Here is a 63,706-nt window from a genome sequence, read left to right on the forward strand (position 1 = left end):
AACCAACTTTATTAAAATATAAACTCTCGGGCCCTCCCTTGTGGCGCAGCGGGTTAAAGCACTGCACTAAGAAGCTTAAGCCACTTCCGCATAAGTTCGATCCCCCGCCTGCCCCGAGGAGATCCACATGGCGCGGCAGACCTCTCCTGACCTGCCCGCTGCTCCCCTCAGCAGTGTACTTTGATCATCTGCCTGTTCTGCTCTCCACTCTGTCTCTGGTGAATCCTCTCACCCTCCGCATCTCTGGCCTGTACCCCAGTTCTGTATGAATAAATAAACCTTAAAAAATATATATATAAACTCTCAAGTAGTTAACAATGCATATTAGCCATAAAATATTCAACAGAAAGGGGTAGATGTGGGACTCCTCTATCTTGTTATCTCTGTAATTACAACTTCTAGTCATGAAATTTCATATGCAGAATTGTACTTCCATGATTTTTCCTCTTATAATAAGAAAAATTACCAAATGGGTTCTGATTTCAGCAAGGAAACCTTTAGACTAGGTTTTACTAACTCCAGTTAGCATGCTTACAATTAATGTTGATAGACCCTTACCAAATAAGACAGTGAGTGAAAGATATTTCAGTTTTCTTTTTGAAAAGTTAATGAAAGTGACACTGGAAGAACATTTTTGAATACTGGGGAAATAGATTGAGTCTTGAGATTTTCTTTCAGACACAGATCTTAAGTAAATTGGCAACTTCTGCATGAGTTCGATCCCCAGCCCAGGAGGTGACCCACATTGGCTCAACAGACCCCTCCTGACCCACCCACTGCTCCCCTCAGCAGTGTACTTCATCAGTCTGCCTGTTCTGCTCTCCACTCTGTCTCTGGTGAATCCTCTCATGCCTTACACCCCTGGCCTGTACCCCAATTTTTTAATGCATAAGTAAGTAAACCTCTAAAAAATTAGCAAATGTATTCTTTATGACAGGTAGCTTATTGTGGTTCCCCCCCCCACTGTTAATATTAACCTTCAATATTTTGACTTAAAAATATCAGAAAGTAAAATATGACTCTTTAGTGGAAAATATAATCATGTTTGTCCATGACCAGGAGCAGACTTTAAGGAGGTGATTTTTGCAAAGATGAGAACAAGATAACCAGACCTTTCTTTTAGCATGCTAGAGGTGTTCTTCCCCTTTTACAACAATTCTAGATAATATAAGACAATGCTAATTTAATAATAATGATAAGAAGTCTTAGTTTATAAAAATTTATTTCTTTGCTGAAGTCATGACTCTTTTTCAATGAGAAGCAGCTCACAGAGTATATTTTCACATATACTGAGAAACTCTCTTTCTCAGTTCAGGAGAAACTGGACAAAAGTATAATATAAAGGTTTGAGTGGCAACATTTTATAAATATGTTTTCAACAAACCACTAACTTCTGACTAACTTCTATTTTACAAATTTTTCTCAGCCAGAAATGGTTACAACTTCAAAAAAAAAAAATCACCACCTCCAAAGTTAAGAGTATTCTGGGATGGAGAACCACAGAGCCTTGCTGGAACTCTCTGTGCTCAGAACCTTAACAGGCTTTGCCAGGGCACCAGTGGCTGACTTCTGCTCGGATTAGACTTTAAAATGCACCAAACTATAGGGAAAGGTGGTAGCACTGTGCATGTTTTGTGCTAATTAGGGCTTTTCTTTTCTTACCAGTTAACAGCTGAGAGTAAAATCTGTCAAAGACAAAATTATAAATGTTTTATATTGAGAAATGCTAAGACAGGGTCAATAGATTAAGTGAGTGAGGAGAAGTAACAATAGATTCATTAAAGCTATGATTTCTCCTTGTTGACATGTATTTTTAATCAGAGCTCCAGCAGGGGATAAAGTGGCCAAATAGTGTAATGATTTGTTAAGAGAAGTAAAACCAGCTTTTGAAACTTTCTCCAAGCCTTTTCCTAGGTATTTCTATATCTCCTTTGTCCTGAGGAATTTGGTGACTTCATTTTAGGTTACAGAATAACTTATGTTGATTGATTTATTATTTTGTGTCATTGGTCAAAAATTGTTTTGTGGTCCCCTATTTCCTGGCAAGAGCTGAGGAGAATTCATGGTGACTGAATGCATGGAACTGGGTATTTTGTAGTCCATAATTACACCTTCAGATAAACAGCCCAAGAGTAAAGGGGTAAGTAATTTACCAATGGCAAGATGGTTGGCAAATGCTCACATTCAACACAGGGCTTTGGGCACCAAAAGCTGCCTCTTATTATTATCACACAATTAATACTTAATTCTGCAGATTCAACTGCACAATCTACACCCTGGAATGCATCTTCTTCTTCCATACACCTTTTATTTTCTATAGACAGTGAGACCATTGAATACCCACCTTATCCCAACCCCTGTCTTTCTTTTCCTTATCAAACTCTTACTCATCTCACCTCCTCCATGAAGCCATCCTGATTGTTTCTGTTTCTACTTATGCATCTGTTTTGCGATTTTTTCTTTCATACAAACGTGTCAGATGAAAGCCCTTGATTTTCTGGTAAGGGCCTTATTTCAAATAATTTATCAGATAAAGAGACTTACCAGTTAATTATTTCCTCCCCAGCCAAGTAAGGGTTTAGAACTATGTGCAATAACCTTATTTTCTTTCAGCCTCATATCACACATATTGCAGCAATAAAATTCCAATTTCAAAATTTCAATTAACTAAGCATCTACATAATGTAGAGAGGACCCTTGTGAGACAAATAAACTCTTGCTTTGGATGAGCTCCATTTTGGTAGATAACTATCTACCAAATAATCTCTTTTCCAGCATTAAGCTCATGAAATTCTTCCTGTTCAATATCAGCTTGACCAAAGTCATATTTACGTGAGAACGTTGTAGTATTATGACACTCATCTTTTAAAGATATCCGCCTATAAAACCCAAAGATGCTATCTAATTTGACTTCCTTACATCTCAGAGGAACAGAATCTGCGGATATTCTGATTAGTATGCCCTTTCTCAGGCAAAGCAGTGGAAGCTTAGCAAAACATACCCTAAGGAGCAGCCAGCTAGAAAATGAACCCAATTTACAAATTATTAGGTCAATATCTGAAAACTTAGGAAAACATTTTATTCACTGTTGTACCTTAATGAAACAATTAAAACTCCAAGTTCCAGAGCCTGCTAGCAGAGATTCTGGTTCAGTCTTTCTAGTGAAGCCCCAGAGTTTGTTTGTATCTCCCAGAAACATGGAGGACCAGCCAGGACTGGGGCCCACTGAGTTATATGTTGGATTCATGTTTTACTCGAATACAGTATTATTTGAAAGAGTCCTTATAACCAGTGTGCTGTTACCTCGTAGTGATTTTCAATCATTCAGTTCTGATTTGTGAGCATCTATTATTTTTCAATAAAGTGACTCACCTGACTCTGTCACATAATTAACATTTTACTTGTGAGAATTAGAGTAAATTCTGTAGCCATTTTCATTATCTTTCAGGAAGGTTTTATTGTTTGAATACATGTGACAGTAATGCATGGCTTCATTGTAGACAACTATTAATTAACATCTAGCCAGTGAAACTAAGGCAAAGGAGGCTAGATTTTGATAGTGACTAATCTGTAATTTGGTTTTAAAGATTAAGTGTGTTAATCCTTCAAACTTGGTGCTTCGAGCAGTGCTTGATGCATGATAGAACAGTATTGCTGTTGTTAGCTATTATTATTGTATTATCACTTGAGTTATCTCAAATGTCGCTCTCCAATAATTTGATATTTTTGTTATTTTTACTGCAATTGCCCTTGGTTTGTGTGTGGGGGGGGTATGGTATTTTCCTCTTCATAGTTACTCCTTTCAGTAAAAATTGCCTTATTCATATGAAATTGTGTTTGTTATTACATTCTATCAGAATTAACAGTGCAATTTTGACCTATAAGAATAAATCATAAAATTCTACACTTTAATATTGTAGAAAAATATTTCTATACTTTTTACCATTTCTGTATGTCATGAAGTCTTAACTTTAGAGCATTATCTAAAGATATTCTTATTACAGGACATAAAAGAATTGTTCTTTCATTGGTTTAATCCATTATAAATTGGGCAAGCAGCATCTTTTCCCTAACTCATCACCATGAACTGAAGGCTAATGTTACATCAGAAATAGAAGTTCTTAGGTGCCTTGCACATTGATTCAAAGACATTTGAACATCAACTTGGTGTCTTTTGGAAATTTTTCAGAGAATGGCATAATCCTGCCTTATAGTTGAATAAGTGAATTGGAAAAGTTTTCAATCAGGTTGTAGCCAGTAAAGAAATACTACTAAGGTAGTATTATACTAAAGTAGTTTATATACGAACACTTCAGCTATGGGCTAGGTTTCTGAAAGAGATTCTTCGGTGGTTAATAGAATATCTAAGCAATCTTTTGCATAGCAATTGGGTGGCTCTTTTTCAAAACTGGAATTTATGAGTTTAATGTAAGCTATGCAGGAGATCAGATATGAAATGAAATACCATTCCTTTAAATGTTAACAATCTTTACTATAACAATGCATATTTATTCAATTTTCTGAATTGAAAGGAAAAAAAATCAAATACCTGAAGTTGGAGTCTCAGCATTCTAACGTGTTGCATCCATGAGAGCTTTATAAACAAACAGAAACACCACCAGGCAAACATAAAATGAGAGATGTCTTCATCAGGTCAGGTTGCATGCAGCTGTGGGAGCTGGCTGGGCCATCAATGTAAGCCTGTTGCTTTCCTGTCTTGTATTGTAACTGAAGATTCAGAACTGGGAAAGAAAGATCAATAAAAGGGGTAGGGGCTGAGAGAACACAGTCAAATAGAAATCTCTGGAGATAAACTAAAATCCAGGGAGAAGCCCACCTCTGTCACCACCTCTGACATCCACGCTGCAGGTGATCAACAGGACAGGTTGTGTCTTCCCCACACAGAGTTGTGCACACACCTGGCCGATGATTCAGAGAAACTAAAGAAAGAGGTCTTGCACGCAGAGGAGTTGCACACCCAGTTTCATGAGAACAAAGAGAGCCAACACTTGTGTGTGGACTTCAGTAGGCCTGCGCCCACAGCGTGGTTCTAGACACAGCTGGGGACATTTCAGCTTCCAGGAGGGCTGTGAAGTTCCCTCCTTTTAGAGAGATGTTTTATTTCATCAGCATTTAGGAATATTCCTCATCTACTTTGACCTACAAACACAAGTCCTCAGAGTTTTCTTGGAATCAAAACAGCAACTTTGCAAAGCACTGCATTGTTCGATTGACCAATTACTTATCAGAAGCAAAAACCTACATGGTTTCAACAGCTCTGAGATTTGGGGCGCATCTGCTAAGTAATGTCTAAGCACACACTTATCAGGGCTCTTGTTTCAGTCCAGGGACACATGTGAGCTCTAGAGGCAATGTTAGTCTGTTCTCGTGTCCACCTCAGGAAAATTCCAGTTAACATAACTGTCAATATTGTTGCTGAATTGGGGACAAGATAGTTTTGTGCTTGGCTGGTTCCTGCTGAGTTATAATGATCCAATAGTAGGGAAACACATGGAAAAACATCAATCTGAATGGGTCAATACTAGTAAACAAAATGATTTAAAAGTTCTTTCAATTAATATAAAAACATCACAGAACAAATCTATCACTAACCCAAGTGTCCGATTATGAAAATTCATGGCAAGTTTCAGGGTTCTCGGTAAAGTGCTCCTCAAGTAAATTTGGGTTTTAGCAACTTCAAGTCTAATATTCCAAAGTCTTCTAGAACTTGACCCCACAGAACTAGTACATTATGGGCATAGAGAAGCTGGAGTAAAATTGGAGAAATGTAAGAACTCATGGACAAGGGAATTGTGGATAGGATTAAATTCAGAATATAAAGAGTAGAGGAAGAATAAAGGTTCTAAGGGGGAAATTAATGATATAGAAAACAGAAAGATTATCACACTATGGACTTAATAAAAATTAAAATAAACTTTTGAGATAATAAGATTGGTACTTCCATTGGTATCTTAAAGTCTTCCACAAATATGTAGAAATAGACTTTGTGAAGAATTGAGTGATATTTATTATAAAGGCCAGGCTGTGGAAACAGTTGAAGTGCCCAAAGGTAGATGAATGAATTAGAGAGATGTAGGGACACACACACACACATAAACACACAGGCAATGAAATACTACTCAGCTATCAAAAAGATAAACTCTTGCTTTTTCAGACCGCATGGGTAGGGCTAAAGGAGATTATGCTAAGCAAAATAGAAAGACAAATATTGGGTGATATCACATATATGTGGATATAGAGAAATAAAACAAGAGTCAGTCGAAAGCAAAATAATAACAACCTCTAGAAATCTAACTGTAAAATTGAGGCTACCAAATGGAGAAGGAGTAAGGAAGAATGAAGTAGGAAGGGAGCACAGTTGACTGTGGTGGGAGACTTTCAGTGTATTTACCTTACCTAGAAAGCATGTACAATGTTGTAAGTAAATGTTATCTCTACAAAAAAATAAATAAATAAATAAATAAAATGCAAAACTTTATGTTGCAAAAAAATTAAACAGCAGATAAACTTTCCTAATAGACCAAAATGCTATAGAATACACAAAAGAAAATTTATTTTTTTAAAAATTTGCTCTTCCTCCCCTCCTCCCAGAAATGTCTTTTGTTCTATTGATGCAGTTTCCAGGTCCCTAGAGTAGTGCAGTCATCTGTAATTTAACTCTATCCTCCAGGGCACAGATGAGGTTATGGGAAGCAGTATTTCAAGGTCAGTGTGTGAGAAGCACCCTCAGGCTGTCCTTCCAACAATGAAGTGCTTGCTGTCAGAGTCCCAGAACTCAAAATGCACCAACTGAAACCCAGCACAAACCAGTCAAAGAAAGATGATTGAGGAAATATTAAACATCTGTCCATTTCATGCTTGACAGCTTTATTTCACTGAAACCATCTACACTGAGTGCAAAGTAATATCACTAATACTTTGTCTCTTATCTTAAGCTTTCCAAAGTGAGTTAAGAATATTTAGTTGGTTTTTATTAATTGAATAGGACAAAGCACAAGGTCATCACTTCTGGCATCCTTTGTTACTTGGAGGATAAGCAAAGGACACTGGAAGTTTGCATAGACAATTCCATCTGTGGAGTTGCCATTCCTACAAATTTATAGCTTATGCTGAACTCCCCATTAAAGAACAAAAGAATATTTCCTTGGCTCATGCAAAACAAGAAGGGCCGCGGGTTAAGGTGAACAGATGCTTTCAAGGAGACCTCAGTTCTCTAAACCCTGACCTACTCAACTGGCAGGTCACATGCTCGCCGTCAGCGCAAAGCTCATTTTCAAAATTATAGTCCCAATGTACTTTCTCTTTCCCCAGGTTATTAAAAACTGCTCCTTTAAAGATAAAGTAGTCTATTTTAAGGGCTCTGTTCTCTTGTGCAACTAAAAGTAGAAAAATGAGCTTAGGAAGCCAGGCTTGAAAGGTAGCATAGTGATCATTTAATCTAGCTTTGCACCACATAGGTGGGGATGGGAAGAAAATAGATATCTCGAACTTGGAATGAACCTTCTTCCACCAGATGCTCAAAGTTGAATTTCATTGTTGGTGACATTTGCATGGTTTTGAGAAGCTTAAATGCACTTCTACATACTTATAGATGCAACACATCAGTGTTGGACACCCTCTGTGCTGGGCTCTGTGCCTCCAGCACTGGACAATGGTCATACTTCCTAAGCGAATGGGATTTAAGTTGGCCAAGAATGGAGCATAGGGGTGGAGAGAGAGAGAAACTATGGGTGGCCACATTTTAAATGTCCTGAAGTGAAAATCATGTTTCTGTCGATAGCGATAGCGGAGAGAATTTCCTTTCCACATAGAATGAAAATATTTCTACGTTCAACATATCCCTTTTTGTTTCCAATAGTAACAAACAATGGTATTAGATTTTATTCTGTCACAAGTTAGGTCACTTTATTTTGCGCTAGACTTTTTATCTGTAAACTAAGAGGTCCATCACATGATTGCTTAGATTTCCTTTTCCCTTTAAGACTCTTCATTAAGAAAGGTCTTGGGGCGTTACTACACTTGTGTGCTTTCTCTCACTCTGTCCAGCCCATAGAGGGGCTGAGAGTTTAGATTCTGTATCTAAAAGATCTCCTGGTTCTTGTGGTAGAGTTGGTGATACAGTGATAATGGTGGAATGTCAGTGTGTTTCCTGAGATACAGCGACCTTCTGGGTTTTCTTCCCTTTTAGATTCATAGAACCCAAGAACTGACAAGATTATTAATCACTGAGAAAAGATAAACAATACTGCTAAATTTGTCAGGTTTTTTTTTTCTTTTTCTTTTTTTTGTCCTTTCCAGTTAATGTTTTAGCCTAGTTCTTGGAAATGGAAATCTTGTCGAGGCTTTTATTTTTCTTTGAGGTGTTTATTTCTAGTGCCAAAGATAGTGCAATTCTTTCATTAAAGCTTTAAGAATATTGAGGTTCTATCAGTTTAGGACTGAGGAATCACATAGCAATGAAAGAGAAATGAAATACCAAAGGCAATGAAGAATAGGCAAATAGAGGTAGAGCTGAGAGCTAAATGTCATTTTCAAAAGAAACTTCAAGCAAATTATCTCATGCCTAGTTCAATATGTCAGCTTCCTCAGTCTGCTCAAGACATGAAGTACAGGTTGTCCACAGTTATGTGCCTTCATTAAGAATGGAATTTGTGTTAAAATCAGTGTCCTCCACCCTTCACTTGTAGGCAAGAGAAAGTGTGGGCCAGTGACTGCTTCCATGTTAACCAGAATCTTTCAGCTGGACTAGCGCCTAATTGGGAAGCCACCCCAGTACTGCCCCAGGCAGATTTTTGTACAAATGACAGAGAACAAGTTGGCTGCAGGTCAGGAATACATGGTAGGTCATGTCATTGGCAAGAACTGATCTCCTCATTCTACACGTGTGATGTAAGCTCCCTCTCAGCGGTCTTGCAGTTCTGCTCATACCTAATTCCTCCTTGTGTTAGGTTAAATGAAACCTTGTGAAAGGTTTACTTTCTCTACAAAATCTCCTACCAAGTAGCTTCAGTTTCTGCCTTCTGATCATCAAAGGTGTGCCCGGGGAAGACAATGGTCAGTTAAAATAACAGAATCGATTTCATCTTTTTTCCGAGGAGAGTTAATGGTGTCATTCAATACAGCTAGTGCCATGACAGACTTTATCATCCTTCAGAAGAGTTTCACATTTGCAACTTTGGGGGTTGGGAGAAGAGAGGAGGTAGAATAATGCTGATGGTCCTTTAAAGTGGGAGGAATTCAGACTCCTTTGGCACACTCTCTTCAAGCAACTTGTGTGGCTCAAAGACTAGGAGTAGTCCTGGGAAAATATTTAGCACCATTGAAACTCAGAACTAGTGACTGGTGGACAGTCAATCAATGCAGACATTTTTCAAGAAAAACTTCAGGTTAATAGCTGAGGCATCTATCTTTCTATTAAGGAAGTTGTTGATGACTGAAATGCATCTTTTCCTAGGCAGTCCTCCTACTTGGTTCAGATACTTAAAAGAGAAAGAAAGCATTCATGGTCAACAGACCTCCTGCCTGAGAGTCTGACTCATGGAGGGAAGCTTTTGCAAAAATTATGTATTGGTTACTTAAACCACCTTGCCTCCAAAAACATTTATTAATTGAAGAAATATGCAGCCATCATATATTTAGCAGCAGTATGATTCAAATTTTAGAAAAATTTAATGTAAAAAATTACGTATCTTCCAAATGATATGATACTGATTTGTTACATATCTAATTGTCATCTTCATCGTTATTTACTCTAAGACTTGAAACCTTTTATTTCGGGCCACTAACTACAGTGATAGTTAAAAATAAAGTTTTGTTGGTCCTCCCTGGTGTCACAACAGGTTAAAGCACAGCACTATGAAGCTATCTGCAGCTACTGCGGCATAAGGTGACCCCCATGGCGAGGCAGACTTCTGCTGACCTGCCCGCTGCTTACCTCAGTGTGTATTTCAGCACATCTGCCTATTGTGTTCCCCACTGCGTCTCTGGTGAATTACCTCACCCCCTGCACCTCTGGCCTATTCCCCAGTTCTATATGCATAAATAAATGAATCTTTTAAAAAAATAAAGTTTTGTTTACTTTAATACATATATGCAGGCAATGATTGGACTTCTCTAGCAATTTTTAGAATTATCCATATAATAAAATATTGTTGAAATTTAATTTGAAACACCTCAGAACCCCTAAATAGAACAGTGATCCCTGAATATTTCCCCTTTCCATAGAATGGAGAGAAAAACTTGTATTCTCTGGAAATCTTCATAGGCCTTCTTTTATAAAAGGATATGAACAGGACTATGGAGAGGCACATGGGTGAATTGGTGGTGGAAAGTCCACGGGGATTGCTACTGAGATGGAAAAATGCACAAAATGAAGAATGATGTAAAATAAATAAATAAATAAAAATAAAAAGGATATGACCAACCCATGAATCAGAAAGCTACACCAAATGACAGATAGTTTTGAAAAACACCCCGCTGGAAACTTTGCCAAGACTTTAGTAGGTGATGGTGGCATCCACATTCATGTGATGTAATTGCAGCTTTACCTGCAGCTACGCCTGGTGTTGTTCCCCCGGATCATCCATAGTTACTGTAATGACCAGTGAGATAAGACTGAGGCAGGAGTGGTTATGGCGCTGTAGTGGCAAGTGATTATTCCTCTGGGAAGCAATAGTGAAATTACCATAATGATGCTTCTTGATGCTCTTCCCTTTTTTTTTTTTTTAAAGATTTATTTTTATTTATTTGTGCAAACAGAACTGGGGTACAGGCCAGAGGCTCAGGGGCAGCGAGAGGCTTCACCAGAGACAGAGTGGGGTGCAGACAGGCAGATCGATGAAGCACACTGCTGAGGGGAGCAGCGGGGGGGTCAGGAGAGGTCTGCCACGCCATGTGGTCACCTCCGGGGCAGACGGGAATCGAACTCATTCGGAAGTGGCTTTAGATTCTCAGAGCTGTGCTTTAACCCGCTGCGCCACCAGGGAGGGCCGCTCTTCCCTCTTTTTAAGGCTGGAACATATTTAACAGATTTGCCAGTTGCATCAGATTTACCATTGGAGAACAGAGGCTTAAGTATTTCAAAAAGGTTTTTAGACATCACTTCTGAAATGATTTCAAATCAGTGTTTCAGATGTAAACTATTTTCCGATCTGATTTTCTCTGATGGCCCCAAATATAATGTCAGTCTCTCTCTAACATACGGGCCTCTGGGATATGTTTACAGGTGTGATTCTTTCCTCTTCATGGCATCATAGTCAATTTCAAAGGGCATTGGCTTTAAAGTAAAAAAGAAAAAAAAAAAAAACAAAGACGCTTTAAGTTCTAATGTTGCTGTGGAATTGGCTAGTAAGAGCATCATTTACTTTTTTGTTCCATATGTAACAGACAGGACATAAGCAAGCTTTGCTCTGCTCCTCAGAGATCCTTTCTCTGTGTTCGAGAGATGCTTCCCAGTTCATAAATCACTGAAAAAAGTCAATAGGAGAAAGCTGTTTTGAATAAGTTAATTCAGCATTTGAATACAAGTTTTCAAACATTTTAACCTTGGAAACGAAATCCAAGTTGTGTTTTTGGGAAAAAAAAAAGAAAAAAGAAAACCAAATTAAATCATAACATGCTCTTTTTTCTGTCCTCCCCAGGCCCACCAAGACCATCACTATGACCGATGGGGACTATGATTATCTAATCAAACTCCTGGCCCTTGGAGATTCCGGGGTGGGAAAGACGACATTTCTTTATCGTTACACAGACAATAAATTCAACCCCAAATTCATCACAACAGTAGGAATAGACTTTCGGGAAAAACGTGTGGTGAGTTTTTAATTATCCTGTCACCCTATTGCTGATACCCTCTGCTCCCAAAGGCCCCCATCAACTGAGGCCCAAGAAGCTATGTTTAGTACATTGCAAGGTGTCTGTCTTTTCTCACATTAACTTCATAACCTGTCACTTTAATTGACTTTAGACGATTGTTTCCTACTTTCTCAAAATTATAAATAACATTTTGTTTAGAAAAATATTGAGTGGCACTATCACTTGTCTCCAAAAGTATACAGAGCAACTGAAATAAATAATTTATGGGATTTTAAGTGTGTTTTCTATGAATTCTTAAAGAATCTTTCCAAACTTGATTTATGCAGGCTCTGAAAACATTAACTCTTGAGCTGAGTTAAGTTCCTCAGTAAGAACCAGGATTCATTTCCCTACTCTTAAGAAAGAGGTTAAAAGGATGATTGGCAACTAGCATGAGCATGAGCTTTGTGAGTTCTTTCTGCATTTGTATTTATGTGGAGACCCAGCCATCAATCACTGGCTCATTGTGAACAGAATGTGAGACAAATCCATGCTATTTTCCAAGATAAGGGAGTTTAAGTGAGAATCACAGCCACTTCCTTCTCCTATGCTAGACGCTAATGACAGGAATAAGGATATTGTGACATGTGGGACATGTAGCATAGGCACATAAGCTTCACCAGATTTACTGCCACCCAAGGTGCGCTTGATTGCCAAGATGCTGCGGCTTCCAGTTGATGTCACACATGTACTTCTTTCTTGAGCACTGAGGGGGCAATGGAATGGCGGCTGAGCAGTGGAATCATGGGTCCTTACCACTTCCTGTACCTTCTCTGAAAGTCAGTAGAATTTTGGTTTCGGAACTTGCTTCCTGCCCCTCCCCGAGAGTCCTGTTTTCTCCTGTGCTGCTACCGCTGTAGGTACAGAACTTTGCAAAGTTTACTTTCTAACACATTTTTACTCAGCCATATTTTGGGGAACTGATGAAATATTAAAATTGTTAATCTTTGCGTAAGCAAGTCAACGGGCCTAGTTTTAAAATGTAAACATATTTTCAGATGAGCCTTTTAAATAATGTCAGTAGAGGAAGACTTGAAATATCTGGTATAAACTTGTTGAGAAATTCTATGCATGTGTCATGGCTAAGTCACTTTGAAAGATCAAGTCGTTTTGGACAATTTTTAGATATTTATAAAGCTTTTTACTGATTAAAAAAAAAACCCACAGTCACAGTTGGTATTTCTTTTAGGTTTGTAGTAACTCCATAAGTTTGGATGAGATTATGGGTCACAATTTACAGACAAGAAGGCAAGACTTAGAGATGAAGTGAAGAGTTCTTTGAACTTAGAACTTGGGTCCTAAATCTAATGTTTGCTGCCTCCATGAGGAAATGACAGAAGGTGTCTAATTTAAGTTTGCAGTATGCCTAAATTGTGTTGAAAAATCATACTCGTACTTGACATTTAAAAGTGAGAGTATATGTGATACTTCTGGAAAAAAACAGAGCAAATATTTATTCTGCACTATGAACTTTGATTATAGTAATTGAGAAAAAAACATGCTGAGTAAACCCAGAGAATCTGAACGTTGACAAAATCCAAAGCAGTATCTGCTGATGAAAATTTTTTTATTGCAGGTTTATAACACACAGGGACCCAATGGAACTTCAGGGAAAGCATTTAAAGTACATCTTCAGCTTTGGGACACCGCAGGACAAGAGCGGTAAGAGCAGCGACTTTGTTTCTAATTATAAATAGTTTAGGAAAACTCATTTTAGGGGAGCCAATTCATGTAAATCATACAAGTTTTGAAAACCATTGTTGTCTCAACTAAATATGAATAAAAATTAAAATCCTCTAGGTATTGGTATTAAGAAATGCATTTCTCATTTAGATTTACTTACTGTTACATAAGATGGAAGGATATGATGTAAGAAATCACTGACAATAAATTGGTTACTAAAAACATTCTAAGGAAAGCAATAATAAAAACAAGAAATACTGACTTTAAAGGGAATGGTGTATGTGAACCTGAAAATCAAGCTATGTGCAACTCTTCTCCTGGTGTCCACATAGACATTGGTATTGAGAAATTAAAATAAGTTTGTTATAGTGAATTTACCTTCACTAGCATGATACAGTCAGTGCCTATTTCAAAAATCAGACTCTCAAAATTCTCTGTGAAGTTCCTCATCATGCATAATCTTTGTACTTTCTAACAAGGAAAAAATCTCCAGGATATAATCGAATCAAGGTGGGAAATGAACAGTGTTATAAGTGAACTAGAAAGGCTGTTGACTCCTTTATCTCTTTCTGTTCACCCATGCAGCATCTCTATCCCTGTCTTTTTTCTCTAAGATTTTGGTCCCGACATCACCCGTCAATCAGAATGTCTACTCTCTTCCCTCCTTCCCTGACCCTCTCCTTTTAACCACATCTGACGCCTATTTCAGCTCCTCTGTGTGGCTTTGCTGAACACCACCAGTGAAACTCCCTCTGTCTTCTGAACACTGTCACACCTCTTCCACCATCCCTTCAGTCTTTGCATTATTAGATATGACCTTGGCCTTTTTCTTTTTTCTCCAGTTGCTGTTCATTGATTCCCACAGCCTCACCACCCCCACAAAATTATCAGCTTTGTAAAAGCACAGATCTTGCCTGGTTTTTCAGAATAGTCTGTGATACTTCTGTGATACAATGTCCAAGATAAGAGAGTCTCAGGAAGCAGAGGTATGGGTGGCTTAAAGCTCATGCTGCTACCCTTGTCTGATGAAAAAAATTTCTTTGTGACCCAATGTCTTCAAGTCCTAGAGACCCCAAGCTAGTTTTCCATATTAGATTAAATAAAAATTGGCAATGTGTTGGCAGAGAAGATATTTAGAAGGCACATACCTCCAAATTCTGTAGTGCATCTTAGAAGCATGTTTATGCTTGTAAACACTTCAGTTTTTGAAATGCATCCAAAATGTTCTCGCTTTCAGTGAGTGTAAACGCCAGGAGAGGTGCCGGGCCCTCTGTTAGCTCTTTTTGACTGTGAATTCCATTTACACACACCCCTCAACACTGCTGGTTCCTCTGAAGTCATTCCTCACAAGAATCTCTGTTCAGATGTCAGTTTTGTTGTCACAAAGATGTATGTTTTATAGACCAATTTAATTCATTTTTAAAGTAATATGTGAAAATGTGATTCCCATATGTCCTCACACATGATATGTCAGCCTAGCAGGATGGCAGGCTTCTCTCATCTGTCACCTTAAGATAGCTGCTCTCAGAGGGAAACGGGGAAGACCAGGATAGTCCTAGTGACACTGAGGTTATTCATCCCTTGGGAATTTTACATGCTGCAAAGGAAAGGTGCGGCTAGGCAACAAGCTAAACAGTGCCTCACATCTCACCCTAACAGTCTGACCCATGTAAGATAAGGTTATGGAGAGAGATGGCACTGTGGTAAGGAGGGAAAAAAGTCACACCCTTGTGTAAATCTAAAGGATGCAGTGTTCTGTCTCATTTTTCAGAGAGAGAGAAAGAACGATAACATGACCCTGAAGTCTTTTTCTTTTCACTGTGGTTCTTGTTTTCCCCACCCGACTGACTCATCGGACAGCAGGTGGTGGGTGGGTGAAACCGAAGGTGGATTATCGTCCCTGAGTAAACCCTGGGAAGACTGCAGTGGACGTGGGTCTTGGTAGAATGTTCAGGGTCTGAGACTAGTCCATCACACGTTGACAGCCATACAACAAGCAAGCTTTTAAGGAACTGTCATGTGTTGTAGGCAATGAGACAGGGCTAAGACACAATCGTATTCTCAAATGAAACATGCACACATCCTTTGTGGGAGGGCAGAAAACAGTCTACTCTGGTTGAGTAGGAGGTAATTTGTAATCACTGCTAAGAGAGAGAGATAGAGAGAGAGCACCATTCAATAAAGGCACTATAATATCTGTGAACTTTCATCAACTTCTAAAAACATATCCACAAGAAAATTTTGAGTCAGTTGTTTCTAGTTCATAATCATAATAATGACGCCTTACCAAAAATCCTGGTTTGGAAATAGTCATTAAGATATCTCTTTTCTCTCCTGTGATACCCTAAGTATTGTTCTCTACTTAAGTCATTTAAATCTTTAATGATTTTATATCCTTTGTTATGCACTTTATTGCTTCCCTCAACCTGACACTTAGTAGATAAATATGATGTTCAGAGCCATGAATATATTATGGATAGCAAATTAGAAATACTGCTTCTTTCCTCTTGGAGCTTACCATCTAGGGTGGATGTCTGGACAAATAACAACAAAATACAACATAGATTTAGGAGAGTAACAGGAAACAAAGGGCCATAGGCTAATAGACCAAAAGGAGCCCAGAACCCAGATGTAGGCACCAACCACAAATATACCCTCATTACAATGCATGAACATGTGTTACACAGGCTGACAGGTAGGGTGGTAAAGGAAATGTGAAGGTGAGGTTACCCACAGAAAGAGGAAAGAGCAGCATGTGTGAAAACCCAGAAAAGAGAGTGAACTTTCTAAGAACTAAAATAGAGCATGTTGGTAGGTAGCGAAGACCTAAAGCTGGACAGATGAATCCGGGTCCATTCGTGCAGAGTCTTGATAGCTTATTGAGTCATTATCTTGAGAGCAGTGCATCATCCTTAAGATGTTTTTTGTAAAAGATATCTGCAATCAGTGGAAAGACATCTGGGGTCCCAAACAAAGCTGGAACAGGAAGTCCAATGAGGCTTTTGCAGTTGTCAAAGTAAAACACAATGTGTTCAAACTGGAGTGTGACAGGTCTGATGGGCAGCAGTGAGAAGGTCGGGAGGTATCTGTTATTTCCAGTGGGTGAAGGAGCTGGAGACTCCTCCCTGGAGGGTGGAGATGCTATTGGACGAAGAAGAAAGCAGAAGGCAGGATCAGTTTGGTTTGGGACATGTAAAGTTAAATGTGCCCTCATTTTCTCCAATTGGAAATTATCAGTGACTAGTTGTCTACACAGTGTGAAGGGCAGGAAAGGTCTAGACCAATACATTTTAGTTTCTTTACATATAGGTAATAATTGAGCCAGAGAAGACGTGGGTGAAACTCTCCAGTGAATCCATATAAAGTGATAAAGAGTGCAGGATAGAACACGAAGAACACCAAAGGATTTACAAATAAAATAGAAAAGGTAGAAGAACTTTTAGGACTGTAAGTGAATTCATTCTGTTTCAAAGTTATATGCCTTTCAAAAAACCCTTGCTGAAATTGCTGCTTTCTCTTTCTAACCCAAACCTTCTCTGGTCCTTGGATGTGGTCTCTGATTTCACTGATTGCTGACATTGAAGTGGATCCAAGTATATCTTCAACTCAAAGAAGATGTGGGGGTGAAAGGGGGTAGGAACAGGGGAGCTAAAGTCTTCATATTACACGTGACAGTGTATATATTCAAAGTCACTAATGAGATGAGTGTTCTTGCTTCCCCTCCTCAACGACTTCTTCTCTCTCACCTTCTCTGTTCCTTTAATCATTTTCCTTTCTTCAGTGTCATTCCCCTCCCTCCTGAGACATAGATGGCTAAACTTCAGCTTTCCTCCTCAAAAAGCGATTACTAAAGAGTTTTCTCACCAACATTGTTTTTCCTAATTCCAGCTGCCAACAAATTGTGGGGTTTTTTTTTGCCTGTAATCACAGGCATTCATTTTCAGACCACATATGCCAAGCTTTCTTCTGAACCCAGACAAGGAAGATTGAAAAATATGAGTGAAAGTGCGCATTCTAAAGTGGTTTACATTTTTACTGTGGACCACAAGATGCCTACAAACTAGCAAGAGAAAGAGGCTGTGTGAGCAAGTATGTGATTGAATTACAAATTCTGTGTGTAACTGCTATAGACATGAAGCCAGGATGTGGCTTAAAAAAAGTCTAAAACCACATGTCCCCCCATGACCCCTCAGCAGAATTTCTGCCCACTTTCCCATTCCATGGAATGGTCCTCATGGGATGTCATCGCACTTCATGTTTGAGAAGGAGACCGTGTTCGCGTCATCATCATCCTATGTACAGCAAGTAACTTTCAGGACTGTCTACTGTGCTTTCTCGGCAGGTTCCGCAGCCTCACCACCGCATTTTTCAGAGACGCCATGGGTTTCTTACTAATGTTTGACCTCACCAGTCAACAGAGCTTCTTAAATGTCAGAAACTGGATGAGTAAGTAGCCACAAATAATTGTGTTGACAATTTTAAAACCCAGCCGCTCTCTGGTTGTTTGCTTCACAAGATGAAACCAGATTGAGCACCACAGATTCACCTTGGGAAGTCATGAGTTTTGTGTTTCCTATGTCACCTTTAAAGCAGAGGCTTTATGTGGATTACTGAAGATGGCTTGAAAATGTGCCTTCCTCCGAGAGGCTTACAAGAAAGCCTATGTTACTTCATTATCACCTCAGTTACAGGTCTTTATTATTGCCATGGGAAGGCCATTAATGCTACTTGTACAGTAAGTCTTCAATGACTTTTCAAAACTGAGCACAACTACTAAATTTAATCTGAAAAAGACAAAGAGAAAAAAATGCCATGCTTTCCAAGAGGATACACTGGAAACTAAAATATGTGCCCTTGCACATGGGTTTACTAATTGTTAATTTTATCTAGTGGATTAGTAAGAAAATACTGCAGAGCAAACCAGCCATATAAAGTATAATGTCAGTCGGCTCAAATTAAATTTTTAACTTAAAAAATCTGTTTAAATACAAGGAGGCTTTTTCTGGAGACATCTCCAGCCTGCATGGCAATTTAAACATGGCAATTTAAGCATAAAGTTTAAACACAGTGTAATCATTTATTAAACTCAAATTATTATATGTCATCATCGAAATATTTGACTTTTTCTTTTTTTTAAAATTGATGTAACATTAAAAAGAATTTTTCATTTGCATTTTCATTACAAATACACGTTTTGATGCTAGTGGAACATAATAGCCCTCTAAGAGGTTGGTGCTAACTCTGTCATTTCTAGGCTTGTTGGGGCTGAATGTGGTTAGAGTGATTTCCTTTCAATGGAATCAACTTGTTTGTCTGTTCGAAGTCCTGTTGGAAGTAACAATCTCACTTGTACTAAAACCTAGAGTCCTTTACCTACCTTCCACACCACTGTGACAGCCAGGCTCCTCAGGTTCCCTAACTCTCTCTTCATTTGTACTGTTCACTGGAGGGAAACTACATTTGTGCATTGGGGACTTTGCATCTCTGACCCCTTCTGCCTTGATTCCTCATCTCCTGGTGATTTTGACTCTTTCCACCACTAGAATGTAATTTCTGTGGAAGTGCAAACTTGCTCTGTCCCACTGTAGTTGCCTAGAGCATGGATGGGTGACGAGCTCAAAGCAAATGCTCAAAATACATATTTCTTATTACTAGGGATCATTTATAATTATAGTTATAAATTTACATTGTACACACAAATATATGTGATATATAATTATATATTACCACACATATTAATAATGATGTATAATATGTAATTATATAATGTGTGTTTATATACATGTATATATAATTGTTTTAAATATGAGCTCTATACAGTTGTCACCAACAAGGAAAATATCAACAAATTCTGATTTCCTTAATAACGTTTCCCAATGAATGTTTATTCTAGGATCTGTCTCTATTTTCTTTTATTATTACATTTCTTTATCCAAATTTTGGTGGTGTTATTAGATTCTAAAGAGATAATAAGATTATTAGATTCCTTCAGAGAATAATTTGCTCATCCTTTTTAAGGCAAATGACTTTAAAAATTTGCAGAAGAATCCTGTTGGGGATTTAAGTTCATTAATTTCCACATCTAGTAAGATTTTAATTTCTAAATCCAAATGTAAATATGTCCTGTAACAATAGGATAATCCTTTGTCTCCTTCCTCCAGCCTTAGCAAGGTTGCGCTTATTATAACTGAGCTAGCTGTTAACGGAGTCCTGGTAACCTTAAAAACACAACTGAAGTTTCCCTGCTATTTGCTCCCTTCCCAGTTCCCCTTCTTCTCTTCCATATTCCTTCCTTCTCCGCCCCCCTCCTTTTTTTCCTTCCTTCCTCTCACTCTCTCTTCTTCCTTTTTCCCACTTTCATCCTTTTCTTTTGAAAGGTGTTTTTTGGGAAAGGAGAAAAAAAATAAGTTACCTATCTCAAAGTTATTTCTGTATGAAATTGGATTCAGATAGATACATAAAATTGTCATGATTCAAAAATATTATGCATCTGGATTTCAGGAGGTGGAAGCACAGCAACCTCCTGGAAGAAAGAATGTATTTCATGCTTTAACTCATGTTGTTATCACCACTTATATTTGAGAGACAGCTAGTATGAAGCAGTATGTCCACCTCAGAGTTTCCCCAGAGGTAGAAGAGCAAGGAAAGGTGTTTATGAGGGTGCTGCCTATAAGGTATCATTAACCTGCACATTCTATATTTTGTGAGGCATTGTTTCTACTTTACAGATGAGGAAACTGTGGCTCAGAAGAGTTAAGTAAATTGGCAAATGAAACAACTGCTTGCCAAGCTGGAGGTGAACAGTTAGCTCAGGAATCTGAAGTATGAGCAATCATGGAACATCACTTGTTTATAACTCACTTGCTGATTCCATCTGCTTTCTTTCCAAGGCCAACTGCAAGCAAATGCTTATTGTGAAAATCCAGACATCGTATTAGTTGGCAACAAGGCCGACCTGCCAGACCAGAGGGAAGTCAACGAAAGGCAAGCCCGAGACCTGGCTGACAAATATGGGTAAGTCAGTTACTTGGTACTGACTTCTGACCTTGTGCCCTGCTACTTAGTGATAAAGCAGGGACACCAGGTTGGTGTCTGGATTTCCTTGAGTCTCAGCCATGTGGGGGTGAAAAACAGCTTTCAAAGGAACATGTGTAATATCTTTAAGAAAGCACATAATGTGGCCTCCCTGGTGGCACAGCAGGTTACAACACAGCACTGAGAAGCTAAAGCCAATCAGCATGAGTTCAATCCCTGCCCCAGAGGTGACCCATATGGTGCAGCAGACCTCTCCTGACCCGCCCACTGCTCCCCTCAGCAGTGTGCTTCATCAGTCGGCCTGTTCTGCTCCCCACTCTGTCTCTGGTGGGTCCTCTTACCCTCTGCAACTCTGGCCTGTACCCCAGTTCTGTATGCATAAATAACTACATCTTTTTAAAAAATGGGGAGGGGGGATGTGCACGGGACCATGATGATGGCACACAGGTGAATTGGTGGTGGGAAGCCCACTGGGATTACAGCTGAGATGGAAAAAGGCACAAAATGATATAAAAATAAACTATTACATTATTTTTTAAAAAGCAAGACAATCTATGCTAAAAAAGAAAGAAAGAAAGCTCATAAATGATAATAGCAGGTAACAATTATTGAATAACTTAAAAGGGCAAACAACTGCTCTGGACTTTAACTCATTTAACCCCCCCATAACTATGCTTAAGAGGCTGTAGTTACCCAGTTTTACATATGAGGGGTTGGGGCACAGAAAGGTTCAGTAACTGATGAGAAGCCACATAGCTAATAATATCAGCTCTTGACTTCAACGCAGTCAGATAAATTCTTAGTTCATGTTCTTTGACACTACATTCTCCTGACTCGTAGTAGCTGCAACCCTCAAAGGAATGCTATCTGGCATGAACATGCGTTGTCACTCTCATCCCAGTTTAAGTGTAGATTAAATAAAATTTTAAACACCTTATGCAATTGTAAAGTTGGCTACCACAGCAAAGTTTGTCTTTTTTTTTTTTTTTAAGATTTATTTATTCATACAGAATTGGAGTACAGGCCAGAGATGCAGAGAGTGAGAGGATTCACCAGGGACAGAGTGGGGAGCAGAAGAGGCAGATCGACGAAGTACACTGCTGAGGGGAGCAGCGGGCGGGTCAGGAGAGGTCTGCCGTGCCATGTGAATCTCCTCCGCGGCAGGCAGGGATCGGACTCATGCGGAAGTGGCTTTAGCTTCTTAGTGCTGTGCTTTAACCCGCTGCGCCACCAGGGAGGGCCCCAAAGTTTGTCATTTTTAAATTTGAAGAGGTTTCAGAATATCTGCCAATATTTTACTAAAGAATTCTCTAAGATCTTTAAAAATATGCTTTTTTTTTTTTCTGGGAACTTTTGATTCCAAATAATAGACTGTGCTTACATGAATACTCTGTTCAGTTCCTGCTGAGTTTGTAAATCAGATTTCTAGATAATTGATTAGAAGGGAAAGAATATTTTAATAGAATATTGATTATTCAGTTAGGCATTTTTTACTCTCAAAATTCAGAAAGATAATCCTTGGCTTCAATTTCTTGATGACCTCCTATATGAGTTTCCTTCCCTATAAAACTAAAAGAGTATTTTAGCACAAATATGAAAGAGCAGACCCCCAGGTTTTACACAAAGAGAAAAAACAGCTGACAACATCCTGAGCATCGTTCAGCAGTCAAGTTTTATGTGTGACTCCTTTGTACATCTTGTGTTTTTTCCTGATTTCTTCCTGTCAATAATATTTGTCTCCTCTTCTATGCTAGCATTCCGTATTTTGAAACAAGTGCAGCCACTGGCCAGAATGTAGAGAAAGCTGTGGAAACCCTTCTGGACTTAATAATGAAGCGAATGGAACAATGTGTAGAGAAGACACAAGTCCCCGACACTGTCAATGGAGGAAATTCTGGAAAGCTGGATGGGGAAAAGCCAGCTGAGAAGAAATGTGCTTGTTAGGCTCTCCTCAGAAGGTGGTCATCAAGCACCCCACACAAATAACACTGCCCCAGACAGCGACGGACCACTGATTGTTGTTGAGTATACCATATATAATGACATGTCTGTCTTTTTCTGCCAGAAAATTCTCCTTTAAGAAACCAGATTAATTAACAGTGTTCAAAAGAATGACCAGTAATTTTCCAGTTATCTGTGAGGTCCCTTCAAAACAAGAGCAAAGATTTCCTAATGTGATCGACCCATCATGGACACCCAATTTGTTTTTCTTAAAAAGAAAATGTGTAGATAAAAGGATCTACAAAAAGGAAGGTCAGGGAGTTTTGAATCAGAACAAAAATTCCTGTGTCACATTGGGAAGTGGGATAGGCTACTAAAGGAAGAACATAGAAGGAAAAGTTAAAAAAAGATTATGATATGCTTGTTATATAGATTCTGATTTGTAGTTTTGGGTTTGCTTCGGGGAGAGGAAAACACATTAGCCAAAAATGGATGTACAGTAAAGACTTCTTAATGATTCATTAAGAATGGCATTACTGTGTATATCCAATAAGCTGAATGACTAAATATTACTGAAAGTTAGGAGAGATTGAATGTAAGACTTCTGCTGAAATGTAGGCAATTGTGTCACCATGCCATTTTGTATTCTTAGTAAATGACAGGTAGGTATGCACAGCACTGTAAATGACAAAGTACCAGAATCATGCCTGGAAAAAAAAGTAAAAGTATGAGATATGGCACTTGGACAACTGAAATAAATACATCTGTTACTGGCGTCTAGAAGAGTTACTTGGTCAAATTTCACACAGGACAATTAAAAGTTGACCAGTTTGGCTGAAGAGGCTCTCCAGTGGTTTCCATTTCTAACAAAATATAGACGTGGTTCTGTGTTCAGGTTCACATTTCATTTTAGTCTTAGCAAAGGTGAAAGTCAGAAGGAAATATGTGATTATTTTACTAAATATCTCTTTAAATGCAGTCAAGAAAAATTGTTTAGCCTTAAATTTTTTTTAGAAAAATACGTTGGTGATATCCCACAAAGAGTGACTATTAATTTGGGGCTCTTTCCATCCACACAAATATTGGATGCTCATTACCACATTTCTCCTATCCATCCACACTCACCATGCCTTTGAATCAATTGTAAAAATACAGATGTGTCACGTGTAGATCAACAACTTTAGAATAATGATGGATCAATTTTATGATCACTCTGGATTTTCATGTCATGAATTATATAAAAATGGATGGTATCTCATGCTGTATTACAATCTATTTAGCAATTCTTTTTATTTTGCCTGGATTATACTTGGGATTTGGGCAGAAATGGAACTATCTATCTTATCACACCAAAAATTTAGTCATTTTATTTTTTTACAGAAAGTTGCCTTTCTAAAAATGATCACAAAGTGTTTTGCATTGGCCTCTTCTTCCTGTCTAAATTTATATCACATTAGATTTTTATTTTAGTTTCTCATTAAAAGATGCTATTTCTAATAAACTATTATTTAAATATGTTAGTCAACTTGATCAATAACAAAGGTATTGTCTGTTAAATTTCCTGGTATTGTTATGAGTATATGATATTTCAACAGGAGAGTTCTTCCTATGAAATTTTGCCAACTAAGCTTCACTTTTCCATGCTCTGGGCTTATCATCATTTTTTAAACATTGGAAACCCTCAATCCTGAAACCTCTTCAAAAATCCCCCTGCAACTTTCCATCTGGCATTGAATTAATTTTAGGAGCACAGATCCTAGGAATTCTCTTTATATAATGTTCTGGATGGACCAGACTGAGAAATGTACCATGAATCAAAGCAATTTGGAGCTCGGAGGGGGTTAAGCCATGGTGAGGCTCCCAGTGTTAAGTGCCCAGTTCCTGTGTCCCTGGTGAAATACCACACCTGAGATGGATGGAGGTTGATATTCCCTGTAATGCTATTTCCTCCTTGTAGTTCGGCCTGACCTCTGTGCCTAACCCATGGGGATACAACGTGATTAGCTAAGATTAACAATGTTTCTTCTAGAAGAAAAGCAAGCAGAAATGATATGGCCATTGCTGTGGCCAAATCTGGTGAACATTGATAACCATTACATCAGTTTCTATAGATTCACATGTTGGTGTTCCCTGCATCTCCATAGCCGCGAATGCTGGCATTTATAGAATCCTAAAGGTATTCTATATTGGATATTGTTTTCGTTTCTGTTCATTTTCCAGTTATGTGATTGATTGATGCCAAGATTCTGTCATTGTCAGTTCCCTAACCAGCATTTATTCAGGGCCTATGTGAAGATTGTTATTGGACCATGTGGCATGAAGCAGAGGGGATTGATGCTCACAACTACAGAAAATGCCTATAAAAATAATGCTAATGGTCTCAAGAAGAATAAAGTTTAAAACAGACAAGAAGTTTAAAACTGTGTTTCTCATTGACATTTTTTTCTTTGCAGCTTTCCTGACACTAATGATACCTCTAGGGGAAAAAAAAATCTACTGATGAATAAATATTTGATCTAAAAAACATTTTTCCCCAGGCAGGCTTGATCTTTGACCCAAATTATATGTAACCATCACTGGAAATTCCCTCTCTCCTTTTTCAGAATTCATTTTTCTGTGTAATTCACTTTATAATCATTATAAAGAATTGCAGATTCCCCTTTAATGAACAATAGCAGGTTTTTAACCAAGATATGCCCTGTAACTCATAACCTCCCAAATGCTCTAGTAAACACTGTTGTATTTTGGAAAAATAGTTATTTCTCTAAAAATATTTATTTGGAGAAATACTTAAAATGTACAGGAAATTCCTTTCTGAACGTTTAACTATTTCTGGAGTGTTTACACTGGTTTAATGTTTACATTGCTCCAACATGGTGCCTCAGCTACTTCTGTGACCAAACTGATCACCAAACATAGTTTGTTTCCTAGATTGTCACATTATAGGAAAGTTTTGCAAAGAAGCCACCTCAGCTAAGGTCTTTTGGTGTCTCCAGCAAAGGAGACCATTTCCTGGTCTCCTAACTCACTTCATGGAATGGGCATTATTTGAAACACTTAACTGTGATTAGATACAAGGTGACCTTTTAATGTAAAATATATATGTAAGAAAAAAATCTTTAAAAATATATCAATATTGACAAGAGACCACAATGTTTATCTTCATATCATGAGGGTAACAAGTCATGTATTGGCAGAGAGAATGCTAAATTCTGGGAATTGAGCATGTGGGTCTCCAGATAAGGGGTTTTAAAACTCTTGCAAGTCATCAATCAGCCAACTTACTATCAATTTCATACTATGAGCAAAAAAAAAAAAAAAAAAAAAATCAAAACCAGCATTTTCTAAAGTAAGTAGCTTACTTGTTTTGTTTTAGTTTTTTAAAGCCACATGGGCTGTTCTATGTATCAGAGGTCTTTTTGTGTTGTTTTTAGTACAAGTTATTCTTTGCCAACTCTACTAGTAGGATGAGCTGGGTGAACTCTTTACATTATAGAGAGAAGAGCTTGACCTAAAGAAAGATATGACTGCATTTTTTTTTAAAAAAAGCCAAAATTTCCTTAAACTGTAGATGGGTTCCCTGGAATCAACAAATTTGGTGATGGGACAATGAGAAAGGATCACAATTAGAAAGAAAAGCATTACGTGTATAGATTCAATGACTCACTAGGTTTGCAAACTAGAACCTTACGTCCATAAAGAAGATTGTTTATTGTTCTGTTGCTTTTTTTTTTTTTTTTTAAGGGCCCATCTGCTTTCTTTATTGCATATCACACTGATACTTTGAGGGAAATTTTTCATTGTAAAGTATTTTGTTTGGAGTTAGAGTCTAAAACCCAAGCTGTCAGGAATAATACCAAAATTTCTGTTTTCCTTAAATACTTTTTCAGTGGAAGGTCTACAAGCTGACAGCCAAATTGATAGAAAAGTTGTCTTTCACCAATGACTACCATGTTACAAAGAATTAAAAGATGTCTGGTATAATTGCATGTCTAGGGAAAACAATTACTTTAAAATATGCCGAGATACTGTATATTTTGAAAAGGTTGTCTAAAAATTCACCAGAAGTTATATATACTTTTTCTTAATCTTTGAGTGGGTATAGACTGATTTCTGGGGATACTGCTAAGTTTTTAAATATGGAAATAGATATAAAGTATTACGTGCGATGAGTGTTATCTCAAAGCTTTATAAACCCACTTAAATATAAAATTTGAAAAAGTAAATCTGAGAAAAACTGTTGTTGGATAAATAGGGAATTTTATAAACTTACTACCTTGGAATTTGGGGTGGAAACTCAACCATGAAGACATTGTTGAGCAAAAATTACAAAGAAAAATAAGAGTTAAAATTTGGCTAAATAGAGTTCTTAAATGTCCTCCGGAATATGGAAAAGGCAGATTCTTAGTATGAAAAGAAAGAAAAGAATGCGTAACAGAAAACATTTTTCTAACTAGGTCCATAGTAAATATTTATCTACAAGGTAGAGGTTTCTGCCCTTAAAATTAAGGTGGTAAAAAAATTGAACACCAAATATTTAATTATTGGTGTCAAAATTTTAGAAGCTCAGAAACATTTTGTTTATTCCATTAAATTAAATTTTCTTGTAAATTCCTCTTTAATTTTTCAAGGAGTAACATCTCCAAGATTTTTCTGCAGAGTTCTTTTTACCAACATTCTATTGTTGAGATATCTTCTAAATTCACATATGAAAAGAACAATAGACCACTCATGGGGGAGGGGGTGGGGACTAGACAAAGGAGTCATCTTTGAATAGAATCATTTACATTTGTTCTAGTTTTTTTCCTTCCAACAGGTCATGAAAGTAGTAGTTAATATCCCCCAGTGACAATCTTCCAGAATCATCTGCAAATTCTATGGGAGCCAGAATGTCTATCCTTAACCTAATGGTCCCCTTATTTAACCAGCGCCCATTCTTATGTCTGCTGGCACATAAATATTGTCTGTCCTTGCAAAGTAAGAACATACACTTATCCATATTCTTTCATTCTCTAGGTTAATTTTTGCAAATGTCTTTTGAGAAGAAGCCTAAAACTGTAAAAAGAGCAATTTAGATGTACCATTAAATTTGTGGCCTCTCACAGGGAACTCATAACCCCCCTGGAAAACATCCCTGTTGATAACACACCTTAGAGGATCATGCCTGGCTCAAAGAACATGCACAAGAAATTGGTTTGTCAGTGATATATTCCAGTTCATAAATAGACACACTACTCTCACAAGCTAAGTAATAAAAAGCACAGTGCTAATTTAAAGCTCATGCTAATAGAGGTATTTGAAGATCTAAACAGTAGTCAACTTGAGGTCATTGTGATTGGTTGAAAATGCTCAATATATTTCAAGTTACTGAGAAAAAATGAGTTCTATTTCACTTGTATGTTGCCTTGTATTTCGAGGAATCTAATTACATGTTAGGCAGTCTATTACAACTTGGTCAAAATTCTATTTGTACATGCAGGGCTGTAACCATGGCCTTGTAAAAGATCTGAAATTATTTAAGAAAAGTTATTCTGTTTATGTGTCAAAGGTAGGCAGTATTCTGACACTGAAGTGCTTCATTGTATCCCAGCAGTCTACCATTAAGTGATATTATCCTTGTTTCTAGGCTAAGCATGCTTGATTGTTTTGTCTGTCATCTACACAGATCTCTGTTTTGTCTAGTGCTATGAACGTAACTTAAAACTTCAAACATGGAGTTCCTGTTCTATAGGCCCCTGAATAGACTGAAATGCCTGGCAAACACTGTTAGGTCATTATTTTATTGTACCAAAGTTCTACTGGTTTCAAAAGTCATAGCATCCAGCAATTTTGTGGTGTTTGGGTTTGAATACTATGGCTAAAAACTGTATTTAGTGATTGTTTCTGCATACTTTTCCAATAAAAATGCATTTTTATCAACTATATTCTGTTATCAAAGAAACCTTCTTCCTGTGTTGAATTGAGTATATGGTGAGTGAAGGGCATAGAAATGGTATCAATACAGAATTTGTATTGCATGAAAAATGGTCTCCAATAGAAACTAGGACTAAGAAATGATCTGGGTTCAATCAAGAGGCTTTCTCAGTTATTGTTTAATAACTGGGATTTGCAAGGAACATTTTCTAATACTTTTGTTAATATATTTATTAAAATGAGCTATTAACATGGAACATGGAACATGAGTAGCTTCACATATTGTAACTTATTTCTTCCCCATAACAAAATGAAGAGATAGGTGGTGGTAAGCCCTTAGTCACATGCTGGTGAGGGAACCAAATTTTTTTTAAAGATTTATTTTATTTATTTATGCATACAAGAACAGCGGTGTAAGCTAGAGGTGGGGGCGGCGGCGTTAAGAGGATTCAAAGTTTAAGGCTATTTCATGGCCACAACTATACAATGTCCTTTAAAAATGCTCATTTGAGGGGCCCTTCCTGGTGGCGCAGCGGGTTAAAGCCCAGCATTAAGAAATCAAAGCCACTGCAGAATGAATTCGATCCCTGCCCAGGAGGTGACCCACATGGTGCAGCAGACCCCTCCTGACCTGCCCACTGCTCCCCTCAGCAGTGTACCTCGACAGTTGGCCTGCTCTGCTCCCCGCTCTGTCTCTGGTGAATCCTCTCACCACCCCTGTACCTCTGGCCTGTACCCCAGTTCTGTATGAATAATTATTTTTTTTAAAATGCTCATTTGCAAATATTGCCATTTCTAAACTTGCTCGCCCTCCAGGTTACTGAGATAGCCTTTGCTAAGATGAGCTTTTAATTTTATTTTTTTTTTTTAAAGATTTATTTATTTGTGCATACAGAACTGGGGTACAGGCCAGAGGCTCAGGGACGGTGAGAGGCTTCACCAGAGACAGAGTGGGGAACAGAACAGGCAGATCAACGAAGTACACTGCTGAGGGGAGCAGCGGGCGGGTCAGGAGAGGTCTGCCACGCCATGTGGTCTCCTCCGGGGCAGGCGGGAATTGAACTCATGCAGAAGCGGCTTTAGATTCTCAGTGTTGTGCTTTAACCCGCTGTGCCACCAGGGAGGGCCGAGCTTTTAATTTTAAACGTAGACAACTCTCCTACTGCAAGTAAAGAAATCCTTGATATCATCCTCTCTACTTTTCTCCGAGTAGCAATAGTGCTGTTTCCTGTAGTCAGTCTTTTGTTCCCTGGGTTCAGCTCAAATAATTCAAGGTAACTCGTTAAGGATATTTCCCCATGTTTACACAGAATTTTTAGTGATACCATGCCCATGTAAACCCCCTCAGCCACTGCTGTAGTGCGCTCAATAAATATTTTGTCTAAAGATGAAAGGAATGAGGGTGCAATGGTTTAAGGCATGGGACTGCGAATCTACTAGCTTCTGCATGAGTTCAATCCCAAGCCAGGGAAGTGACCCACCTGGCACTGCAGGCCTCGCCTGTCTTGTCCACTGCTCATCTCAGCAGTGTACCTCATCAGTCTGCCTGTTCTACTCCCCACTCAGTCTCTGGTAAATCCTCTCACCCCCACAAAACTCTGGTCTGTACCCAGTTCTCTAAGCATAAATAATTTTTTTTTAAGAGATGAAAAGAAGGAATACTATTCAGGACACCTCGCTGTCCCCAGCAAATACTGACTAGCTCTTTGTCACTATGGCATCATTTCTTTTTTTTTACTTTCAGGCTCCTGTCACTAAATTTAAAGAAATTGAGATCTCTCCATTACAGTAGTATTTCTTTGTGGCTGGTTTTCTTTTTATTATTGAGTTGTATTCCAGTGTATGGATGACATACTTTACTCACTTCTTCATGTGTTCCTGTATATTTGTTTTGTTCTTAGCTCGAGGCTTGTGCAAATAAAGAGCCTATGAAAGTTCATGGACTGATCTCTCCCCCCACGGCACCCCATGATCCATGACCCCCACTCCCCATGCTAGTCGTTCCCCTTTTTGATGCTCCCTCCCACTTCCATCCCCTGCTGTATGCCTCAGCTCTAAGTTTTGCCTTTTTTCCCCCCTGACTCTTTGGCTTCTCTATAGTCTGCATATAAGTGAACCAGAAGCCACGTGATATTTACCTTTTTCCTTGACTGACCTCACTGAGCATAATCCAGCTCTATCCATGTGGCTGCAAATGGAATGAGTTCCTTTCTTGATCACTGAGTTGTACTCCATTTTGCATATAAACCACATCTTCTTGATTCAGTCATCTGGTTTGAAGCATTTAGGTTGCTTTTATATGTTGGCTACTGTAAATAGCGTTGCAATAACATAGAAGCACAGGTTTCTTTTGAAATTAGTGGCTTGTGTGAGTGTGTATGCTTTGGGTAGACTCCTAGTTTTGTTTTATTAAATTTAGCTGTTTAAATAAATGTTTGGAGATATGTCTTTTCTTTTTTTTTTTAAGATTTTTTTATTGATGCATGCAGAACTGGGGTACAGACCAGAGATGCAGAGAATGAGAGGATTCACCAGAGATAGAGTGGGGAGCAGAACAGGCAGATGTACTGAAATGCACTGCTGAGGGAAGCAGTGGGCAGGTCAGGAGAGGTCTGCCAGGCCATGTTAATCAGCTCCCTGGCCAGGGACCAAAGTCATGCTGCAGTGTCTGTGATAGCTTCAGAGTGCAATGCTTTAATCCATTGTGCCATCAGGGAGGGTCCTGGAGATATTTCTTACTGGTTTTAATTTTCATTTCTTTATAACAATGTATTATTATATGTCTATATATGTATTTGTAACTTGAATATCTTTATGAAATGACTTCATTTTTATCACTGTTGGGCATTTTTTCCTTACATTTTACATCTTCCTTTTATATTCTGCATATAAATCTTATGTGCTGTGAATATTTTGCCTCATCTTAGAGCTCATTTTTGTATTTTAGTGATGTATTTCAAAGAGCAAAATATTTTAATTTTTAACATTTGATTTATGAATTTTTTAAGGTTTGTGCTCATTTTATACGATTTAGGAATTGTGCTACTTTTTTTTTAAGATTTATTTATTTATGCTTACTGAGCTGGGGTACAGGCCAGAGGTGTGGTGAGTGAGAGGATTCACCAGAGAGAGGAGCAGAACAAGCAGATATACTGAAGTACACTGCTGAGGAGAGCAGCTGGTGGGTCAGGAGAGGTCAGCTCCCTGGCGGATGATTAAACTGCTGCAGTGGCTTCAGAGAGCTTCGTAAAACGTGGTGTTTTAACCCGTTGCACCACCAGGAAGACCCCGGAATTCTGCTACTTTTATACTGAGAAGACAATCTGTTTTCTCTGATATATTTTACAGTTTAGTTTACATTTAGACATATTGTACATTTTAGGATAATTATTGTATATTTTGAGGTAAGGATTTTTGGCGCTCATTCCCCCCCTCACCCCCACCTATAACTATCAAGTATTTCCAGTATCATTTAGGAGACTTTTCTTTCTCGCTGGGTAGTCTTGGCAAATAAATAAAAAAATCAATCACATATGAGTCTAGTTATGGAATCTCCTTTCCAGCCATTGATATATTTGTCTATCTCTGTCAACAATTATTCGAGCTACAAAAACAAAGTTTTATTTTCCTTTCCAAATTCCAGTGACTAGGACCTAAAAAAGTGATAAATTCATATTCTTCACTTTGAATATTTCTTACCTCTCCTTTGACTTGTAAATAATAGCACTTTAATTATTCGGGTCTCAGCCCACCAAAACTCAAAATTCCCTCAAATTGTAATTACTATAATTATCTTCCTTCCTTCATCACTTCCTCTTTCTTCCTTTCTCACTCTCCCCTCCCACCTTCACTGATACTTTGTTTTTCCCCTGGTTTATTTACCCTCACTAGCAACGTCCTCCAGAGGGCGCCACCTGTAACAACTTTTGGCTTCAGTCCCGGCTATACTATGACTGAGTGGACCATTTACCAATCAGCTCACAGCTTGCACCTGATGTGTCCATTGGACAATCCAGGCACCAAAATTCATGGGCCTCTCTACTGTCTGCAGCTAGAGGGAGCCAAAGCACTGGAACTGGCTCATTGGTCCTCCTCGCACCCCTGAAGCGGCTGCCCGCTGTTTACCATCACTGACTGTTGCCTGAGCCTAGTGAGGCCGCTAGTGGTGCACAGTGAAATGTCCGTCACCTGTTGCCACTTGCAAAGCATGCAAGCAGCTTCTGGGTCCAGACATCCGAGCACCAAGGGTAGTTCTCCAGTGTCAGTAGCAATAGCTGCTAAATAAGTAGACATACAAATAAGACTTACTGGTCCAACCTTCAAACTGGGGCTGTGGACTGCTGCAGCGTGTTCTCAGTAGCCTGCCTATGAGCACCTCCAGCTGAGGTGCGTTGGGCCCTGGCCCCTGCTTGCCATGTACCATGAGCTGCGGGCCCTCGTTGATGGAACAGTGCCATCATGGATGAGAGCCTTTTTGTTTGGGACTTTTGGACACTGGACACTATTTGTGAGACAGCTGGTCATTTGTGGCCTTAAAACTCTTTATTTTTCCTGTTGTTAAATAAGCCCCATGATTGTTGTTCCCTGAGTCTGAGTGGTTTGCAATTATGCATGTGGCTGAAGAACACACCTGTCCTCTGTTGGCCACTGTGCTTTGGATGCTTATAGGCCTGTTGTAGCCTCTACAGAGCTTTGTTTCACTACTAAAATGGTAAATTATTACTTGAAAACTTCAATCAACCCCAGAACAACAGTTGTTCTGATTCTCAGTTGTCATGAGGCAGCCATGTTCTCAACTTGTAGAGTTGTCTGGGTTGGGGAGTCATCACAAAAAGAATCTTCTACCCAAAAACTCAGTAGAGAATATCTCTTAGCTAATTGGAATTATCACAGAAAGTATCTTCTTCTACCCATAATTCAGTAGAGAATTGCTCTCTCGCTAACGGTGTGTCAAAAGTGACCTCAGATTATTGTAAGATATTTTTCATTATCCAAAGTTCAACACATTCATACACATTCATATACATTCTCTTTTTTAATAAATATCAATAGTTCAAAGTTGACATTCAACAAAACCTTCTCCCAAAATTCAGATATTTAAAGTTTAGAGTAAAATTCATACTACATCATGGGAAAGCTCCAGTTTTCTTCTACCATTTAGTAATTTGGAAAATATAACTCCTTCCCTTATAAATACAATTGCTTGATTTCCTGGAATATCATCTTCTTGCAAAGTTATTTAAGTGTCATAAACTCCTTAAATACAGGCACTGAGCCATCTTGACATGTGAATCTAGGCTATGGTTCAAGGAGTACATGAGACCCACACAATGATCTTTCTCATTCAGATCTTCAGTCAGCCAGTTCATTTCCATAGCCTAGTCATCATCAAATAGGGGGACGTGCCGTCAGTCTTCAACTCACTATAGAAAAGACCATACAATTATCAGAATCATGCACCTGAGACTTGAATGCTCTCCTTGCTGCACCATCATTACCTTCACTACCTTCATCACCTGCACCACCATCATTACCTTCACTACCACTCCACCACCTAGTCTGAACTAACTGCTTTGATGTGATGGGTGGTGATGAATTGACTGTTTCTAATTTTCCAAGAGACAATAGAATCACATGGTAGAATCATGTACCTCAGGCAAATTCATGTAGCCTAGTGGGACAAGAGTGAGGAAGAGTGAGGGGAAATGAGAGTGTTAGGGCCTGAGGGTGCCGTTCTATTCAGTGACTTGGAGATAGAAAAGCAGAAATCCAGTTCTCCTTGTGATGCTTAAGTTCTGTGCTTTCTCAAAGCCTGAACGCCTCCCCTCACTGTGTGAATCTAGTATTTAAAACTATGTGTGTGTGTACATACATATGTGTGCGTACACACACACACGCACGCATAGCAATACAGATGAACATGTGCATCTTGTCACTGCTGTCTCACAACTCCTGATCAACAACACACCACCCCTCCGGTGTTGAGAACATATCCGTATGCACTAGTGCTGCAGGAGCACAGCCTGGTTTGTTTTCTGCCTACTGCAAGGTAAGAGAGAACTATATTTTATTTGAGAGATCTGTCAAGTTTAATTTTTAGGTGGATGTGAATGTTTTCTGCCTTAATGTTACTTCCCTACTCCCATACCCCCCCCCCCAGAGTTACAGTTCCCTTGCATATTGGTGAATCCAGTTTATGGCACTAGAACTGAGATAGTGGGTGTGGTGAATACATGTATGGAGATGTCCAGCTGTTCTGAAGCTTATGTAGTATTGTCAGCCAAGCATAGAAATTTTATTTTAAGAGTTACCAAACTGTAACAAAATGGGAGGGCTGAGCACAAGGGACTATGGTGATGGATTGTGGGTGTTGTGGTGGCTTGAGAAAAACAGGCCTGACACCCGAGGGACTGTACAAAGTCAAGAAGTCAAGACTACAAAATGTCAAGACTGTATAAGAAGTCAAGGACTATACAAAAATGAACAGTGATGTAAGAAAATAAATAAGTAAATCTAATGATAAATAAAGTTACAAGTTTATTAATGATAAATAAAGTTACAGAGTGAACCCCACCATGATATCACTAACACTGACATGTCTATCAACAATCACAAAACAAAGGATTGATTTCCAGTCCAGCTTCCTTACTTCAAGTACAGATGTTCTCAATTTGATCTTGCCTAAGTCATAAAGTGAAAAAAAAAAAATCCTTAAAACCAAAAGATCTTAAGCTATTCACTGCAGCTAGAGAATTAGATGCAGGGTCATCTTCTCAAACACATCTCCTCTGAATCAGCCAGTCCCAGACTTCAATATCAGAGTAGCAACATCATGAAGCAGCAGCTCCCCACTGCCTCCTTCTGGCTATATTATCCCCAGCTGAGCATGGCCAAGATGTCTTATTACCAAGGGACGTGGTATCTGGCCACCTCCCGTCGCCTACAAAGTCATGTTTGTCCTTCTATTCCAAAACCTCGACCTCTTTCCTTATGAAGTGGCTTCACTTCTCTTGAGGTTCCTATAAGTGGAGATTTCACTTCCTCCTCTAATACTTCTGGAGCTTAACCTCTTTTCTCTATTAGAAATCACAGGGTTGGTAGCTCAATGTTTGTTAACTTAGTATCTAGAAGCTAAAAGATTATAGAAGACTTTATTCATTTGTTTCAGCTCTTGTCCCTAATTACAGATATCACTGCAAAGTGAACACTCATTGCAAAGTGAACACTGTTGCAGGGAGTTTGAGAGGAAGCTGATTCTGCATTCCTAGATGAGTGCTAATCACTGGGAGCTGATTCTCTCCCTCAACCTGGCCAAGGAACTTCAGAAAAGATGCTTTGGTTCTAGAGGGACAAGCCAGGGAAATTTAAAAGCTAAGACAGGAAGTTTTTAATCATTTCTGAAATGACTCATATACTTCTTTTAAGTGATAGTTTCTGAATATTATGGAAATGAGAGTGGCACCCAGTCTTTATGTATATATATATTTAACTTATCACTTTAGATTTTAACATTACATAGCGACGGTGATGACTTTAATGCTTATTTCCATTGCTTTGGTAACTCATTATTGTGGTTTGTTTCATTCATAATTATGTAGTTAATCAAAACACTTGGGCTTAGTGGACCTCCCTAGCAGCACTGGGGTTAAATCTCAATGCTGTCTATCATAGCTGTGGCCTGCGTTCAATCTCGAGAGAGGGAGCTATCCCACGTAAAAGTAAGCCTCTCCTGTCTTGCCCTCTGCTCCCCTCAGCAGTGTATTTCAGTGGGTTCACCTGTTCTCCCCACTCTCTCTTTGAATCCTCTCACCCCACAAATATTGCATCTATTTCCCAGATCTTCAATGCCTAAATAAATAAAAATCTTAAAAAAATACGCTTTTCTTAGCAACACTGGAAATAAAGGGAAATGCAAGGGCCCATTACTGCCCTGTTAACATTTACAAACTATTTGAAAACTATATCTAGAAATTGAAATAAACACAAGAAATTTATACTTAAAATCTCCACTAATGGCACAGAAACTATGAACAATAGAGCAACAAAGATGACAAAGAAGATGAGCTGTGATGTTTGAAGGAAGTGGGAAGCCAAGATCAGACCTTTTTTTTTTACCATACAGGAGAAGGAAAATATCTACATTTTTTCATTGACTTATTACTCAGTAAGTCTTTACATGTTAGGCTTCGATGATTCAGGTGGACAAGATTAAAATAGCTCCTATTCTCATGGAAGTGGGAGACAGATGGTAAACATGGTATAGGTATTAATAGATGGGAATCCTCTCCAGTGTCAACATTCATGAAAGTTCAATAGAGGTCACGTAGGCAGAGGATGGGACAAGAATCACCTTACCTTGTAGGGACAGCCTTAGACACTGTTGTCTTAGGGGATTCAGACCAAAGTGCCACCTTGGTTTTTAGTTCTTTGTTCTAACGGTGAAAAAGAAAAGTGCAGTGGTCACAGATTACACAGTAACATGTGAAAGGGCACCGCTTAATGCTTCTGATCAGCTCTGACATCACTCCTTGGCAATAAGTCAATGGATCTAGTCTTTTGGAACACAGAATATGGTCAGTTGAGAACCTCTGACTATCATCTCTGAAACGATAAACATAACTGGAAAATTGCATAATTTTCCAAGGAATTAAATATTCTTCTTTAGTCTCTGAAATTCAAGAGCTGAGTTATCTATTTGGTTTTACAATATTTTATACTGTATATATTTGGTTTATAATATGAGAACTTTACTAAAGAATCTTCTTAAAGATACTCGTGATTGTGATTATATGTTTGTCATTCTTTTGCAATCTCTTGATTATAAATTTCATATAAATAGCATCATCTGTTCTTCACCTTGTGCTTCCTGGCATTTTTAGCCTCAACTTTCTCATTAAATCCTTAGCTTCTTCATCTTTATACAAATGGCCAATGGTCTGTGTCCTGCTGCTGTGTATGAATTGTTGGAAATTGTAGTATAATATTTGGAATCTGGAAATCCAGGATCTCCAATCCTGGGAGATAATGCTAGTAACAGCCTAGCCATGGACTAGCTAAGTGACCTCATACAAGTTAAAGGTCTCTGTCCCTAATTTTCTCATCTGTATAATCGATACAATCTTAAGCTCACCTTCGTAGTTCTGAAATGAGGTAAAAATATACAAAATACTCAGCTTCGTGCCCCTAACCAAGTTAAGACTTAAAGACAGTGGTTATAATTTTCCAATTCAAATATTATTTTTGTAACTACAAACTGAGGTCCAAAGAGTTTCACTGCCCAATGTCTTGTTCATCGCAGAGTTCAAGGTCAAAGCTTCTCAGTCCAAGAGCAATATTTTCTCTACAACCTAGACAAGCCAAACAATTTCATCTCACAGATCTGGAAAAAGAGACTTAATCAGAAGAGTACCTCATTTAAGTTTGAGTTGCCAGTAGGTTGCCTTAGCAGGCCAGGGCTCATTAAACCAGAGGTCTTTAAAGGGGACACCATCATGAACAGTTCTGAGATGGAAAGGAGGCAATGGGAGGGTGGTGGGTGAAATTGTGGCATTAAAGAATGACACACCAGCTCCACCCCCTTTTAGAAAACTGAGGACTGAGAGAATCATATCATTGAAGTTTAAAAGGTATTTCTGTAAAGCCCACCTGAAGGTTTGAAGCAAACCAACAGCAAAATGCATGGTTTTGAGAAAAAAAGCTCCAGAATATTAACGAAAGCAAGAGAGTTAATCACGAATGCCTAGCAAATGTCAAGACTTTGGCCAGGTGCTTTCCATATATTCTTCTCTTTGCTATGAACACAGTTCTACAGAGTAACTTTTATTGCTTTGCATATCAAAGAAACAAGCCTGATGAAACTCAAATTCATCAGGTAATGTGCCTCAGATAACTTGCCACTTTAGGACAGAACATGCAGGCTTTGTGCAGGTCTATTTGACCCCCAAGCCATTTCAACTGCAAAATATTTTTCTGTGATTAAAAAGAATTAGTCCAGGCTCTTTAGCTTACAAATAAGTAAATGATGAGCCCCAGGAAATACAGAAAGTCAGTGATTTCTGAAGGGATTCCAGAAATGCGTCATTGCTTGACTCATTCAGTATTTGGTAGTTATTGAAGATGCTTGTCCTTAGCTGTGCAGGAAGTAAAGAGAAATGCAAGGAACTATTCCATCCCTCTTAACATTTACAATCTATTTGATTTGACATAGAGAGATAAATATTAAAAAGAAGAAAGCAAACTGTCAGGAAATCAGCAATTCCAGCCTTACAAATACACACCTCAGCCATCTGTCTCTGACAGATGTCTGGTCAGACCACTTCAAGACTCAGAACTTTGTACTGAAGATGCCTCTCTCTCTCTACAGAGATTTTTTTTTTTTTTTTTAAAGAACAATGAAACCCCTTAAGGCTGAGGAGAAGCTTCTGTCTTGCCTATATAACTCCCCCCTGAACAACAAAGATCAACACATTCTAAAGATCCACCTTTTTTTCTAGTCAGATAAAGAATCCCAGCTTTCTGCTTTTGGGTCCTAGAAGAATGTAGTTTCAGGGGGCCTTATCTGGTTGAAGGCTTATCAGGACCTTGTTGTCCTTATCTAAGTGATTCTATCTTTATGGTCAGAGTAAGGAAGACCCTTCTCCTAGCCTGTCATGTGTAGTCTCCACCCCCTGCTCCTTGACACTTCTATCCCTAAACACAGGATAAGTATCCCCATTACACTACATTATATTGTAGAAGTACAGCCATGTATTATGAATTCTCCATATGTGATGTCGTTTTTGGAGTTCCGGGTCCCTGGGTTCACTCTGGAAAGGTTTCATCAGAGCTCCTCTTTCAGGGGCACATGGTGAGATTCTTCACGGGACAGAGACTCCGTTATATTTTAAGAGTAAGTTTGCTAGAAATAAACAGGAGAGGAAAAGACACTTGCATAGGCAAAAGCAGGCAAGAAGAGCTGCCCCCAAAGGGATAGGTTTGCAGAGAGAGACCTGCATGCTTGCAGGCAGGCGGCCTTAGGAGAGCGGCCTCCCCTGAGGGAGGTCAGTGCAGAGAAGTCCTGGCACGGTACAGGTCACCGGCAGGCAGGAGGCTGCTGCCCACAGAGGGAGAGAGCGGGTGGGGAGAAACACTTGCACAGGCACAGGTGGGCAGAAGAGCGGCTGCCCTGATACAGACAGCCTCTCCCTGGGAGAGGCTCACTCCTGAGAGCCTGGGTTTGTTGACTTTGAATAGAATCTGAAAGGCCCGGACATTCCCTAGAGAGCTTCATCTCCAAGTCCTTATCTTTTACCTTTTGGGTCTGAGCTTCAGACCCAGCCCCCACAGTCTGTTATCTGCTGAGATCTCCTGCAGACATCCCCACATCCTGACAAATCCTGGGCTTTGGCGCCTGAGGACCTTGATTTTCTGGCTATGTCAACTGCTGCACTAGCCCCTTCTGTCTGTCCCCTTTGTGTGACTCAGTCTTGTGATGCCTCCCCTGCATTCCTTCCCCCATCATAGGCATGTTTTTAAATTTAAGCTTTTTCTCTTACTAATGTCTGATAAACAAATTGTCATCAACTTGTTCATGTCTGATATCAATTTATCTGTCCAAACTTAGAAAAACTCAGAAATGGATGGGAGAAATGTCTTCCGCACCCAACAACACCATTTTAGGGACAAAGGGAATCTGAATAAGCATAAGAATGCGCTTCAGTTTTAGTGTAAAGATGATAAAGCAAATGTGAACATCAAAATATTTTTAATTAATAAGTAGATAAAATGAAAACAATTCAAGAGAGGCCATGATGCAATAGGTAATTAGTAACTACAAAAGAGTACAAATAGGTGTCAGCATGATTAAAATAAATGTGAAATTTTATACACTAGGAGCTAACACCTGAACCTGAAGATAGACTAGGCGGAAAAGAAGGGAGGAACAGAGATTTAGATAACGATTTAGACAAAGTGTGATAGTGGGATCAGCAATACCAAAAGAACCTGGGAAGTTATTAGAGTGAAAAATCTTCAGTCCCCAGCCCAACTTCCAGAATCAGTGTCAGGTGACATGTTTTTGTTTTTGTTTTTTAAGATTTATTTATTTATGCATACAGAACTGGGGTACAGGCCAGAGGTACATGGGCAGTGAGAGGATTCACGAGAGACAGAGTGGGGAGCAGAACAGGCTGATGGACAAAGTACACTGCTGAGGGAAGCAGCGGGCGGGTCAGGAGAGGTCTGTTGTGCTATGTGGTCACCTCCGGGGCTGGGGATTCAACTCACACTGAAAGGCCTGTGGCCAGTTTGCAGTGCTGCATCCTTTCCCCTTGGACCACCAGAGAGGGCCCCAAGTGATGTAGTTTAAGAAGCTTACCAGGTGATTCCATTGGCTGCTCAAGTTGAGAACCACTGAACTGAAGTAATAGTTTTGCATGTTGGTTGTATTTTGTAAATCTCTGGGGAGACTGAAATCTTTGGGAGACTGAGTCCACCCCTAGGGAGCCTGTCTAATTGTTTGCAACTGGGATTCAGAAGGTTGCAGAACTGCACAGGTGACTCTAATGCGCAGGTCATTAATACACAGAATAATGCCTCATCCCTCAACATCTATAGTGAATAATGCTTAAAAGATGGAGCAGAAGTCTTCACACCCCAATTATATCACTGTGATATTTCAAGAGCTAAGCACTTAAGTCTCACTCAGGAAAATTACTTCAAATCTGATAAACTGATGAGGATATTCTTTGTATAAAGAAGTTAATTCTAATATATACTCCAAGCAAGTGTAGGCACCTATCATAGGTCAAGTATGTGATGGAGGAAAACTCTTCCCTCTACTGTACTTTTCAAGCTAGAAAGCAATTTGAAACACAATTATCATGATGAAAATGAACATTAGAATAAAAATATTCTGTGGCTGGACAATTACATATTCTATTTGGATTTTTTTTTTAATAAGCTATTCATTTCTAAAGTCATCAAGTACCAAACAGTACAAAAGCATACGATTTGTCATGTTAGACTGTCTTTATTTGAATTTATTTCAAATTCCACATTGATTTAGTTCACCTGCCAGGTTTAAGTATTTATTCTTGATTCATGGGCTTTTGTAGCTTTTCATTTCATTAAAACAGCTCCATGCATGAGTTTTATCATATCATTAGTTTACAAAACTACAAACCACTGACAGAATATAGCTACCATTATTATTACTCTATCCAAGGAGATTTTATTGACACAGTTTTCCAAATGACCCTCATTTTTTGCATACTTAATCTTCTATCAGTACACTCTTGGAACTGGATTCAATTTTAGATATGATGGTGATTATATAAAGTGGAATAATCCTCAAATTTTAGAAAGTAGAGTAATTTCTGAAGATGCATTTACATGAACAGGTTATAAGTGAAGGAGCTAGGAATTCATGGAGCTGGAAATTAAGGTGAAAGAGATGCAAAAGTAGAAGTAAGAATAAATAAATTTGGGTTTCCTAATGGTGCATGAGTTAAAGCTTCAACACTATCAAGTTACTGGCAACCAGTGCAGCATGAATTCGATCCCCAGACAAGGAGCTAATGAGTAAATGAGTTGCAGAGTAAGATGAGAAAGTAAAAAAAAAAACTGCTAGGACAGAAAGAATATCATAGAAGAAGAAAGACATTTACCACCATGACTAGAAAAGCTAGAAAATAAGAAACATTTTAAGATAGTAGCTATAATGTCTAAAATTAATATAAATGGTGATGCAAACTCAATAGAATAAGTATTCATTTCTAAATATATACTGTATACACACACACACACACACTCTCTCTCTCTCTACATTTGTTCACCCAGATAAGTAGATATTTTGGGAGGGAGAACTAGTTCAAAGTCAAAAAGATTAAATTAAGTTGAGTGCTTCTTTAATAAATTTCTTAGCCACTTTAAATTTCAGTTTTATCACTTATAAAACATAATAAATATTAACCACTCAAAACACTAGTTTTGAACAAAAGCAGAATGAAGTATGAAGGTATAAAGTTGTCACTTTGAAATTACATAGTCGTATAATGATTGCCAAGTCAATTAAAAAAATAATAATAATAAAAGGGCCCTCCCTAGTGGAACAACGGGTTCAGGTGCAGCACTCTGAAGTTTGGTGCAGCTGCTTCTGTGCAAGTTCCATCCCTGGCCAAGGAAATGACCCACAGGGCATGGCAGACCTCTCCTGACCTGCCCACTGCTCTCCTCAGAAGTATATTTCAGTACATCTGCCTGTTCTGCTCTCCACTCTGCCTCTGGTGAATCCTCTCGCTGCTCCTGCATCTCTGGCCTGTACCTCAGTTCTGGATGGATGGATGGATAGATAGATACATAGATAGATAGAGGACCAACCCATGACACTACAAGTTACATGCTCATTTACTATGTCTATCTTCTCACCAGACAGAAAATTCCAGAGTGCAGGGCTCATATCTACATTGTTCAGTTTTACTGAAACTTAGCACCCATGCCAATCACTAATTACACGATTAATGATGTTAACAAGCAAGTGAAATAAAGTTTATAAATGCAGTAAAATAGGTACTGTCTGATGTTATATGTAAGATCTGACTTAGAAATATAAACACAGATATAGACAAAAAGAATCCCACAGAAATACAGATAAGCAGGAGTGTTCTGAGTGATTCCCTAGGTGGTATGCTTACATGGTTTTCTCACTATTTCCCTTACCCATATTTTCTAATTGTATATTAGTTATGCAGAATAATAATAATAAATATATGCATATATATATATATATAATAAAATATTTTATTGATTAACATGTGCCAAAAGACCACCTAGAAAAACTGTGTTTCTTGCTACAAACAAACCAGCCATTACTGGACACTTGTGTGGACAAATGATCATAGAAGCACACTCCAATGAAGAAAAACACACACTCACACACAGAAATAAACACCAGGTTCGCTCCTTACCTGGGCTTCAAGTATGTTGACTTTCTCCTTCAGATTTTCAATTTTTTCATCTTGTTCTTTTAAATTATTTTTTAACCCTTCCATCTAAGAATTCAGAAACACAATCAGAAAAATCTCATCAGACAACAGGAAAGAGTTACTTAAGTCCAAAACTGCATAGGTCTCTGTGGTCAAATAATGTTCATCAAATACAAACAATAAATTCCAAAACATTAGTGGACTCAGCAGGCTATAGAAACTATGGGGCAAATAGTCCCCTGAGGCTAAGGACACAGAGACAGGCTAACAGTGCTGTTAAATATTTTCAACTTTGGAAAACCCATGCCAGGCAAATTCAGCAGGGCACATCCTGTGGAAAGCAGTCCTGGTCCCCCTTCCTTGGCACAGGTACCTCACATTTTCATGCCGAGGACAAAGAGGCCAGTGGATGTGGGCAGGGCTCCATGTGGCTTGGGCTTCGAAAGCCCCGAGGTAGAGATCTGGTCAACCTGAGTCTGTAGGAGCTGAGCCCACTTTGTTTTGAAAGAAAAAGTCCAGAGGTAACATGAAATGGGGGACACAGGGATGAGTGCAGAATGGTACAGGGAGAAATGGGACTCATGGGTTTGAAGGTCAGTTCTGATGCTGCCCACTTGCTCACTTAACCAGTGTGCTCCTCGTTTTCTCAGTGTGGGCTACCCCCTAGTTTCCTTCTGGCACTCAAGTATTGTGAGTCAGTTCTCTAGCCTTGTGGTGAGCTTGCAGCTAAGCGATCGCAACATCCATGCATGTTACAAAGACATTTGAGTTATGTGGGATGGCTCTTTTTGAGAACAAATATTAAGTAGTAAAAAAAGGTATAAAGTACCTATTTTAAAACAAAAACAGATCACCCCTCCAAATCAGATGAATGCATGCCCTACAATAGATTGGATGAATGTACAAGCTACAGCTAACTGGCCACTACACTCATCTCTTCTGCTTCACCCACCAAGATGTTCCTAGAGAAGAAGGACCAGGCTACACTCTGTACTAACATCCCTCCAGAGAACATCTGCTTATGAGCTGATGAAAACAGCTCATTTCTTCCTCAAAAAGAGCTGAGTGGGGCCCTCCCTGATGGCACAAAGGACTAAAGGGTTAAAGTGCATCACTATGAAGCTAGCTGCAACTGCCTCAGCATGAGTTCAATCCCTAGTCATGAATTAGATCCCCTGCCAGAGAGGTGACCCACATGGCATGGCAGACCTCTTCTGACCAATCCACTGCTCCCCTCAGCAGTGTACTTCGTCAATCTGCCTGTTCTGCTCCCCACTCTGTCTCTGGTGAATCCTCTCACTGCCCTGCACCTCTGGTCTGTACTCCAGTTCTGTATGCATAAATAAACAAATCTTAAATAAATAAAAAAAAGGAGCCGATTTGCTGTTCTATCGAATCTTCTGAAGAATAGTGAATATTATCTGGCTTAGAACACATTTTTAAAAAATCACTGAAACATTTACAAAGTAGTTCAACAGAATTTCCCAAACATTTTTACTAAGGGCATCCTAGGTGTTGACTCACAGACAAGATGGGTTTTGAAATGGCCACATTGCATCAGAATATTGGAAAAATAAAAATCAGTGAGGGGAAGAACCTCATTGATTTTAAGCCCAGACAAGCCACATGTGTTTGGTCTCCACTCTGCAAACAGACCATCTACCAGAGAAACACACTTGATTAAGCTGACCTCCTGGATGGCACTGCGCAGGTTCTGGTGTTGGGAATGAATCACAAACTGCAGATGAGAGATTTGCTCCTGGAGAAGGGCAATCTCCATCTGAAGATCCTGGCAACTAGAAATGCAAAAGGAGGTGGGACAGAAAAATAAGAAAAAGATGTTGATTTCTTATATGATTATTTTTATAGCCATGCCTGCAGGCTCTACATGCATGCATGCACACGCACACACACACACACACGACACTACCAATGGATCATGTGGGTGAGATGCTCAGGGTCCCATAATCGAACAAGATATACAATAGAAGGCAAACAATTAACACATTCTGTAGAGCTGATGGAATTAACTAAAATGAGAATATCAGTTCAACTCAAAAATATCAATTCAACTCAAATGTTCCTTGGGCCACTAAACATTTCACTTTGTTTTGGATATAGATCTTTTAAGATGTCAGACCAGAATTTAGTCATTTCAGTTTCACCTGGTTTGCACTCCTGAGCAATTTTTTGATCTATTTGGAGCGAATAGGATACTTTCAGTTGGTTTTACTTTTGTTTACAGTTGGGTTCGGTTCAGGTGGTTCAAAGGGCTGAATCCAGTTCCAACATGTTTAAAATGGCTGAAACGGATTCTGACTGGATGAAACTGAGTCTGACTAACTGAAACCAGTCTTAACCCACTTGGACAAGTTCTGACTGGTTCAAACTGGCTGAAATGCTTTTGGACAGTTTAAATTGGATGAGGCCAGATTTGACCAGTTGAGACCATCTCTGACTGGCTGAAACCAGTTCAAACTGGCAGAAAACAATTTTGACTGGTGTAAACAAGTGCCAGCCAGTTCAAGCCTGATGAAACTGGTTTTGACCAGCTGAAAAGCGATTCTGACTGGCTGAAACCGGCCATGACCAGCTCAGACTAATTCTGACTGGTTCAAACTGACCAAAGCCAGTTTTTTCCAGATCAAACTGGCAGAGACTAGACCTGACAGGCTGAAACCAGTTCTGATCAGCTCAGACCAGTTGGCTGAAACCAGTTTATGCTGACTGAGACCAGTTCTGACCAGTTTAAGCTGACTAGACCGGTTTAAACTGGGGGAGACCAGATGTGACCTGTTGACTAGCTCAGACCAGTTCCAACTGGCTGAGACTAGTTTAAACCGGCAGAAATCGGTTCCAACCAGCTGAATCCGGTTCTGATTGGCACAAACCATTTCTGTCTGGCTCAAACAAGTCTTGACCGGTTTAAAGTGGCTGAAACTGGTTTTGGCTGATTTAAACTGGCTGGGACTGGTTTAAGTGGGGTGAAACCAGTGTTGACCAGCTGAAGACAGCTCTGACTGGCTGAAGCTAGTCTTGACCAGCTCAGACAAGTTCAACTGGTTCAAAGTGGCTGAAATTGGTTTTGACTGGTTCTTGCATACCTTTTGCTGTGGGCAGCATTGGGTTTGAGTTGGAGCAGCTGCTTTTCCAAAGCCAACTTCCTTTCTAGCAGAATTCTCCTTTCCTAGGGGAAAAATAAAGGACAATCTTTAGTTACTTCTCCCTTTCTCTCTCTCTGTATACACATGTGAGAGAGAGAAAGTGTGTGTATGTGTGTGTAAATTCTTGCAAATTGTTCAGATGCATTTTAGTGAAGAATCAAGGCCACAAATGATAGTCACTTCATTTTTTTGGAGATGAAAGAAACTACAACAGAAGAGAAAATATCTAAACAAATTCCTTGTAGCATTCTTGTCACATATAGAAACTGTGCTGATGGAGTCCTAATTCAATACTAATTATTTCTAAGGGATCACAGATAAACCTTGCAAGCTTATTACGATACTTGGATCAAAGGAATATATCTTTGATAACATATTTTGGATTTTCAGAGAAGAAAATAGTGTCTAGCAAACATTCTTCTTACGAACTTACTCTTGATTCATGGATCTTCATAACCAGGGTTCAAGCAGACCAGATGGCTGGACAATTGAACTTTACACCTTAGCCAAATGTCTAGGTTCTAGTTTGGCTGCTTAATGCTTCCTTTCTGACAACAGAAATTCACACTCATCCAGCTACTCTCAGGGACAGTGTCTCCTGGAAAGAGACAGGAGTGCACAGCACCACCCAGAGGGCAAACCTCCCCTTGGACGGCCTGAAGAATGTCCTCACCATTTTAATTGGAGCAAGCACCAATGAGAATTTGCCAAATGCTAACATCTAAATGACTTAGCAATGAGATAATCATTTTTATCTGGTATCACAGAAGATGGAACATGATGGAAAAGATTATGAACTTTAACTGGAGGACTGTGGAATAGCTCCTTGTTCACATTGTCCTCATTTATAAAACGATGATGAGAAACTCGGTGGTCTCAAAAGTGCCTTCGAGCTCTAAAAATCTAATAGAGTTAAATCAGTGACACTACAAAACAAATATGATGCAACAGAACTGCACAGCTAGTAAAGGAACATATGCCATATTAAAGTGCTCTTACTGGGCGTTTTTGCTGGCTTATCACTGTTTATGGAATTCATTCTCACTGCATTCTTGATTAAAGTGGGACAGATGGTGAAGGTTTTAAGTAATGTGTTCATTACCAGACCTCATACCACTAATGGCTATTTACTAGAGCACTGGCTTGTTCAAGTGAGTAGAAAATGAATCCTTCTCCAGGGGGCACTCACTACCATGGCAGTATTTATCAACCTTTGTTCTGGATGCTCATTTTTAATTTTCATTTCCTCTTAGAATCATGCCGTTTTCCTAATACAAAAATCTCAGACCCCATTTCACTCATGCACACTACGCTTTTGAGAAAACCCTGTTTCACAGACTGTATTCTGAGTATCTGCTTAAACCAAGATATTACCAAAGATTGCTTCTTATAGTTTTAGTTATTTGCTTGTTTGTTTTACAAATAAAAAGTATAAAACCTCTTTCATATTTTCCTTCCACTCCATGCCCGCTGCTTCTGCCTCCCAGGGATTCCACTAAGTTCCACTACAGGAAGTCACTGAATGCAGGTATTCTGAAAGACGATGGTAAAGTTTTCTGAATCATGGGCAGCCTGGCCACTTACTCTGCCAAAGAGAAGCCCACCATCAATGGTCAACATCACACAGCCCACTGTCAATGGTCAACATCAAGATAAATGCTAGGCCACTTCTCAAAAGTGGCTGCCAGACTCTGAGGCACTAAGCCCATCCCCACTATCCCCCTATCTTCCCTAGAAGGGTCTACCTCCCTAAGGACACCTAAAAGAAAGGCAATCTGGGAAGTTCCTGGAGCACCACCCAATCCAGATATATTGCATTGGCTTTTTTTTTTTTTTTAAATATTTTATTTATTTGTGCATACAGAACTGGGGTACAGGCCAGAGACTCAGGGGGTGGCGAGAGGCTTCACCAGAGACAGAGCGGGGAGCAGAACAAGCAGATCGACGAAGTACACTGCTAAGGGGAGCAGCAGGTGGGTCAGGAGATTTCTGCCACGCAATGTGGTCACCAGCAGGGCAGGTGGGAATCGAACTCATGCAGAAGTGGCTTTAGCTTCTTAGTGCTGTGCTTTAACCCACTGCGCCACGAGGGAGGGCCAGCATTGGCATTTTTACAGAAAAAACTATATCTGATTCATTGGCAGCTCTACCTAGCACATGGTAGGTGCTCAAATATTGTTGAATAAACAGTCTAGTGAATATATCCCCAAATTCTGAAATGGATTCACATCCAGTGCAGACTATCAAAGGTTGCTTGGAAAAGAAGGTTATTTGAATGAATTATCCACTGTTCTTTTGTGAATTTTCAGGGACTGACAGCTGGCAACAAAATCTGAAGTAGTGTGAATATCAAGCTGACTAGTCAAGTTGCTTGGTTATACGACCCCATTTGGTTTCCAGAATTGTCTTCCTTTCCTAAACAAAAATATTCTGTAAGCTATCTTGGCTTGTTGAACTATATCATTACACAATAAATGTTCTAACACTGAAGTATTCATCCAATGTTACAATTTGGAATAATCATAAGCTATCACACCTTAGCAAACTGCCTATTTGAGGACTTCTAGCTCAGTGATTCTGACTCAGAATAGTGACCCATAATACAATGTAGATGTAGCTGATATATTGTTAGTATCATTATTAGACTAAGCTGACTTTGGGGCAATTTAGTTTTTTTGATTTTCTCATAGGATCATCACAAAAGTTACAAACTTAGTCAAATTCACTGTGCTTTGAATTCTTGAGAAATATTGTTAATCAAAGTTAGCAAGAAATCTGGATATAGAATTGCAATGCCTTTGAAGGGACATTTTAAAAATAACATTAACCCAGACATTTTCATAAAACAAAATAGGGCTTAAAAGAGCAGAGCCAAATAGAGGATTTAATATCATGAGCCTAAAAATGTACTGGGTCATATTTACAAGAACTCTATTCTTATCTACTCCATATTCTATTTCAGAGCTGCCAATTGTCTATTTGTTTATTTTGCTACTAAAAAACAGTATATCTTAGTTTGTCTGAATTCTAAATTCTAAGGCATGCATAACTAAATTTACATGTTCACCCTTTGTGTGTGTTTGTAGTGCCAGCTACTTAAAAGAACACATAAATTTTTAAATAATTTTTATTCTGTGATTACTCTTTCTGAACTTTGGGGATATATTTTTAATGTTCCAATTTCCATAGACTGGCTTTTCTTTTTTTTTTAAGGTTTATTTATTTATGCACACAGAACTGGGGTATAGGTCAGAGGGGTAGAGGAAATGAGAGGACCCACCAGAGACAGAGAGGGGAGCAGAACAGGTACACTGATGAAATACACTGCTGAGGGGAGCAGTGGGGAGACAGGAGAGGTCTGCTGTGCCAGGTGGTTCATCTCCCTGGCTGGGGATCGAACTCGCGCTGAAGCATCTGTGGCTAGCTTCGCAGTGCTGCACTTTAACCTGTTGCACCACCAGGAAGGGCCTAGACTGACTTTTCTTAATGTAAAATATATCTGCACCAGTGCTGATTTGTTTTTAAACCTAAAATGAACTCAGGTGACCAAAAATGGCTATGCCGGACTCTACTCCGTGAAGATGCTGTGACTACAGGGATCCACTATGTTAAGCAGACTGTGATCCTTGCTATTGCTTCCACTATCAGCCTCAGCTGGCTCCTATGTCACATTTTTCGTAGAAAGTGAAAGTGACAAAGATTATATTTGTAAAGAGGTAAATCAGTAACTACAGAATCAGTCACACCAAATGTGTAAGAGAAGAAAGAACATGATGGAATTCTTGCTAACGTCTTAGGAGTTACAAAGAGAACATCATTTAATATTATCTTATTTATTTTAGTGTAATTTTCTTTCTCATCCTAATCCTGTCAGGAAGAAATTCCCTTAATTCTTCAAAGGTTTACCTTTTCCATTCTCTGTACAAGGTTCTCCAATTCTGTGATTTGACTATGTTTTTCTTCAAGCTTTCCACTAACTTGATTCAGGTCTTCAACATGTTGTTTCAATTTCTGTTCATTTTCAAATTTGTTCACCTTTGGTGAAAAGAACAGTTGTCAGAACATTCCTTTTATAAAACCTTTACAAAAACTCTCTTCCTTGATAATTTTGCAGGTAGACAAAAGAAATAAACACCATTCACACTTATTTACAATTACATTTTTTAATTCATTTCCTTCAAACTAAACCAGATGGATTATGACAATACTAAATAAATGGAGAATTAATAATATAGAAATATTTAAATATAAAATATTCACAATATTTACTATAAGGCTTCTACCTGCAGTGGTAGAAGAGAGACACTTATCTAAGAAAAGCAAAATTTTTTATTTTATTTCAGCAAAACATCTAGAACAAAGCAACAATGTTATATGTTCAAGTAAAACATGCTTTTTTTTTTTTTTAATCAGAGAGTGTCATAAAAGCAGAATCGTCAGGGGCTTATTCATGGGCTTTTAGCAGGAGCAGTGTTCAAAAACTGAGGAAGAGACCTCATCTTGTCTGCGACCCCACAGGCCTCCTTTGGCGGGCTTCAGCAGGCCTCTAACTGATATGAATGCACATCTGCGTTTGCATTTCGTAGAATTTAGGATTTTATGTCAAAAGAAAGTGCCCAGCTCCTCTGGAAAAAACCAGGTGGGTATGCCCAGCAGCTGCAGCCTGAGTTCAGTGCCTGGCAAGGACTCTGCAATCAGGCCACAGCGGTGGAGGAAGGAATAGAAAATCCAAAGAAGGCATCACAAGGTGACTCACACAAGGAGTTGGGGGCTGAAGGGATTAGCATAGCCATTGACCCAACTAGACAAACTGAGATTCTAGGGCCACTGCCTAGATTACAAAGCACAAGACCCAAGTGGCTATCAGACTGCTGTAGGGAGTATTTATAGAGTCCAGAGCCAAGGTAAGGACTGGGAGATTGAGCCCATTGTGGGGCCTCCTGTCCCTTTCAAATTCTACATAATTTATTCAAAAGCAGCAACAAATCCAGGCTCACCAAGAGCAGGCATCTATATCAGTGCATCTTTGCCCTGGCTCAGGGCAGCGGTCCTGCCCACCTGTGACTATGCAGGTGCTTCTTCCCCCCACTTTCTCCCTCTGCAGGGCTGCAGCCTCCTCCCTGCCCATGACCTGCACCTGCCGGGGCTTCTCTTCCCTGACTTCCCTCAGCAGAAGCTGCTCTCCTCGAGGTCACCTGCCTGCAACCATGCAGACCTGTCTCTGCAAACCTGTCTCTTTTGGGACAGCTCTTCCTGCCCGCTTGTGCCTGTCAAGTGTCATTTACTCCTCTGTCCTTTTCCCTAATAAACCTGCTCTTGAAATATAACTAACATCTCTGTCTGGTGAAGAAATTCACCTGGGAAACTTGCCACGTGCCGCTGAAAAAGGGGAGCTCTGGGGAAACCTTTCCCAGAGTGAACCCAAGGATCCCGCACTCCACACACCCACTAACTCCTGCCCACCAGCCAGTGCACTCCACCTCTTGGCTCTCCACCATCACGTGTACACGTGAGTGAGTACATGCCCCCGGCATGGCCTCAGCACCACAGCCTGCCACTAAAGCACTGGGTGCCCCTGCTGCCCCTTCGGGACCTCTCTAGCCTGAGCTAACAGAGGCCTGGGCACCCAACCCAGCTTGAGTGAGCTGCCCTATTTTGAACTTCAGCAAACACACACAAGATACATTTATTTTTTCTCTCTCTTTCAGTCCTAGAATACATTCTTCAGAAGAAAAAGAAAACCCACTGAGATGTGTTTGTATTATGAGAATGTATGTATATATATGCACACATACATATTTATGTTTTTATAGTTTTATGCATTTATATACTGAAGTGTAAAATATGGCATCTTAATATAATATATATTTTAAATATATGCATATACATCCATGCACAGCTTGGGTTGTCTGACCTAAATAATGTATTGCAGGACTAAAAAAATTTTGAAACCATTTAACCTAATCCAAGTCTTTCATTTGAGAGACACAGAAGCCATGTCTAGATGGGCTGAATGACCCAACCGGTGTTATCTGGTTAGTCAGAGGGAGAACTGGAAGACATCTCCAGCCATTCCTGGTTTCGGAGGGTGGCCAGAGGAGAGGTTGAGCCATCTCAGTCCTTTGGCTGAGCAAGAATGTAACACCACAACAACCTCCCCTCCTCTCCCCTGCCCTCCACTTCCACATCAGCCCAGCCTAGGCGGGGCTGAGGGAAATGGCACAGCAGAGGTGCAGCCTCCACAAGCCAGGGTCTGCCAGTCCCACGGCTGTTCCTTGTTTCACGCCCAGCTCCTCTCAAAAAAGGAGGGGCATCGGAAAGGCTAGCGGCCAAGCAGACTGGGGCAGTACCTGAAGCAAGTGTTGACCACCCTCGTGCTTCTTTCTAACTTCCTCAGACTGAGTCTGGTAGTTCTCAAATATCCTCTTGGCCACGTTCTGCAGAGCAGCTGCTCCTGCTTCCCTGGAGGCTTCCAGCTAAAAAGGAGAAAAAGTCACCTGCATGTTTTGACCTTTACAAAAAGGTAGACAGAGCAGTTTGAAAGACAATTAAAAAACAAAAAACAAAACAAACAAAAAAGGTACCATTCCCATCCTCCTAGGTAACAGGCAAAAAAAAAAAAACTGTTATCTGGGAAATGTGAAACAATAACCATCCTGTTTAATGGGACTGGCCAGCCCACAGCCACAAACCTCTCACACCCCCTCCAGCTATGGCAATTTATAGAGGCCCTCCAAGGAGTTCAAGTTTACAGCGCCCTGGCAGCTCAAACACTTGGAAGGAGTTTATCACTGATGTCCACCACAGCACTAAAAGATCCATTTTCCCCAAGGAGAAGTCAGATAAGATTGGTGTCCTAAGCACCATAAAGCTAAAGTCATGAATTTTTCAAGAATTTTACCTAAGGAACATATAAAGAGCAAAGTCATCTTCAAGACCCCATCCAGCGGTCATTTGTTACCTAAAAATAAAACCAGACTTATCTCCCCTCCTGATGACCAAGGAGCCAATGAATATAAAGTGGGTAGCTGATCTTTCTATCTCTGCAGGGCAGTCTTTCAAAAAGGAAGAGATTAAATCTTGATTCAGCAGATCTTTAGGACAATTCAGAATGAGAAGCCCCTCAGGGCAATAATTTACATTTTTAATGTCAATGGTTCACTACTCTTAGCATCACAAACTATATTCAAACTTGTGTTTATTGGAACATCCCTCTCAGTGAAAATTCTGTCAGACTCTTTCTGGGTTTGAATCCTCACTTTGATTAAGAAACTACTTGTCTAACTATCTTTGAAACTGTTTTGAGCTAACACAAGGATGGTTATAAAGATTTACTGACCAAGATATTCATTTCAGGACTGAATGTTAAATAATCTCCAGAAAGGAAAATACAGAACATCCAACAATAACAAATTGTAAAGCACTGAGCTCTCTATTCATATTTGTTAAATACATAAACACTTTTTGAACCGTTGAATTAGGAAAACTTAACATGACACCTACCCACAAATTGTCGCTACAGTATTGAGTGCAGCAGTATGTTCTGAATGAACTGCACACACTCCGAGGGTTTAGACTCCAATCCCACCTCCAAGCCAAAGCGATCCCAACTGAGTATTGCAACTCCCATCATGCCATGAACCTGTCATGACTCCTGACTTCTTGAATGGGGGGCATTGCTAACTAAGGGTGTAGTTAAGCAGCCACGCCTGGTATAATACCAAACGCACGTGGGCCTGGAGTTTGTTCAGTGTTCCATGGTTTTGCCTGCCTTCATCTTATACCCAGATCCCAGCTCAGACAGCGCTACTGGTAGTACTTACTGACCAATGCATTGCTTTCTTTCCTTTCTCTGTCTGTGCTTCCCTTCTTTCATTTCCCTTGTAAATAAAACTTTTATTTACCTTTCTAAGTGTATACCTGCCCTTGGGTCTTTCTTGTTCTGAGCTTTTTTTCAGCATTAGTGAGGACTCACACCCAGGCCACCCCATTTCCTTGGGGTTGCCCTGAAACATAGGTACAATGTGACACAGCTGATCTCTAGAACGTATGCATCTTGCTGAAACTATACAGGTAATAAACTTATATAAGCTTTTTAAATAATAAAAGTAGTTTCCAAAATAAAACAGTGGAATTAACTTATAAATGTAAAAATGCTTTTCTGTGTACATGGGTCTACATAGGACTATAGGTGTGTGGATGTCTACCTGCCTTCATAGATCTATGAATCTAGCCTATTGACTTAAAGGATACAATATTAGAGCCTTCCCTGGTGGTGCAGTGGGTTAAAGCACAGCACTATGATGCAATCACAGCCACTGCAGCACCAGTTCCACCCACAGCCAGGAGGGTGATCCACAAGGTGTGGCAGATCTCTCGTGACCCACCCACTGTTCCCCTCAGCAGTGTATTTCAGTACATCTGCCTGTTCTGCTCCCCAGTCTGTCTCTGCTGAATCCTCTCATTCCCTGCAATTCTGGCGTGTACCCCAGTTCTGTATATATAAATAAATAAAAGCTTTTTTAAAAAAACACATAATATTAGAAGCTTCTTCTAATGATTATACCTTGATCTTTAATACTTCATTCTCTTTGTTCATTTCTAAGAGCTGCAGGTCTTTTCCTTTCATCCTTTCCATGAGCATATCCAAACTGCAACAAGAGGGATCCATTTCAGAATCAGAGGCATTTTGAATGTTTCCACAAAGCTGAAATGAACAAACATGGTAATCACAGACCTGACTTTTCCTCTGCAAAGTTTGACAATAATATTACTCAGTATTATTACACATGGAAGATGCAGGTTAGTACAAATAAATCCTTTGAACCTCAAATATCATAGGGAATGCTAAATGAAGCAGCTAGCCTCTTTATTTGCTCAAGTTTGAATAGGCGCTTATATTAAAAAAGCAGAAATACATCTTTTATGCTAATATTGTACTATATTACATTTGCTAATATTGTACTGCACTATTAAGTCTTTTAAAGTCTATTAAGGCGATAGATAATCTCTTCAAGGTCCATTTTTTTAATGTAAGGTTTAGACATAAATGTATATTGATCATATTGCATTGAAAATTAATCTAACCAGTTCTTAAAAGACATAATAATCAGTGTTAAACTATACATTATATTCAACCCATAATAAATTTCCAAGCAGAGATGTCAGAACTGAATGTTTCTGTCAGTGCAGCTCTTCATAAACTCTGCAAGCTTTGTGCATAAAGTAATCCTCATCTGGAATGAAATTATGGAATAGTGGAGAGGGGAAGGAAATTTGGAACCATTAACTCAACCCCGTCACTTTTACAGACATGAGGACTGGAGGGCTGGGTTCCAAGTTTACAGAGCAAGTGAATGAGAACTCATGAAATATAGTCTCAACTGCATTACCGATCCCATTTGAATTAGGTCAAAGACCTCTGAACAGGGCCAAAAAGCAACTGTTTTAAGAACTGTCAAGCACACTCTTGTTTCAGAAGTCATCATCTTGAGGATTGATGATTATGGACTTTTTGCCAGAGGACAGAATCGGAAACTGATTATTAGCCAGGAATAGTTTAAGTTTGTCGACATTGCTCAACTTTTTTCTTTAATCACCTCTTTTCTTCCCATAATAAACCCTAACTTGGAGCATATTTTAGGTGTCTATCTCAATTTGTATATTCAGGAATGCAATTCTTTCACACTAAATAAACATATTTTGCCTTTTGAAAAGCTTCCTGAATTTCAGGATAACAATATGTAAAAAAAAAAAAAAATGTAGGTCAACCATTTCTTGTTAGTTCTCTACTGTGCCAGGCAATCTTTTAGATATTTTATACCCAGGTCTTCCTCTGAATACTCAAAATGCTAGAAGACATGTGACCTATTATGCAGATGAGGGATTTGAAGGTAAGAGAGTTTAGCTAACAAGTCCAAGGTTATATTTAAATTAATTGCCAGAATTCAAGTTTGACCCAAAAGCTGTACTACTTACACTATAATATATTAGATGCATTTATGGAAACAAAAACCTTGTAAGTACACTGCTTATAAATATGATCTGCATTACTCCTCTGCCATGGTTTTGTTCTTGTAGTTTTGCTCTTAGATCTTAGTGCGTCCTCTCAATATTGTTTATAGAACAGGACTTACTTTCTCTCTTAATTCATTAGCATTGACAGACAGACTCTTGCAGAGGGTGGATTTTAGTCTATTGCAGACAGCTCACAGGTCAATGACCTGTCTGGTCTGGCTGAAATATATGCTCTGATTGAGGAGGTCTGGAGTCCAGTTCTAGATGTAGCTGCCTTCCTAACAAGCTCCGGCCGATGCTGCTGGGACTGCAGACTGCTGGAGGCTGAGTCAAAAATTGAAGATGGAGGATTCACAAGACCAGAAATTGGAGAGAGAAGTAGGAATGATTCACTTAGTTGTTAAACCAGTTAGAGATATGAAAAATCCCTAGGCACAGATTGCTATAGAGAAATCAGACTGCTACAGGAATATCTAAAAGCACAAGCCAGAAGTGGGGATATGGAGAATTATAGAGAATCACCACACCCGACACAGCCAAACTGAGTTTTTGATCTTTTCTACCTTTGTAAACATAACATTTTTCCCCAGTCTCAGAACTTAATTTAAGAAAATAATGTAGCTAATAACAATTTTTTAATTAAAATTGTAGGTATTGTTAATCTAAAATTGAGGAAGCCATAAAAAAGGCAACATCTGTTTATTTGGGGCCAAACTGTTAGTGTGTTAACATAGGGGGCTGAGAGTAATAGAAGAGAGGGCTGATGCCCAGATCCCAATGTCCTGTGGCTGTCCTGGGGCCATATTGTATAGTGAACAGCACTGACATTGATGAGATATACTTGGCTCGGATGAGGCTTGAACTGGCAAAATTCAGATAAAGCTAAGTGCAGTGTGCTCAACGCGGACTACTAGTGCAAAGTATACATTTGACTTATCTTTATTTTGTCCTCTCAAGACTCTTGGCTTTATTGGTGTGACCACGTGAGCCTAAAGTTTGTCCTTCTTTTTGTTATTAGGAAGTGTTGTGCCATGTACCCTGGTGGGAACAACATCTTCCTATAGACTTTCAATACGCAAACTCTATTGAAAACCCAAGTCAGGTCTGGTCATTCCAATCCTATACTACTGAAGACATACATGGCTAAACATTTCATGCACATGCTTCTGAATATCTATAGATACCCAGAGTAACACATCATTCGGACAATAATTTAGTCCATTACCCCAAGTTTGTATAATGTGTATATGGCCTTTTGTTTATTTTCTTTTTCTTTTTCAAGATTTATTTATTTGTGCATACAGAACTGGGATACAGACCAGAGGCTCAGGGGCGGTGAGGGGCTTCACCAGAGACAGAGTGGGGAGCAGAACAGGCAGATTGACGAGGTACACTGCTGGGGGGAGCAGCGGGCGGGTCAGGAGAGATCTGCCTCACCATGTGGTCACCTCCTGGGCAGGTGGGAATCGAACTCATGCAGAAATGGCTTTAGCTTCTTAGTGCTGTGTTTTAACCCACTGTACCACCAGGGAGGGCCCCTTTTAAATAGTCCACTTTGATACATTCATTACCTTTACATCTAGTCTATGATTTCTACCTTCAGGCACTCTATCATCTTTAAACATTTGCTTTCGGATCTTTTCCAGGGTGGTTCGAATCTAAAAAAAAAAATAATAATAAAAACAATTTTTTTCAAAGGCATTTAATGTCAAATGCTTTTTTTCTCTATATCAACTATAGGGCACATGACTTATTTAGAAAGGAGTAATAAACTGATTTCAGGTTTAAATTTTAAATAGCTGTCATCGATCTAAGTTGCCTTTAGGCTTATATTGTTTAAACTATGGAAAATAGCATTTGATCTAAATTTTACACTTAAAAAATAACCAAAATAATTATTGCACTACAAAGTAATTACTACTTAACAACTAATACTTAGTACTTTGTAGTTCTTTTCCTAAATAGTAATTTAGTACTAATTTATTTAGTAATTACTATAAAACAATTACAATTTAGCAATCATTACAAAATAATTACTATCTACTTATTACTACAAAATAATTACTATTCAGTAATTATTACAGAACAATTACTAATCGGAGATCATACAAATTTATTCATGAAACATAAACCCCATGGCTTGGTGACCTATAGCACTGCAAGACACTCAAGAGAAATTAACTCATCAGAACAGGTTATAATCTACGTCCACATTTTTTGGTCAGGTCTAAAGACTGGTCCATTACCATCTTGGCTCTCATAAGAGTTCACTTTTTTTTTTTAAGATTTTATTTATTGTGCATACAGAACTGGGGTACAGGCCAGAGGTGCTGGGGACGGTGAGAGAATTCACCAGAGACAGAGTGGGGAGTAGAACAAGCTGACTGACTAGGTGCACTGCTGAGGGGAGCAGTGGGCAGGTCAGGAGACGTCTGCCGCGCCATGTGGGTCACCTCTGGAGTGGGGATCGAACTCATGCGGAAGTGGCTTCAGCTTCTTAGTGCTGTGCTTTAACCCACTGCGCCACCAGGGAGGGCCCAGATTTCACATTTTTAATGAAGCAAAATGTCAATTATGTAGTCACCACTGAGAGCTACCTGAAAGGTGAGAAGGAGGAAAATAAGGAGAGACAGCTCCTAAGCAAGGAACTTACACACCTTGGGAAGACAGCAGTAACGCTCATGAAACAACTGGGGATGATATAAGGCAGTGGGCAATCCAGTGGTGCAAAGTGCGGGACAAATTAAGTGCTGATAGGTTTCAAGCTCTCCTGGCCTGTGAGTCAATGTTACGCCAAGTGTGGGCTGTGCGTTCAATACACACAAGGAAAGCAATTAAACCTGTGCTTAAATTTCAGCTACCAAGGATGTCCTTTGAAAATTAGGTTTATTCTTTCTCACATGTTCTATGAGAGAAGTAAATCTCAACATTCTATATTAGACTTAAGTTTTTTATCATTTTTAAATTTTTTTAAAGATTTATTTATTTATTCATACAGAACTGGGGTATAGGCCAAAGATGCTGAGGGTGAGAAGATTCACCAGAGAGAGCGTGGGGAGCAGAACAGGCAAATCAATGAAGTACACTGCTGAGGGGAGCAGCGGGAGGGTCCGGAGAGGTCTGCCGCGCAATGGGGGTCAGCTCCCTGGCCAGGATCCAGCTCATGCTGAAGCAGCTGCAGCTAGCTTCCTAGTGTTGTTCTTTAGCCCTCTGCACCACTAGGGAGGGCCCTAGACTTTTTTTTTTAATCCACAAGATTTCCAATGTCTACTTACCTCTCTCACATATTCAGTTTCTTCAATAATATGAGCTGATGCAGATTCATACAAGGCAGAATTATTTTCTGCCTTACCCCTTGGGGGATCTTTTGTGGTCATAGTTATTGTTGTCATCGTGAATCCTGGCTTTTGGAAAACATAAATCAGTTAGGTAAATATAATTTCTGTGGCTATATGGCTCATCAACTAAAAGTGCTGTCTTAGCCCTGTAACCAAGATGTATAGAAAATAATGTACATTATTAGCATCATATATTTTTATAAACTCAGTTCAAAACACCCTGTCACTAACCAGAGCTAAAAACATTTGGTGAGACACTGACACTGAATACATTAACTCGAGGGGCCCATTTAATTCATCTTAACTAGAGACAAATAGACACGATGTCCTCTAGATGAGGCACAATTACAGGTGCAAGTACACTTTCCAAAAAAAAACTGAACCTGAATCTAACCATGCCTCAGTACATGACGATGAAAATTTCTGCCAAAGCAGAAAATGTTTAGTGAAGGTTGCAAGGGTGAAGGTTGCAACCAGCCAAATTTCTACTGTGAAAAGTAGCTACTTTCTTCCACATGTTAATTTTATATAAGGATGAGGAGAGGAAGAAAAAGGTGCCATAGATTGAGTCTGAAAAGATCCATGAGCAAATGCAATAAGTGAATCTTCTTTTGTTTCTGATTTAGGTGAACTAAGTATCTGTAGTCATTTCTGAGACATATGGAGATATTTCAGCATTCACTGATGGGGTAGTAGATGATGTTAAAGAATTGTAATTTTGCTAAGTGTTCTTTCAAAAGATAGTGTCTGTTAGTAAAACACAAGTAATTGCTTAAGCTGGTTGGGGGAACACGGAGTTCATTTGACTCCCCTACGTTTCTTGATTCTGTTTGAAACTCCCATAACAAATAGTAAAGAACTAAAAATTCAATTAAACAGAAAGCTATGTGAGATAGGATTATTAATCTCTCTTGCTGATAAAGAAGCCAAACTCCCACAGGTGATGTGAACTTCCTGAAGATCACAGTAAAACTAACAGGTGAAATGCAAATGCTGGCTTTTCGTGAACACCAGGTTCAAGGGGGATGCCATCACTGAGAGAGCTTGGCTTCCTTATTGAGAAAACAATGCAACAAAAATATTTAAAATTTAGCTATAACCTATGCTGTTCAAATGTACAGGGATTTTTCACAGTCATGAGAATCACATTATAACTAGACAGCATCTCTTTAATCTACAATAGCATTGACAGATCCTGCCAAGAATTTTTTCCATTTCATTGCAACTCCCTTAGACAGCAGTTATGGCTTCTATTTGTTTCTGTCGAAGCTGATCTGGAAGCTTCAACACTGCACGTCTGATTTGCAGAGCTTGAGGGAAGGACTTCTGTTACTTGGTCGTCTGAGTCTTTCCCAGGATAAATCTTTGGTCCCAGGCAACTTCTATTTTTTGAATTTTTTTTTCAAGATGTATTTATTTATGCATACAAAAGCAGGGGTGCAAGCCAGAGGTGGGGGGGGGTTAAGAAGATAAGAAGATTCATCAGAGACAGAGATGGGAGCAGAACAGGTAAACTGACTGAAATACACTGCTGAGGGGAACAGCTGAGGGGAGAGGTCTGCTGCCCAGAGGGTCAGCTGCCTGGCTGGGAATCAAACTTGTGTTGCAGTGGGGCCACCAGGTAGGCCCCAGACAACTTCTAAATGCTGAAAATAAAAGAAATACGCACAGAAACACTATTTGTTTGCAAACCAAGGGTGTGTGTGTGCAGAAACTAGGGAGTGTCCACCAAACCACAGCTGAGCAGTTCAACTGGGCTGCCTGCCTGCTTGGACAGCCTAGGAGCTAAACCTGTCTCCTTATACTTCGGAACCACTCCAAAAAAAAAAAAAAAAAAAAGCACAAAAGAATAGCATTCATAGCAAACATGGGGGGGTGGCTGGGGGGTGGGGGATGGGAGGAGGGGAGTAGGACTGGTGGGGAAGTAGAGCCATTGATTTTGTCTGGCTTACATTTCCTTCTCCAGTTCAATCCCCTTTCTCTTCTTTAGTAAACATTAACACACAAGAAAAGACATTTAATCATAGCAATTCCTCACTTTTTAGAGTGGATCCCATGCATTCTCAGTCTTTAGTGTCTATAGAGGAGGTTGGGCTCTAACACAGCACTAGCTCTCTGTTGACATTTTGCCGACGCAATTTTCGTGCTACAGCAGCAGAGCTAAGAGGTAGTGACAGTGAAAAATATGTGAAAAGTGATGCTTGAAATAGTTGTCCGCAGGGCTGTTAGGATACAGCTACAAATGACTGGTCTCTCAGATAAGCATTAACAAGTTTCTCTTTCCCCCTCTGACAAGTTTGTCTTCTTCAGGACTGGACTGGTCTCTCAGATGACCGTCAACAAGTCTGTCTCTCAGATAACCAGTAGCAGGTTTGTCTTTCCCTGTTCCTTGCAATTTCTCTTTCCTTGTCTGACAGGTTTGTCCTGCATTCCAAGGAAAGGGAAGTCAAACAGCAGATGCAGTAAAAGCAAGCTTAGGCCCACAGGTCTCCATCTCCCTGCTGACCTCTGCTCCCTTTAATCATAGCAATTCCTCACTTTTTAGAGTGGATCCCATGCATTCTCAGTCTTTAATAAACAAAGTCCATTGGGTCTCACCTTCCATAGCCTAAAATATATTCAGCTGGTGCCTTTCTTCTTGATACCATACATTTTTGCTCCTTAATCAGTGAGATTTCTGAGACCATCCTGTCTGCTCCACTCAGTGATCAAGCCATCTTCAACAAGTTACCTGAAACCTTAGCTTCAAATTTATGCACCCTTAGAAGAGGGACAGTAACAGCTGGAGTTATGAAAGTGAGTGTTTTTTGTTTTTGATTTCGTAGAAGGAAGTCGGTGGACATTACCTGTTAACATTGCCAGTGGTCTTCTTTTATGTTATTAGTAAGTACTGACCAGCAGCCTATAACAGAGTGGGTAGGTGGCTCACGACAACCTGGCTGCAAAGTTTATATCCAACTCCTTGCATATGAAGTCAAATTCCATTTCTTTCTTTGGTTCAGATAAATTTTGTGTCCACAGTCTTTGCTTTGTATAAAGGAACCTAGGAACTAAGCTAGCAAAGCCCAAATTGCCATATGGCATCACCATTCTGGGAAGAATCCATCTTAGCATTTTATTTCAGCCAAAAGTAGATTAGGCAGATAAAATTTTCAAAATAAAACACAATCAGTTCATTAAAGCGAGAAGAGAATTGTATTTGTTTAATGCTAGAGTGGATTGAAGACAGTTTATGAGTGGCATCAGGCCAGGAGGTGTTATTTCCTAGATCAGGGCTTTTCAAACAAGAGTTCGCAGGAACTGGGGGTGTAGAGGTTGGGTGCTGAGCTTTGCTTTTTGTCTCAACTTGAACCAAAGCAGCTGGGCTTTGTTCTGTTTCACACACTCAACTTTTCCTTAAGACATTCTGTGAAGAAAAAAAAATGGTATACTACCAAAGTATTCGCAAACTTTCTCCTTTCCTAGACTGACCTTGCTGCTCAGCAGCTCTGTGAGCTTGAGCAAGTTCCTCTACCTCTCTGTGCTCAGTTTTCTCATCAGTAAAAATCAAGCAATATTATTTTTTTTTCAAGTAATAATATTTTTAGTGGGCCTTCCCTCATGGCACAACGGGTTAAAGCACAGCACAATGACGCTCTCTGCAGCAGCTTTAGTGAGTTCTATCCCCCCACCCCGCCCCAGGTTGCTGACCTACATGGTACAGCAGACCCCTCCTGTCTCACCCACTATTCCCCTCAGCAGTGTATTTCTGCCAACCTGCCTGTTCTGCTTCCCACTC

General features: G+C 39.3%; 2 protein-coding genes across 3 annotated transcripts in view; one reads left to right on the forward strand and one right to left on the reverse strand.

Annotated features, from left to right (window-relative positions):
- The window catches only part of RAB27B (RAB27B, member RAS oncogene family), a 113,410-nt gene extending 90,158 nt beyond the window's left edge, over positions 1-23,252 (forward strand). For both annotated transcript variants that reach the window (XM_012725964.1, XM_004683914.2), the window contains 5 exons: positions 11,661-11,832; positions 13,451-13,536; positions 17,900-18,003; positions 20,448-20,571; positions 22,347-23,252. In XM_012725964.1, the coding sequence (XP_012581418.1) occupies positions 11,680-11,832; positions 13,451-13,536; positions 17,900-18,003; positions 20,448-20,571; positions 22,347-22,536 (657 nt within the window). In that variant the 5' untranslated portion in view covers positions 11,661-11,679 and the 3' untranslated portion in view covers positions 22,537-23,252. The remainder of the gene's footprint in view (positions 1-11,660; positions 11,833-13,450; positions 13,537-17,899; positions 18,004-20,447; positions 20,572-22,346) is intronic.
- A 10,559-nt stretch (positions 23,253-33,811) lies between these two features.
- CCDC68 (coiled-coil domain containing 68) lies at positions 33,812-59,989 on the reverse strand. The gene is made up of 10 exons (XM_004684014.1): positions 59,866-59,989; positions 58,162-58,248; positions 55,140-55,280; positions 52,924-53,049; positions 50,480-50,608; positions 46,514-46,596; positions 45,100-45,205; positions 43,392-43,475; positions 36,802-36,878; positions 33,812-33,869 (listed from the first exon to the last, which is right to left on the reverse strand). Exons 1-10 carry the CDS (start codon positions 59,980-59,982, stop codon positions 33,812-33,814), a joined length of 1,008 nt encoding a protein of 335 aa, XP_004684071.1. The 5' UTR covers positions 59,983-59,989.
- Positions 59,990-63,706: the final 3,717 nt, after the last annotated feature.

Source organism: Condylura cristata, unplaced genomic scaffold (genome assembly GCF_000260355.1).
Source record: "Condylura cristata isolate star-nosed mole 26May11 unplaced genomic scaffold, ConCri1.0 scaffold00016, whole genome shotgun sequence".
In the NCBI taxonomy this organism is placed as follows: domain Eukaryota; kingdom Metazoa; phylum Chordata; class Mammalia; order Eulipotyphla; family Talpidae; genus Condylura; species Condylura cristata.

Bases quoted from the DNA above. Each gene is read 5' to 3' on its own strand.
- CCDC68 (XM_004684014.1), bottom strand. From the start codon at position 59,982: ATGACAACAATAACTATGACCACAAAAGATCCCCCAAGGGGTAAGGCA. The intron at 55,281-58,161 runs GTAATGAATGTA...TGTTCATTTCAG, and splicing joins ATCATAGACTAGATGTAAAG to CTTTGTGGAAACATTCAAAA. The intron at 43,476-45,099 runs GTCAGCTTAATC...CTGAATTCTTAG, and splicing joins TGCGCAGTGCCATCCAGGAG to ATGGAAGGGTTAAAAAATAA.